Here is a 72,089-nt window from a genome sequence, read left to right as displayed (position 1 = left end):
GCCCTGGGGAACCCGCAGGGACCTGTGGACCACACTTTCAGAACATCTGCTCCTAGGGTCGCTGAAGGGGTGAGTTAGTTATACACACAACGCCGTAGCACCGCGTGTATGGGGGTCCTCATCGCCAACTCTCTTGGTGCTGATGCAGCACCAGGAATGCCTCAAGCTCCCAGGTGTGTCTGGATCCTGTGTGAGGGATGTTGGCAGTTAGTTTACATTTCCCTGGGGAGACCACAGATTAAGAAATAACATTGAAAGGAAAGGATATAATCAGTTAGATCACTTCATTCTAGTATTTATCATCACAATGGAAACCATCTTCGGAGGGTCTTATTGCCCACTGGGGTGTTGAGGCCTTATGGCTCACTGGTTCTGGCTCTGGCCATTGGTTTGTCCATTCATCTAAAGGGCGGCCAGGACCTGAGAAACCAGCCACACATACTTACAAAACCAATTTGTGGCAAAAAGGCAATTTGCACTTTGTGATAGGTACTGATTAAGTTTCCTTCTGGGAAGACCCAGAAGGGTCACGTTTCTACCAAGGGCACTGAATGTTTGCTTTCTTTGAGATGTATTTCAGAGGAGTGTGAATTATGTTGAACCATGTTATGTCCAGAACGGTAACGCCTTAAAAAGGGCCTTATTTTAAATATTCCTTTGGATTTGGATGGCTTAGACGAGGCATGGGGTTATGCACGTGCTTGCGCGTGCATGGGGTTTGCTAGGGGTTCTGTTATTTCTTGATACATTTCGGGAAGAGATGAAAAGAATTGACTTGCTCTCCTTACCTTACGTTTTGTGAAGAGAGTCCACACAAAGGGAAGAAGCCAGCCAGTCCTCCGTAATGTGCACTCAGCCTGTTCCTCTCCAGGATGTCAGCAGTTTCTCTTCTTTCCTGAGGGAGCACTTGCAAATAATTTGATGCAGAGATTTATGCTTTTAGAGTAACATTCCTTTATCTTGCTAGTCATCTGTCTGATTTCAGATACACAAGCAATATTAGATCATTTCTTAAGGTAAAGGCTTTGGCCATTGCAGATTTGGGAAAACACTGAACTATTGCATAATCTTAAACGTGTGACACAAGATGTATCTTAGAAATAGAAATTAGCATAAGAATATAGTTTAATAAAAGGTTATTTTAGAATAACACACGTATGAATGGAAAATAAATTTCCCCAGGGCCCCGTGGCCAGGGGCTATGGGCAGGCTCTAGTAGCTGAAAACCAGCAGAAAACTTCAGTCCTATAACTGCAAGGAACCGAGTTCTTCCAACATTCACGTGAACTTGGAAGAAGACTCCAGGTCCAGAAAGGAATACAGCCTGATTGGCTCCTTGATGCAGCCTCTGAAACCTGTGGAGGATTAGCTTCTTCTTGCTGGGACACCAGGCCCATTGAAACCTTGGGATAATAAATGGGATAATACAGAGAGTTCCTGTACACCCCTCACCCTGTCTCATTTCCACCTACATTATTGTTTTCCATTACTGTGGTCTACTCATCAAAACTGAGAAATCAACATCCAGACCCTACTATCACGTAAACTCCAGCTGTTACTCAGATCTCACCAGTTTCTGTGAAGCCCTTTCACTGTTCCAGGACCCAGTCAGGACCCCACGACCTCACATTTAGTTGTGATTCTTCCTTATTTTCCTGGGATATTGGACAGTTCCTTCCTTGCTTTTCATGTCTTGACAGTTGTGAGGACTTCTGCTATTTTGTGCAGTGTTCCTCAGTTTGGGTTTGTGTGATGTTTTTCTCATCATTAGACTTGGGTTACGGATTTATGGAAAGAATAATCAGAGAAGTTTTTGGAGTGATGGAAATATTCTATATTTTTATTGTAGTGATGGTCACATGGGTATATACACTGGTCAAAATTAACTATGGAACAAAATGAGAACATTATTTATTGTATGCAAATCATACCTCAATGAAGCTCTTGGAAAGAGATATTTCATATATGTGTATATACATATTTATGTACACACACACATCAATCATACAATCTGGGTTAAATAATATTCAGTTGGTCCTTAACTGCAAGATTGCCAGTACCTTTAAGATTCTAAATTCACAAACATTTCCTGTGAGTCTCCAGGCATTAGACATCGTAAGTAGTGTTTCCAAACTTTTTGGAGTACGACACCTTTTTTCCAGTACCTCACAGTATCTGAAACACAGAAGGGAAAATGTTGGTCTAAGTAAACTACATTTGAGTTTATCAGAAAAGTAACAAAAGCATGGAGAGTTGTTCAATTTTTCCACTATGGCCAAAGACTGGGAAAATGTTTTTGTCCATCAAAATGGAAATATCTCTGGTTTACTGTATCTATGAACGTGAAAAAGTAATAACATTTTAGAGCTGGAGAACATTCTTCACTTAGTCTAATAACCTGTGTACATGTGCTGTCGCCACTGTTACCTTAGAACTTATTTGGAAACAGGCAGGATGAAGGGAAGTACTCAGCCCTTCATGCAGCCCGGCATTGTGTGGTCCTAGCTCTGAAGAAGTTGGGGCTCCTGTACCCTTGCCTTTGCTGAGCACTTGGGCCCCAGATCTGGATGGGTTCGGACAGGGCTGAGGGTGCTCAGCCAGTTGCTGAGGGCCCAAGGGGATGGCCCTTCCCTCACAAGGAAGAAGGAAGAGGGGTGATGCTGAATTCCGGAGGAAGGCTTCCTACCCTCTGTCGCGTGGTCATCTTTTGCTGTGTTTCCATTGCTGACCACCAAAAGCTACCTTCCTGCTACACAAGGCCACCTGGGTCTGTGCACCCAGGCCACAGTTCCCTGTTTGGAGGCTGAATTCATGGGTGAAACGGCATCTGTTGATTTAGGTTTAGGAGAAAAAACGTCTTATCTTGAGTTGTGTTTTGATGCTTTGATACGACTCACAGGTGGGCTGTGATTTATGACTTGTGTCACATGATTCATAGATCGTGTTTGCAATTATATTGATAAAAGAAATATCCCTTGCCTATGCACTTCCATTATGCACTTAACTATTGAGACAGTATTGAATACTTTCAAGTTTTTCTCATAGGCCTCAGACCCAAAGTCTGCATTAATAATGATTTGTAATGTTTGGAGAGTCTTGTTAATGCAGTTAAAAGTATTCAACCTATTATAATGGTGCTTGCTGCTTCCTGGCCAGTGCTGTGTCTTGACATGCGGCCAAACCTGGTCCAGGCAACCATGGTGTTGGTCAAGGTAACTGTGGTGATGGTCCAAGTAACCATGGTGGGTTGAGGCAGATGCAGGGCCAGGGCCTGGAACCAAAGTTGCTGACTTGGATGGGGCAGGTTGGGAACTGAGACCCAGTCTTAGACGCAGAGCAAAAGTCTCATCTGGTGATCCAGATGTGGGGTTTTAAAGGGATGGTGCATCAGGGGTTGGACCCTGATGTAAGGTTAAAGCATCTGGGGATTTGACCCAAAGGGAGGTGGAGCTTGTATGCTGCAGCTTTAAGGGAACAAGCAATGAGACCAGCAGGCATCCTGGCGGGAGGGAGGGAGGCTGACCTTCCACCAGACAGGTCTCCCCAGGGGGCAGGAGGCAGGAGAGCCTCCCCTGGTCCTGGGCTTCCTGGGCCCAGAATGTGAGTGTTCGCATTCTCAGAAGTAATTGGGCTGGAGGACTCACAGGGACTGATGGTTAAAACCCAAAATACCCATTTATTCCTTTACACTAAGAACTCGAAGCAGTGTAGGTATTAGGTGTACCGTCCAGCTTATTTCCTCTTTGGAGATAATCTGTCGGGGGCCGAAAGATGATCAGAGGCTGCTTGTGGAGCTTGGGCTCTTAGCAAGGGGAGGTATCTGGTGTTAGTCCCACGCTCTCACTTCTGTCAACAGGCTATTCTGCCCCATGAACAGGTCCTGCTACCTGGCCTGGGGCATCTACTCCCTTGCCCATGGCAGGAGATGCAGCATCAGGATTTCCCCTCGCCTGCCTTTTCCTCTGCCTGCATCACCCATCATCCCCTTTTTCTTGGCCAGTATTTCTTGAGATTGGCTAGCATCTTTCTGGCCTAGTCAGGGACTACTGTCCTGAGAGCCATTCTGTCTCTTGATGGTGAATTGGCATAACTCTGCTCTGATCCATTAAATGTTTGTTGCAAAGTTTTGCTCTCAGAGATTACCTGCTTTCTAGGTTCCTGGGGTGGGGTAGTTTAGGGAGAAAAGCCCCTCATTGTTGAACCTAAGCATTACTTACAGTGAGTAGAGAAAAAGAATGATAAGGATGCCAGAAACAGCCGTACTTCAAGACCTCAGCAGTAGGAAAGTGTGTGACAGAGGTGAAAAAACCATCCTATTTATGGGTAGGTCACTTTTAGCATGTAACTGGCTGAGGCACAACCCCTTCTATGACTGGGTTCCATACTGCAAACGTCAAAGAGCAAAAACATTCCTTCTTTCCAACAATTCAAGGCTTAATGGAGTCCATATACAGTTGCTAAAAATACAATTGCCGGGTATTAATTCTTATTAGTAACAATTTGCATTCTGTATCTGAAACCTTCCCTGTTTATTTGATGTAGTTTGTTTTTTAAATCCATCCTCTGTCTTGGAGGCTTGTTTTTCATCCAGATTGACTTTGACTTCCTCTTTATCCGTCAACTTCACCTCGATTTGCTCCTTCAGAGATGTTTTTGTTGTTGTTTACCTTCTTTCGGTCTGTTCTTTCCTCCCAATGGACTGATGCTAGATGGATGTTTCATTTTCTGTTTTACTGATTGCCCACTGAAACGTTTGCATCAATTAGAGGAACTGGCAAATCTAAAAGGTTCTTAAATATTTCAGAAAAATAAATGGCATGTAAATTTTCTAAATAGTTAATTGTTGGGGATTCTACTTCTGGGAAGATGGGGTAGATGCAGTTTTCCCTATTCCTCTCAATAAGTACAACTAAAACCCCTGAACATTACATATAAAACAAATGTAAGAAGCCTCTGAAAAGTGAAGACAGCGGACTAGGGATGGGGCTAGGGATGTGGGGACCTAATCAGGAAGATGGTCGTGGGTTCCTTGGGTTTTCCTTTTGCCTCATATATTCCAGACTTGGAGCTGAAAAAACCGGCAACCTGGAAACCCCACTGGCACAGGCAACAAAAGCCCAACAGAAATCTGTTACCTCTGGTCAAAGCTTAGGAAGGGAGCAGCCTCATAAGATAGAAAACTTTTGGATAATAACTGCTCTACTGAAGCCAAACACCACAGAAAAAACTGTTCCCTTCTCCACCTGCCACCCCTGCCAGCACAGGGTGAAAGGGGAGCCTAGACTCCAGCCCTTGTCGGGCTGCAGTGAGGAGTTCAGTCCCTGCACAGGGGTGGTGTCCAGGAGCCCCGCTGGACTCTGCAGTGCCTGTGGAGGCCATGTGGGAAAACTGTACTTCCTCCCTCCGTAGCATAGATGAGGCAGTGTCAGAGGAAGCCCAGTGGACACTGTCCATGAGTGATGAGGCAGGTGGGTTGAGGATCCTCTGTCCCCAGTGTTTCCACAGAGTCCGAGTGGAAACATGGACATCTACCTTCATCTGTAATGAAACAGGACACCGCTCTTCCTTTTGTTGACGTGGTGTCAGAGGAAGCAAGCTAGGTTTAAATAAGATTCAGAGTTTCATAAAATAACACCCAAAATATCCAGGTTTTAAAAAAACTCACTCATCATACCAAGAACCAGGAAAATCTCAACTTGACTGAAAAAATATAATCAGTAGATGATAATACAGAGATGACAGAAATGTTAGGGTTATCTGACAAAAATTTTAAAGCAGCCATCATAAAAATGTTTCAGGGGCTTCCCTGGTGGCGCAGTGGTTGAGAGTCCGCCTGCCGATGCAGGGGACACGGGTTCGTGCCCCGGTCCGGGAGGTTCCCACATGCCGCGGAGTGGCTGGGCCCGTGAGCCGTGGCCGCTGGGCCTGCGCGTCCGGAGCCTGTGCTCCGCAACGGAGGAGGCCACAACAGTGAGAGGCCTGCGTACCGCAAAAAAAAAAAAAATGTTTCAATTACAAATGAGCAATTACAAACATGCTTGAAACAAATAAAAAAGGAAGTCTCAGCAGAGAAGTAGATGATATAAAGAAGAACTAAATGGAAATTTTAGAACTAAAAAAACCTATAATAACCAAAATTTTAAAACTCAGTTGATGGATTCAATAACAGAATAAATATGAAGATGTAGCAATCCTAAATGTGTTTCACAGAGCAACAGAGTTTCAAAACATGTACAACAAAAACTGATTAACCTGAAAGGAGAAATAGGAAAATGCACATTCTCAGCTGGAGACTTCAGCACCCCTTTCCCAACAACTGAAAAAATAACTAGACAGAAAACCAGCAAGGCTATAGAATAAATCAAAGGTGCCATCAACCAGCAGGATCTGAGTGACATTTATAGAGCACTCTACCCCCAAAACAGAAAAATACATATTCTTTACAAACATTCATGGAATATACACCAACAGAGGTCATATCCTGTGCCATTAAACAAACCTCAACAATTTTAAAAGAGCTGAAATCATACAGTGTGTTTTCTGATCACAATGGAATCATCCTAGAAATCACTGAGAAAGCTAACAGAAAAATCTCCACTTAGAAACTAAAGAATGCACTTGCAAATAATCCATATATCAAAGAGAAAGTATCATGTGAAATAAAAAATACATTGCTTGCATGAAAATGAAAATGAAAATACGACACATCAAATTTTGTGGGGAACAGCTAAAGCAGTGCTGAGAGGGAAATTTATAGCACTAAATGCTTACATTTGAAAAGAGCAAAAATCTCAAATTAATTTAAGCTCCTGACTCAAGAACCTGGAAAAAAAGAAGCAACAGAAACCCAAGGAAAACAGAAGGAAGAAAATGTTAAAGATAAGAGCAGAAACAAATAGAATTAGGAAAACAATAGAGGAAATCAATAAAACAAAGAACTGGTTCTTTTAAAAGATCAATAAAACAGACAAACCTCTAGCAAGACTGCCAAAGGGAAAAAGAGAGAAGGCACAATTTTCCAATATCAGCAATGAAAAGGGAACTATTACTGCAGATCCTTCAGATATCAAAAGGATAATAAGGATAGGTACTACAAAAAACTCTGCATGCACCTTTGATAAATTAAATGGGCTACTTTTAAAACCAATTCTGAACTACCACAGTACACAATATAAAAGTATAATTTTCATAGACCAATAAATATTAAGGAAATTTATTTTATATTAAATTCCCCCCCCAAAAGTAATCTCAAGGTTCAGAGGGATTCATTGGATAATTCTACTAAATATTGAAAGAAGAATCAACACAACTTCTATAAATATCCCAGAAAATAGAAAAGGAAGAAACACTTCCCTATCCATTTTAGGAAGCTAGTACCATACTGGAACTAAAATCAGACAAAGACAGTAGGAAAAAAAAAAAAAAGAAATCTACAGACCAATATTAACAATCTATTGAAAAATAGACTTCAACAATATAGGAAGAGAATTATACAGCATGGTCAAGTTTTTTTCCAGGGTTGCAAGGCTGGCTCTCTCTATAAAAATTAGTCAGTGTAAAACACTGTATTAACAGGATAAAGAAGAAAAATCATATGATCATACCAACTGATACAGAAAAAGTATTTGACAAACTTAAAATACCTGTTCATGATAAAAACTTTTAGAAAAATAAAAATATAGGAACTCCCTCAACTTGATTAAAAATCATCTACAAAATACCTACAGATAACATTATACTTAATACTAAAAACTGAACACTTTCCTCTGAGATCAGGAATGAGACAAGGATGTCCACTCCTACCATTGTTATTCAATACAGTACTGGAAGTTCTAACCAGTGCAATAAGACCAGAAAAGGAAATAAAAGGCACACAGATTAGAAAGGAAGAAATAAAACTGTCTCCCTCTGCAGATGATATGATTGTTTTATGTAGAAAATCTCAACAAATCTACCCCAAGCTCCTAGAACTAATAAATGAGCTGAGCAAGGTTTCAGGATGCAAGGTAAATATACAAAAGTCGATTACATTTATATATACTAGTATTGAACATGAAGACACTGAAATTAAAAATACAGTACCATTTACAACTTTTCAAAAAATGGAAATACTTAGGTGTAAATTTAACAAACATGTGCAGGAGTTGTATGCTGAAAATCACAAATCACTGATACAAGAAATGTAAAAAGAGATATAAAGAAATGGAGAGGCATACTACGTCCATGGATTGGAAGACCTAACATTGTGAAGCTGTCAGTTCTTCCCAAAATGATATACAGGTTTAATGCATTTCCTATTAAAATTACAGCAAGACTTTTAAAATAGATATAGATGAGATTATTCTAAAAGTTGTATAGAAATGCAAAGGAACCAGAATAAGTAAAATAATTTCTTAAAAGAATAATAAAACTGGAAAATTCAGTCTGCCTTATTTCAAGACTTATTATATAGCTTCAGTAATCAAGACAGTGTGGTATAGGTAGAGTAACTGACATGTATGTATTGAAATGGAACAGAATTGAGAACCGAAAAACTGACCTGCATAAATATGCCCACTTAGTTTTGACAAACATTCAAAAGCAATTCAATGGAGGAATGAAAGCATTTTGAATAAGTGGTTCTGGAGTAATTGGACATACATAAGCCAAAAAATGAACCTCAACTTAATCCTAACACTGTATATAAAAATTAGCTCAAAATTGATCATGGGCTTAAGTGTAAAATTTTAAACTATAAAACGTCTAGAAAAAAATAGAAGGGCAGACAAAGAATTCTTAGACTTATCTCTAAAAGTACAATCCATAAAAGAAAAAAGTCATAAACTAGATTTCATCAAAATTTAAAACTGTTACTCTGCAAAGATTCCTGTTAAGAGGCTGAAAATACAAGCCACAGACTGGGAGAAAATATTTGAAAACAACATCTGTCAAAGTACCAGTATCTAGAATGCATCAGAAGTCTCATAAAGAAATAATGCAACTAGAAAATATGCAAAGACGTGATCAGAATCTTACCAAAGAGAATATACAGATGGAAAATAAACACATGAAAAGACAGTCAACATTTTTAGCTATTGGGGAAATGCAAGTTAATATCAAAATGAGATATCACTACACACTTACCAAAATGACTAACATAAAAACAGTGACAGTACCGTATGCTGGAGGATGTGGAGAAACTAGTAGTAATATAAAATCATACAGCTACACTGGAAAATAGTTTGGCATTAAAAAAAAAAAAAAACAAACAACTAACCATGCAACTAACATGTAACCCAGCAGTTGCATTCCCGATCATTTATGCCAGAGAAATGAAAGCTTATGTTCACAAAAAAACTTGTACTGGAATGTTCATAGCAGCTTTATTCATAATAATGTCAAACTGTAAAAAGTCCAGTGAATGGTTAAACCACCAGTGCTCCATCCATACCGTGGAATACTGTCAGCAATAAAAATTAGTAACTAGTTTACGCACACAGTGCCTTGGATGAAACTCCAGAGAATTATGCTGAGTGGTTAAAGTCAATTCGAAAAGATTACATATTACCTAATTCCACTTATAGCATTATTGAAATGGTAAAATTGTAAAAATGGAGGACAGATTTAGACTGCCAAGAATTAAAGGTGGGGTGGGAGGGAGGCCCAGAGGGAAGTAGGCATGGCTATAAAGGGCAGCAAGAGAGATCACTTCGGTAATGGAAGTATTCTGTATCTTGACTGCATCATTGCCAGTATCTTGGTTGTGATAGTATAGTTTTGAAAGAAATTTTCATTGAGGGGAACTGGGTGAAGGATATGTGGGACAGCTCTCTATTGTTTCTTAGAGCTACATGTGAACCTAGAATTACCTCAAAATAAACAGTTTAATTTAAAAAGTTAATTATTATGAACGAAGACTTTATTTTAACACAAATTTCATTATATGCTGGGAATGAATCCTTTGGAGTTATTTGTCTCCTATTCACCTTATTCCTAGTTGTGAATAAGGGTGAATTTCCATTTGAAAGATTTGGGGTTTCATTTTTATGCTTAATTAATTTATCCACTTTTCAAAGAGTTCTCTCTTCATAGTATTGAGTATTGAGTAGAAAAATTTTAATTAGTAAAAGAAAAACGATAAAACATAGTCAACAATGTATAAATTCTTAACTATAAGACTGAAAATTGATTACACCTAGAATTTTAGATTTTTCTTTCCCAAATAGTATGGATTTCAGATCACAATATATGTTACCTTTCTGTTTTGTTTTTAAAGATACTGTGTACAGTTTTACTTTATGCACATCCCATGTGGAGAAAAAATTCATCTGGCATCGTCAAAGAGCAGAGGAAGCATTGGGTGACAACGAGTTATAACAATGGGGGGAGCTGGCATAAACAAGAGAAATTTCACCAGAATTTGAGCCCTTGTTTATTTACTAACTGAGAAAATAAATTATTCTCTCAGAGTCCATAAAGTTGGTAATATAATATCCATTTTATTGGGTTGGGAGGAATGCTTCATGTGAAAGGCTTCATAAATTGTGAAGTGCTCTGTAGATGAAGTGAAGGCTGTTTATCTGATTCAAGTGGACAAGATTAGTTTAAAAAAATCCTTCATGCCAAAAGGGTGATGTAATATTTATCTAAATTTTAGAAGACAAACAGAGAGAGGCATCCTTGGGCAAGTTAGTAAGATGTCGTGAAATCATGTTGAAGTATTTTGCTATTGGAATATTGGAGGGGGGCCAAGATGATGAAGGATCTTGTGTCGGAGGGGATTTAACTTGCCTGCAACCTGGCACTTAACCACATTATAGGTTACATTGTGTCATTCAGTTCACTTTTTTTTTTAAGTCGAAGCATAGTTGATTTACAATGTTGTGTTAATTTCTGTTGTACAAGCCAAGTGATTCAGTTATAAATATATATAGTCTTTTTTTAATATTCTTTTCCATTAAGGTTTATCACAGGATATTGAATATAGTTCCCCATTCAGTTTACTTTTAAAAATGTAACTGGTATGATTGAACGTTTTCCTGAATGGTAAAAACTCACCTGTGGTTCTCCATTGCCTTTATCCATGTATTTTTTAAGGTGTTTAGTATGCTTATTGATTTTTATAAAATTTTTACATACTGATCCTTTGTTTGCTACAAATTTTTTTTCTTTTGATTCATTGTTTTAACATTTTCAACTATTATTATTAGGTGCTCAGGAATTTTTAGTCTTTATAGAGTGAAATTTTATTTCTCTGTGCTGATTTTTCCATATTTTTAAAATATTCCAATCATTAGATCAAATATATACTTTTTATTTTTAGTAATCTAAAATTAAATGATTGGTGATTTTATTATAAAATTAAATAAAAATTTTTAATGGTTTGATTGTTTTAATTTAGTTTTTTAAAATAAATTTATTTATTTTCTTTATTTCTGGCTGTGTCTTTGTTGCTGCGAGTGGGCTTTCTCTATAGTTGTGGCGAGCGGGGACTACTCTTAACTGCAGTGCACGGGCTTCTCATTGCAGTGGCTTCTCTTGTTGCGGAGCACCGGCTCTAGGCGTGCGGGCTTCAGTAGTTGTGGCACGTGGGCTCAGTAGTTGTGGCTCTTGGACTCTAGAGCACAGGCTCAGTAATTGTGGCGCACGGGCTTAGTTGCTCCGTGTCATGTGGGATCTTCCTGGACCAGGGCTCAAACCCATGTCCCCTGCATTAGCAGGTGGATTCTTAACCACTGCGCCACCAGGGAAGCCCTAATTTAATTTTTTTACACAGTGCTTTACTCCATCTGTCATATATTTGAGTTTATGGTGTGAGGGGAATATCAGCATCATTTTTAAGTTTCAAATGTTTGTTTTAGGAGTAATATCACCATAAATACTCTCAGTTCTTGATCAGTTGTTACACCTGGGGTCAACATCAATTTATAAATATCAATTTCATTCAGTAGCTTTAACCATTGCCCCCACAAACCTCTTATCAATATACTTGACTGAAAAACAAATAAATTGACACACTTACTATACTCTTCTGCTGGTGCAGATGCAAATGTAATCTTTCTTTACAAGAAAGTCCCCCCGGCAAAGTTATCAACAGGAAAGTTATCAACAGGTGATAGGGGTTCTCTGGAGTGAGTACTTCACTCCACTAGGGAATTCGGTTACACCTCCTCCGATCATCATAAAACAGAAAGAAATGGAGACTAAATTAAGTGTTAGTGATCAGCCCTGGACCCATCATCCCCGAGCCTGGGTTTTGAAGCCTAGATGGAGTGATTTTGCTGATTCAGCGTACTTTATTATTGGGTTCCTCATCTGTGGGGAAAAGATGGAATTTTCAAAAGTGGACTTATGAATCTTTTGGTTCTTATAAAAGAGAAAGAGCCATCATTCTGTTCTTCTCTAATTTATTCTTTTTTGGTGCATTTTGAATCTCCTTGCAGTTTAATGATTTTCCACATTATATTGAAATGAGAGAACTGGGCTCAGAATAGGACTTGATGGTGAGTAATTCGTGATCACATTGGAATGTTCCCTTCGTTTTATACCTATCTTATTGAATGGCCTTAATGTTATTAGCATTCTTTATAAAAATATTTCTAGATCCTGTGAAAGGAACCTTCAAATGATTCCATCATCACTTCTTGTTTCTATAATTAGGGGATGTAGTGTGAATTGGGTGGTTAAAAATTTAGTATGGATGTGGTTAGATGCTTAGAAAAGGGGCTTGGATGCATTGAGATTGTTTAAGACTCAATAACTACATAGTCACACCCCTGCCAACACACACACACACACACACACACACACACACACACACACACTTCTCTCTGGGGGTGGAGGTGGGGAAGGGGTGGCAAAGAAAAGAGAAAATACTGTGAATTGTTTACAATCATATCATCATCAACTATTTTTAAAGACGCCATATTCTAGAGGTTTCTGATATAGGTAGTCAAGAAAATTAGAATCATTAATACTAGAAATCATAAAGTTAAAAATCACAATTATCTGACACCTCATTAGTAAGGCACTTTTTTTAGTGATTCAGTATTTTAAAAGATAAGCCAATATTATCTAATAATTTCAAATGGAGTATGTATTTCCTGTGCTGTACATTACATCCTTGTATCTTATTTTATACATAGTACTTTGTACCTCTTAATCCCCTTCTCCTATCTTACCCCTCACACCTTTCACCACTGGTAGCCACTAGTTTGTTTTTTCTATCTGTGTGTCTGAAAGCACTTTTAATTGTTTCTTTTTTACCAAGTATTTCGCTGTTCTTGCTGGAGGTGCTGATGAATGGCCAGTGTAGAGCCTTCCCAAAGGTGCGGGGTGCTTAGATAATAAAACAAAATTCTTTGGCGGAGAAGAGATTGTTTATGCTTTTCTTTTCTTGCTTACTAAAGGCCAATATCTACTTTAGAGAGATCGATATTCCTGAATTGCAAACTTTGTAGAAGCTTGAAGGAAATGGATCGTTGTCAGGCTTCAACGTTAACCCTCTCTCTGCTGTGGGAGAGCAGAGCTGTCTTTCCTCTGCAGTTGAATTTTGCTGTTTTGGTAGAAAGAAGAGGTCATCTCCCAGGAGCCCATGACTGGTTAGCTGTGGCTTTACTATTCTAACCAGCCTGTTCTTCCTCCTTAAAAAACATAAGCTGGGTCTGGGCTCCCGACGGCACGGTATCGGGTGGGAATATTTGCTGAGGCCGTCTTGAGTTAGCTTTCAAATGCTTGTCCTCAATTCTCCAGCCCTCAGCTTCGACAGCACCTCCTGGGGAGGCCTCCTCTGACTATGGGACCAGTTGGACCTCTCAGTATATGTTCTCTGCACAATCCAGTTTCTTCTATCAGACCCTCCTCATATTTTATTGTTTTATCTGCTTAATTTTCTGCCTTTTCGTCTTCACTGTAAACCCCACGAGCACAGAGACTCCGCCCTTCTCGTTTTCACGACCAGCGTGGGTTCGGGGTGAGGCACCTGATAAATGTACATACTGCAGGACCAAGCGAATGTCACGAACGAGGCTCCTGCCATGTCTGATGCCCTTGGAGCCTGGGGGCATCTTAACTCTCACGTCTGACATCAAGAAGCGATTTGCTTCGAGTTCACAGTGAGAGGTAACTCTGGTTGTTTCAACTCCAAGTCCACGCTCCTTCCACTCTGAAATGCGTCCCTCTGCACTTCCTGACCTTCAGCTGCTCCCGGTCCTGGGGGACAGGCAGGCAGAGCCCGGTCCCCCTCCTGCGGGCTCGCGGCATCACAGCTGGAGTCTTCTTTGCCCCACTCTTGGTTGACACCATGTCAGCTGGTGGCAGACTGAGGGCATTCCTCTCATCCTCTCCTGACCCACAACTTCCCGGGTGGAGAAGACGAGGTTGGGGGTGAGTGGACAGCGGGGACGAATTTCCTGGAGGTGGCTTGGGTGGCAGCTTGGCAGCTTGAATTAAAGATTGTGGCCTCATTTTGACATACTCGGGGATGCGCTAGGACCATGACTGCCAACATCAACTCTGTCCTGGAACAGGCTAGAATTTCAGAGATCCAGAAGAAAAGAAAGCCTTCCCCAGCCTACCTCAGAAAGACTTACCCAGGCTGTCTGCGCCGGAGCCCAGAGGAAGCTCTAGCCCAGGAGCTGATGAGCTGTGGCCCAGGGCCTAAATCTGTCCCACGGCCTGTTTCGTATGGTCCACAAGCTAAGAATCATTTTTACATTTTTCAAAATGGTATAAAAAATCAAAAGAAAAATAGTATTTCATGACACATGAAAATGATACATTATCCAGACTTCTGTTTCTACAAATAAAGTTTTATTGGATCACAGCCACACCCATCTGTTTATATATTGTCTCCGGCTGATTTTGCCCTAAACTCTAGAATTAAGTCCCTGCAACAGAGACACCCACCCTGCAAAGCCTAAACTATTTCCTCATCTGGCCTGTAGAGAAAAGGTTTGCTGACCTCTGCTCTAGTGGAACATGATAAAGAAGAAATTCATGGCAAGGCTGCCTCTTCCAGTAATTTTTCGAGCTAAAAATGCCCAGCTGTTGAAAGTTAATAACGTATGAAACCTTTTTACTGCTTCCAACCACAGCAGCGACCACAAGTTCAACCCCACATGTCTCTCCAGCCCTCAGAGCCAGGGCCGGTGGAAGCCACCCTCCTTCTCCTCTGTGGGCTGGGGTCCCACGTTCCCAGGCACCACAGTGGGTGACGTTTCTTCCACTGCCTGTGTGGTCAGAGCTTTGATATGGGTCAACCCCATCTTCCAACACACAAATCACGTCTTTTCCAAGTTGTGAGTGACTTGCTTATAGGACTAAGTGGAGAAGAACAATGCAGTGGAGCGGGAACTAGAGTTCCCTGTTTCCCGGACAAGTTCTTTGACCGTTTCCAAGGAGTTTCAAAGCAAACTTCAACCAATATACTTGATATCCAGAACCTGTCAAGTGATTAACTACTTAAAACTGACGTTTTCTCACCTAGAGACTGTCATGCAGAGTGAAGTAAGTCAGAAAGAGAAAAACAAACATTGTATATTAACACATATATTTATGTGGAACCTAGAAAAATGGTAAAGATGATCTTATTTGCAAAGCAGGAATAGAGACGTAGACATAGAGGACAAATGTATGGCTACCAAGGGGGAAGAGGGGGGGGATGAATTGGGAGATCGGGATTGACATATATACACTATTGATACTATGTATAAAATACATAACTAATGAGAACCTACTGTACAGCACAGGGAACTCTACTTGGTGCTCTGTGGTGACCTAAACGGGAAAGAAATCCGAATAAAAGGGGATATATGTATTTGTATGGCTGATTCACTTTGCTGTACAGCAGAAACTGACACAGCAGTGTAAAGCAACTATACTCCAATAAAAAAATTTAAAAATTGAAAAAGAGACATTTTCTCTTATAACATGAGCAATTGTGGAAGCAGTTACTAGAGGTATCACCACATTATGAGTGACAAAATATTGGGAAACAGAATTATCATGTATTTATACGTACGTTATGTATGGGGAGCTTCTAGGGAATCAGGACCTGGGTCCAGTTTTTCTTATCTGGAGGCTAGTACCTTTACTCCACAATATCTTCATGCCTAACTACAAATTATCCGATGGAAATGATTTAAGAATTCCAATTATTTGTTATCGAGGCCACGGCTAGCACCCCTGGCATCATGCAAGGAAAACCCAGGCACTAGGTAGACTAATGGGAAGTTTTCATGTGTTGCATTCACTTGCCATTCATGCATCTAACAAACATTTATTTAGCGACTATTGTGTACCCAGGAACGGAGGCTCAGAAGTAGAATAAAACACCATCTTTGCCACCAATAACCTTATGGAGGGGATAGACAATCCAATCAATTTGTAAAGAATGTAATGGGGCACAGAACGAAGTCATCTAAATCATACTGGGGTAATTCTGGAGGAAATGGTGTGTGAGCTGAGTTTTGAAGAATGAATGAGACATTCATTCCTGGAAATGACAGTCCAGGAATAGTGAATGATGATTAAGAAAACGGTACTTATATGGGTAAATCTAAGTGTGTGTTGACTAGGTATCATGATTGGCGTTTCAAAGAAAATTTCTGTAAGGACATGCACAAAATTATTAGCAGAAATTACTTCTGAGAAATGATTTTCTAATAAACAATGGGAGAAAGACTTAATTTTTAAATTACTGTTGTAAAATAAATAAAAGTGATGATAAATAAATTTTTTACTTCAGAGAATCTATTTGGAGCTGAAATTATATTTTTCTTAATTTTCATCCTTACATTCCTCAAATAGTTTGAATTGAAGGTACAGTTATGTTTTTAAAAGGTGCTTGAGACAATGTACCTATTGCTTTCGAATTTTGTAAACTTTAAATTCTTGCTCCCAAATATTCATGAAACATTTTGGTCGACACAGAGCAAAAATAAATAGATCATATGTAATCAAACAAGCAAGAAAGTATTGACAACATAGAACAAGGATAATAATGACAAAATCTGGAGGAATAAAAACCAGGCAGATACAATGCAAATTAAGATCTTGTACTGTTTGGGAGGAGGATAAAGACATTTAATAACTTGACAGAATATTAATCAAATATATGGATAAATTCAAGGGTGAATATAAAATTCAAGCGTAAGCATGGAAGAACTGAAAATTTTAAACACAATTCTCTCATTAAGAAATAGGTCAGGTACAAAATAAATTATTAAGAATGAAAAGCATTTAAAAAAACACGGGTTATTGAATACACAAATGCACTCAAGATTTAAACAACATTCTTTTCAAGCACTCAAAGAATAGATTTGTAAAAATAGAAGAACTAGGAAACCATAAAGGAAATATCAAAGATAGCAAAAAAACTTAGTGTCATGTAAAATATTCTAGCTGACCACAGTGCTATTAAGCTAGAAATCAATAACAAAATTAATTCCCCCATACTTCTGAAGGTTTAAAAAAAGTTTAACTCGCTGATCAAAGTAATCAGTGTGAAATTTAAGAAATAATTAAAACTAAATGGACAGAGTAAATGGTTGTATAAAGAGGTTGGATGTTGCTTCCCATAGACAACAATGGCAAAAACTGGACAAAGATTGGAAAAGGACCAGAAGCAGGAAGAAACTTGAGACGGGTTTACTCATACAAAACTATACTGCAGGGGGTAAAAACGATGAGTTAGTGGCGTTCCTGCCTTGAGCCTCTTCACAGTCCCCTCCCTGGTCAGACACTGGCGTTAGGAACTTGAAGGGGCAGGTTGTCGTTTAGCAGAGCCGCTGAATTCCTTACCCTCAGAAACTGTGAGAGAGCACGTACCTATTTTTAAACGCTGTTTTGGGGGCTAATTGGTTGTGCAGCAGTGGATAATAGATGCAGATTCTAGAAGGGAAGAGTCCAAGCAGGGCATCCTGATACTCAGCAGTAAACTCCTTCCATCCTTGGAAGCACACTGGCATCTATAGAGAATGTCCTGGTCCTCCCTGGAGGTGGCCTCTCGGGAGCAGCAGATGATCGGTCCTGGGGACATTCAAGCAATTCAGCAACGGGCCGATCCCACTGACCACGCTCAGGCTCAACGCGAGACTAAAGTTGTTCAGTTTGTCAACAGGTTGACTATAGACCAGAGGCTGCTATTTACTCAGAGGAGCCAGGCAGGCAAGTGGATTGGACCACATTGGCTGTGGCCACAGTATGATACAGAGGGTTTTGAATGATTGACCTTTATTTTGGATCTGGTAATGGAAGCAGTTGTTTCTCATATCATCAGATGATTAGAACAAAATATTATTTCAGTTTAGATCATCTACTTCTATATCTTCATATCAAGGAACACACTTTACTGAGGATGCAGGGCAACAATGGGCTAAAAATACCATATACAATAGACTTATGTATTTTAAACATCACAGAGCAGTGGATTATTAGAAAACTGGGATGGACCATGAAAACACCTGCTTACTAAATTGCGGGGGCAAAGGATTAAAAGGATGGCTTGCATTTCTAAATAAATGTGTAACATGAAGGTGGGTCCCCATCAGATCAACTGTCAGCTATACTGGGAAATACAGAGAAGAGGGAAAGAATACAGTAATTTACACAAACATCTTCCCTACTTCTCAAAATTTTTCTTTTCCTTTTCTTGATCTAGTAGAACGGGACCCAGATTGCACCTACAATTTCTATTGCTAAACAAGACAAAATGTCAGTGCTTTAGAATATAATTGCCTAAACACCTAGGGGCCTGAGGGTTATCGACTTCCATCTAGGTTAGGATTAACATCTTCAGCCTCCTTCCTACGTAGTGGATGGGGCGACCCCACCTGGAACACTCGGGAGGAAGAGCTGGGAAGCAGAGGTTTGCCCCCAGCTTTGCGGGCCAGACCTTCTGCTGAGCCCAGCAGTTCCACTATAGATGGTAATCCGAGCGTGAGCTCGTACTGACGTCTTCAGCTCTGATCCATGACCACACAGGGCATCATCCCCCGCTCCCTTTGCTTGTCTGTAACCTTCCCGGCAACACTAAGTAACCCGGTTCCCAGCATCTGCTGCAGGGATGTTCTTCTGTTCCCGTGTACTGGTTACGTGACCTTGGAACTGTCAACTTATTCTTCTGTGGGAAAGGACTAATGAACTAGGGCACCGTGCTTACACACAGTTCATCTTGCCTTCCGTCTTGCAGACTCCAGTAATTTCCAAAGTGAGGCCAGATCCTTCATCCCCTGCCCCTACAGTGAGTTTGTTTCATCCTCTGTGGTGCAGCCAGATGGTTTCATCACAGTCCGCGCTCCATCCTGTGGTGCCTTTATCTACTCATTGATTTGTTAGAAAATCTGTGTGCGTTAGGTTCCTTCTTTTCGCGGTAAAGTTTTAGGGGTTTTGACACATGGATAGGGTCACATATCAACCCCTACAGATATTTTATCACCCTAGAATATCCCCCTCTTCATCTGTTCCGCCTCCCTCACCCCACCCCCAAACACCTGCAACCACTGATGCGTTTACCATCTGGGTAGCTTTTCTTTTTACAGAGTGTCACAGAAGTGGAATCTTCAGTGTGCAGCCTTTTCAGCTTGGCTTCCTTCACTTTGCAATGTGAGTTTAAGATTCAACCATGTCTTCACATGGCTTAATCTTTCTTTTATTAAAATCGCTGAATGGCATTTCACCGTATGGAGACACCAGTTTGAAAGGCACTGCATTAAATGATAAATTTTTTCAGAGCAGCAAACTGTATCACTCAAGACAGATACAGGCAATAATAACAAGCCCCCATATGTACCATGGCACAGCGCTGTAGAAATCAACTTTTTGGCCTTGTGTTTGATGCAGTTGTTCACACTGCAGTGTGGGACCAAGTCTCCTTCCTAGGAGACTTGGCTGCTTCCAAGGCCTCAGGGTCCTCTGCTGGATGCTGTGCCTCCGGCCCTGAGTCAGGGGCAGAGGGAGAGTTGATAATTGCTCAGGGGAATCTCCTGGGAGGCTTGGAAGGGGTGAACATCATTGGACACTACTGTCACACCCTGACACCAGGGTTGGGAAATGTCATCTCTCTGGGAGTCTGGGAAGAATGGAAAGCAGTGGGATCCACGAGGCTTTCTCGCTACTGTGGTCATCTATCCCCTAAAAAAAAAACCTTCCAACCAATCCTAAGAAGCTCCTGATTTCCCACGTCTATTCCAGAAGTAATTGACTCATCACCTAAGTGAAAACCATCCTTACTCTTATCACACGCCAGTTGTCTGCCAATCATTTACAATCTGGCAGCTGTATTTGAAGACAGTTTTCTATGGTTTGCTAGCCCCATTGACTAACTGGCTTAGACAAGTGAATTTCCTGGTAAATATTTTAAATGCTTCAGGAATTCTTATAAAATCCATTGGCTAGGTTTTGCATGCACAGCCTTTTTTTTTTTTTTGGACCCAAATTTTCACATACATATCCTTAAGTCTGACTGTGGTATAAGTAAATTCCTTTTATTTCAACTTCTAACTTTTTCTTCCATTTCTAATTTGTGGTATTTCCCATTTAATGTGCAACAAAATATTTGTTGAAGCATGTGTATAAACTCTTCACAAGGAAGGTGAATGTAGCACATATGATTCAATTTTTTGGAGTTAAAGTTTCCAAGAAGTATTATTGAATCCAATGCCACATCTCAAATACTGTGATATGGCTGTTCACATTACGATCGTCTATTCTGGCTTATTCTAGAATTTTATCTTTTGGTCTTGGTGCTCAACATCATGTTCCATTTCTTGGGAATGATTTAGGTTTCTGTCTTTACCTGCTGTCGAGCTCTGATGTAAACCTAGTCAAGGATGGGGCTTAGCAAAGAACCTGCAAGAGATCAGAGCATCGGAAGTGATTGGAAGAAGGGTCGTGATTCTAGCAGTATGTGAGAGCAAAAGTAAATAAAAGGTTGGTACTGAATGGACATAAGACCGTATCTCAAGGGCAGTGAGTCAAAGAGAGTTAGGAAGAACAGAATGTGAACATCTCAAACTAACAGTATGAAAAGAAATTTTTCCTATAAACAAACTGTGAAGCAAACCCATGGACAAGCGAGTCAGTTGGCGTCTCCCAGCCATTTGCGGTTTTGAGTAGATTGGCTTGAATCCCTGTGATTCCCAAAGCTCTCCCCAAGGTTTCTGTGTGCTCCCTGAGCCTATCCCTATGATGCTCTCGGGGGGGCTTGTCTTCCCCATCTCGGGTATTGGTTCAACACCAATAGGGAAGTCTTAATCTCTTTATCAGTTTCCATTAAAAATAACTCTAGGAACACAAATATGAGTGTAATAGACTATAATCAAGGCTTAATTTTGGTCCTGCTCGTTCTGGGGTCCCCTCAGGGCTGCCCGTTGCATCCCTGCTCTTCAGGAGTCCCCTTGCCTTCCAGCAAGACTGTTCTCACCCTCTTCCTGGGGGCTCCTGGTCTCAGGTCCCCCACGCTCCCCTTTATCCCCCCAGAGCCATAAGACTCTCCTTCCTCTATTTGTCTCAAACGGAGCAAATATGCCTTTTCTGAAAACTTGGTGAAATTCAACACCCAGGTCTCACCTTGTACACCGCGTATCAAGGTAGCTTCTTTCCTGAGAGCAACTTAGGTCCCAATTATTGTCAACTTTTTCACACCTTGCACTGTCTGTGAACGTAATTGGTTCTGTAAATATTTAAGCTGTATTAAAAACTAACATTTTCGATGCTGAATAAGCATAAAGACTTGAGGGGAAAGGCTGAACAAAGCCTCGTGATCACCAGTGATCCTCCACGAGTTAGATGTTAGAAATGTGGCTTGATGTGGTTGGCATTGGTCTACACGACAGGTCGATCTTTGCTAAGACGTGGAGTGTAGGAAGACGTTGCCAAATTTACTCTCGATTGGTCTTTTCTCCTCAATGTGAGATGAAGTGGAGCAGTAAAGCAACTTTTCTCTTGTGCTGGTGTCATCAAATACATGTGCATGGCTCTATTATTCAGATTCTGGGATTCCTGACTCGTTCTTGGTTTGTTTGATGGAATGTATCTCTCTCTTATTCACTCATTCATTCATCCAGGTATCCTTTAATCATACATGTATTCAGTCCCATACAATCTTTTAAGCACATGGTAAATACTGAAGATACGAGATAAACCCATTGAAACCCTATTGTCAAGGATGAAGAGACAGGCAGCATATCAACCTCAGTCTCTCCTCTGTGATTTTTCCTAGATCACCTTCCTTTTGGCTTGGAAAACTCTACAGTTAATAAACACTGAAATCTTTTCCCAACTCCCACTTTCCTTTTCTGAAGCAGCTCTTGTAATATTGGCTGCTTCAGGAAACCTCTTTCTACTTGGATTAGAAAAAGAAGATACTCATTAAACATCCAAGTCTTTACTTCGAATTACCACTCATCCCCCATAGTTTGGAGTTACCAATTGACTTATATTAATTGGCAATTCATCCAAGTACATGTAGATATACAAAATATATGTTTTATATCTACATTAAAAATATTCAATCAACATACATTTACTGTGTCTACTATATGCAGGTAGTGTTTAAGCCGTCAGGATCAGGGGACTGCAGAAAACAAACACAAATCCCTGCCCTCACAGAATTTATATTCTAGTGAGTACCACATATTTTGGTTTGATAATGGTGATGTGACTTAAACCTTTCAAATCTTTTGACTAGTTGAATTGTTTCATGTAGTAAATGTTACGTTTCATTTAGTTTTTTTTTTTTTTCCTTTTGGCCCATGAAAATAATTCTATGGCAGGTCTATAAATCAGTTGCTTAGGATTTAAGGTTAGTGAGTTTAAAGCCAGTTTAGACTTGTCCACATTGTATCCTTGGGACATGGATCATTTACCTTTATAATCTCTGAAGGGGTTTGGAAGGGAATGGAATGGGTTTGCAGAAATTCATCTCCTTAAATGGGAAAATATTTCTTACTACCAGGATGATCTTCACCTATGCGGGGCATTTTCTATTTGGACTATTCAGAGCACAGAAACATGGAAGTTTAGAGCTGAGAGCTTCTTCACTTTATCCACGAGAAGCCCGAGGTCCCCACGTGTGAAGTGTCCTACCTGGTCCCCTCAGCAAGTTTGCAGCTGACTGGGGGCCAGAATTAGCCCTTCAGACTGCACGTTAAGAGCCCCGTGAGCTCTGGGACTTCTGCTCACATTCAATTTGAAGTGGTTAAAACAGTGCTTGGCATGTGGAAAACACTTAATAAACACTTTGTCGAACGGAGGGAATGAATGCTTTTTTTTTCCTTCTGAGTACTCCATGAATAAATTATCCTTAATTGGCTGAAATAAACTGAGGACATTTTTCTAGTCTGTTGGTATCTGGGTTAGACTTACAAGTGAATACACCTAGGTACCCTCAAGGAAAGAGAGAACCTTTCTAACGGACTTAGAGAGACGCCTATGAGTGGAAAAAATCTAATTAATAATATTGCTGCCAGTGAATATAGAACTCTATTCTACCTGAAATTTGTCAGATGAAAGCAACAAGGATGCAGAACAGCTGACATGAGGATGTGACTTTTTCCTGAAATATTTTTAGATTCTTCCAGTTTTTAAATATTCAAACTGAAACCCCAAATGCACATTTGCACTTGCATTTAAACTTCAGGAAGTTTTTCCTCTCATTGGATTCATCTCCACAGTATCCTCCCTTGCTTTTCCAGGAACTAATGCTCCTTGAGGAGCAGATCAAGATGTATTAGCTCTGAAATATGCTCTATGTGAAATAGAAGCCAAATACACGTTTCTTATATAGCTCTTTCAGATAATTTTACTCCAAAAACTTAAACTTGCTTCTGATGAAACTTTGCCACTTTCACATCCATTCACTGTTTATTAAGATCATTTTGGATTTGCTTTTCATCACGTAGGCATTTCATCATCTAGAAAAACACAACAAAACAAGACACTAAATATCTTCCTTCTTAGAGATCCTGGGGAGGGGCCCAGCGAGTTTCTGCCTTGAATGGGTACCTGGGTAGATGACTTCCAGGTTTTGTCCTAATGTTCAGCGTCTATGAATTAGTTAGTAAGGGGAACACACACTTACTGATCGCTGAGCAAGACCCCTGGAAGATAAGGGTCTTCTTGTGCCATTATGTGCACATCCCAGTTTGCTTATGCGATCTTAGTGGTCAGGAAAAGCATTTCCATATGACGGATGTGTCTAGATGATTCTACTAAAAACCTAATGTCATTGCCAGTGTGGAGCTTAACTATTCAAGTCCCAAGAAATATGGTGGAAATTCACAGCTAACTTTACTGTCTGTTGTATCTTAATATAAGAGTTCTTTTAACTGAACGTGCAGGACCACAGGGGTTTCTTACTCATATGGATTTTAAAGGGATTTGTGAAGTTCAATTAAAGATTGCTGGTGTGGCATTGATGAGGGCAGGGTGGCTTTGGCCGTGAATGAAGGAATATGAAGTGTGAATTCTTTTTATTATCATTTTTCCTGTGAAGCGCTTACCATACATTGATATCAATTGAGGAGGCAGCAACTGTTATATGAAATGGAAAGTTAGAGGTGATTTTGTTAACTATTGATCAGAACTGGTATTAAATTTCTCAACTCAAGTTAAATTGTGTAGTCCAATGGAGGGAAAATACCAGATCCACAGGAAGAAAGATAAGCAGAGGTGAAAGGTAAGGAACCTCTTTTTATGTCCCCGGCTGTGCTAGATGCTTTCACATGTGTAATTTTATTTAAGCTTCACAAAAAAAAATTGCAACAGAAGTATTCTTTCCAGATCTACTGGTGAAGTTACTAAAAGTCAGGATAAACTTTTTGGAAGTCACACAGCTTGTAAATGATGGATCTGGCATCAGAACCAGGCCTGTCTGACTTTGCAGTCCTTGGTTACAAAAGAAAAAAAGAAAGAATAAAAAAAGAGGGGGAGAGGGAGAGAGAGAAAGGGAGAGGAAGGAAGGAAGGGAGGCAGGGAGAGAGGAAGGAAGGAAAAGAGAGAGAGAGAGAGAGAGAAGGAAGGAAAAAGGACAATGTATAGGATGCAAAATAACCATGAATCAAGGGCCACAAGCATTGGGAGGATAGAGAGGAGGATAGGAATAAAGCAGGGAGATGCACTGGTGGGTTCTGTGTGAGGTGGAAGGTCTTGGTCTGTGACAAGAGCAAGGGTGTGGATATAATCAAGGGCACTCATTCCCTTTCCTTACAATAACCTCAGTTGAGTCTAAACAGAAGAATGTTATTTAAAAGCAGTTATTGTGGGGAAAAGGGGATGGATAATCAGGATTGTCTTGAAATAGTAAGAAGGATGTTCCATGGAAAAATATTTAATTCATTTGCTATGGATATTGTAACTTTTAGTAAATATCTAGAGTGTTTTACTTGCAACCTTGACTTTCCAAGGCTGTAATATAATTGATCACATTTTGAATATAATTATTAAAATAATTATCCCTTCTTTGAAAGAGGTTAACCAATTAGACCCAACATTTGGGTGACAGTGGGGCAGATGGGGGACCGAGAAATACTGGGGGCTGTTGTTACCGGCGATGACACAGGTGATGGGCTGAGGCCAGGACGCTCCACCTCTCTTAGCTCTGATGGATGCCAGAGGGCCCCGGGCATTGGGAGGCCTCCATGGTTAATGTGAAGTGTGTAAATGCACTTGCATTTATGAACAGGATGTCGGGATGCATTATTAATGCCCGCCTGAGAAGGATAACAAGAGGCTTTTGTGGTTTATGCAGTAACTGTGTTTTCACTTAGGAGTGGACTATAGTAAATAGAAAATGATGATACAGGCAATAGTGATCAGAAAACCACAGCACAGGCGGCCTGACACCGGAGTCGGGAGCCGCCAGCTCAGTGGTAAATGTTTGCCTTTAAAATATTTCTATCTTCCGTCGGTGGTTATTAGCACATACTTTTATCACTTTAAAAAGCTTTGTTCACATAAAGACCTCTGTACTTCCATGGTGAGAAATGCCATGTATTCTATAGTCGCATTGGCAGGCGGACTCTCAACCACTGCGCCACCAGGGAAGCCCGATAAATGTATTCTTCATCTGTAATTTGGCTTATGAAATTATTTAATAGTCACTCTTGTGACAACATACTCTTTTTCATTTTTAAGTAATGTATTTAAAAATGTAATGAATTGAAACCAATTTTTCTGTTTTTGTATTTCCACCAACAGAAAGATACTGGTCCTTATTGAGATGATGTTATCTTACGCATCTTGTGGTTCTGAGACGTCTTGGTGTTTGTGACAACTTCAGGGCTTTTGCAACCACAGAGGACCTGTGTCAGCAAAGAGGCAGCCCCGGACAGCAGCCCTAGGTCACAGGTCCTTGATTTATGAGCCGGCGGGCAGCACACCTAGACTTTTCTGGCTGTTGCCTCTTTGCTGAAGCCATGGCTGCAGGAGTCACGACCCTGGTCAGGATTAAAAGGGTTTCTGCGGGCTGACCAGGGAGTCTCCCCAGCATGTGGTTACCTGCGGAAGAGTCTTAATGGCAAACAATCAAGTTAGGAGAGAGCCATGGGAACGCAACCCATCCTTGGGCTAAGAGCTGCTCTTAATGCAACGTATTCCTACCAATCAAGGCAATCACGTGCAGGCTCCTTACAAGTGTCGTATCAGAATAGCTCCCAGTGAAGCTCATAAAAGAACACTTAAGGTTATGATACAGAAATCCCACGTGGTTCTTCTTAGAAAACAAGTCGATTCTTTCTATGTATCCTAATAGATAATTGTCTAGAAGTTGCCGCATTATGAATGTTAGATTTATGAATTATTTTTCCCCTTGTACTCATCAGAGTCTCCTATGCTCTTTACAGAAAGAAAGAAAACACATCCAAAAAGAAGAGTCCAGCTTCATCACACTCAGCAATAAACAAATAGTTTAGGAACGAAGGAGAGACCCCCCATGGACAGGGAAGGAAAGGAGGCCGGTTGATGGTGTGTTTATCGCAAGCAAAACGTGGTGTATTTGAAAGTATAGCTCCCCTCTCAGAGAAAACAAAGAGCTCTAGAGATTTTAGTCTCTGTTGTTTATGACTTATTTTTAAAGGACGCATGACTTTTATTTCCTTAAAGACAGAAGATGGTCTAAATGATCACGAAAAGAATTGGGCGATATCTTTAGGGAAATTTCTCCATAAATAGTAGAAATCACATTTTGTAAACAGTTTAAAGGTTCCACAGCAGGGCCAGCTGGCTCCAGGAATGTCTTCCTGGTTTGTTCCAAATCTTTGCAACACACTCTACTCTCTCTGTCTCTGTGTCTCTCTCTATCTCTGTCTCTCTGTCTCTGTCTCATTTAGGATGCTTTAACATGTACTCTGTAGTGATCTTTACAGGCACTGCCTAATGTAAATATTTGATTTCCTCTTCTTTTCACAGACCACGGAAACGTGTAAGAAGGATAGATATTATTGAATCTCGCTGTTCAGAAAGCAGGGAGGGAAGTTGGCTTCTGTGGCTGCATTACTGATCTCTGAGGATAAGTGGCTAAACTATTTAGAAGTGAATAATATATGCTTTAATGTTAGATTATGGTTTTGCATTCTTCAGTTTGTCATAAAATTTATTGCCCTGCAAAATGAGTACATGATGTTTTCGGATTAGGCCCAGATGTATATACAGAATGTAAAATTGCAGAGAGAAATGTGTAACATATGGTCTGGAATTCTTAGGAAAGTTATGAAACCTCTGGGTCTCAAGAGCTATTACGACCTAGATGTTATAAAACAGGGTAATTTAAAGGATATTTGTACTTTTTCATTATAGCTGTGTCATTAGCTGGAAGGGAGTGAGATCCCAGCAGGTCTGCGGGAAAACATTTTAGTGACATAAGCTTTTGTCCTGTGAAGTGTTTATCCCACCCTCAGCAAAGTGTCTGCAAGCCTGCTGTGCCATCTTCCCTCTGGAAAGAGAAAAGAAATCCGTTCTTCACTCAGCTGGTTCTGTGTCTGATCGACCTGGATTGAGAGACTTGAGGATGAGTCTGGGGTCCTGGATTATTTCCCTTCTTGGAGTTGGTAGTTATGCATTTTTAGTTCAAGTGTGAGCACATAGTTAGGTGTTTGGGGCTGCACGTGTCCCTTCAAAATTCACACGTTGAAACGTTAACCCTCAACGCGATGGTATTTGGAGACAGGTCTCTGGGAGGTAATTAGGATTAGATGAGGTCATGAGGATGGGGCCTCACAGTGGGATTAGTGCCCTTATAAAGAGAGGTGCCAGAGACCCTGCTCCCTCTCCTCAAGCATGAACAAAAAAAAAAGAGGCCACATGAGGACACAGGGAGAAGGTGGCCGTCGGTTAGCCTGGAGGAGAGGTTTCACCAGAGCCCGACTATGCTGGTCCCTTCAGCTTGACCTCCCAGCCTCCAGAACTGTGAGAAAATAAATAAAATTTTTGTTGTTTAAACCATCCAGGTATGGCCACCTGAGCAGACCAAGACATCAGGTGTAATAAGAGAAGATTGAATTAAACAAAGGAAACACTTCTTACCTTTTGTAGTTGCTTTGGGTGAATAATGGCCACCCGAAGACACCAGGTCCTAATTCTTAATTCCATTAAACGAAAGATAGGGATTTTATCCTGGATTGTCTGGATGGGCTCAAACCCGATCACCAGTGTTCTTGAAAGACAAAGACAGAGACAGAGACTGCACACAGAAGAGGAGGAGGGAGGCTGACCATGAGGCAGAGGTAGGGTGATGTGGCCATCAGCAGCTGGGCCAGCACAGGAGCCCAGTCTCCCCTGGAGCCTCTGGAGGGAGCACTGCTCAGGCCACAGCTTGACTTTGGACTTCTGGCCTCCAGAGATGCGAGAATGAATTTCCGTTGTTGTAAGCACACCAGTCGTGGTCATTTGTTACCTGCCACAGGAAACGAATACCCTCCAACTACTCACTCTGCCTGGATACAGTGTTTGTGACTCAGCTATGCAAGGTCCTGCCCTTGAGTTTGGGGCTTCTTTCGCCCCCACAGCAGTAGAGAAAAGTGCAGGGAGTGAGATCAAGCCTGAAGCTGCTCTCCTACGGGATGAGCGGTAGAGAAGGTCTTCTAACCTCTGGGTCACCGCCGACAAGACCTAGCCTCCTCCCAGGCCCAAGGGCAAACCCAAGCCCAGTGCGTGCGATTGGATTTGGCAATTCCGCCCTGCGGTATTTCCAAACGCTGGGTTATAAAGTCAGTCGGGAGTGTGGGACTGAAAAGAGGGATGATGGAGGCTTTCAGAAAATTGCACCACTGCCAGATCATACCTCAATTCTTTGAAAAGGATCTATGAATTTTCTTCTCAACCTTTCTCCTCTGCTTTATTTTTATGACAAAGAATGTCTGGATGATGCTTCTGAGGATGAATGCTTTTGTACGACTCCCAACCAAGCAGAGAAAAAGAGGCAGTAACAGCCTCACTGTGATCCTTCTCTGCTAATTGCTCTGAAGCTTGGCTTAGAGGAAAGCCATTTCATGCTGGAAAGGCCTGCTGTGCTCAAGGGACCGAGAGAACGGGGTGCTCTGAGAACGCTTCTACTCAAAAAGACCGACTTTTCTCAAAAACCAGGCCATAATTGATTGAAAGTTTAATTTGCATCCCTGTTGGGGATTTGGCTGAAGACCAGCCCCGTAATGGCTAGCACATGCAGAAACTTTTGATACCTCCACCTTCTTCTCTGGATTTCTTTCCTTTTTTGAGATGCACATCTAATATTTTTTGAGTTTCTCTGCTTGTTGTTTGTATTTGCCAGGATATTCTCTTGTCCATCAGCTTCTTGTGAACAGTATGGATGTCTGCCTGGTTCCCCATTTTTCTGCTTATTTAAATGATCAAAACTTAAAGCCTAATGCTAACAAATACCATCTGTGTCATCTTTCTAAAATCTTTCTGGTAATCTCGAAAGCTTGTTGATTACTCACAAAGAAAATAAAGCATAAAGAAAATCTCTGCAAATCTCTGCCTTCCTGTTTGTGATGAGAAACTTTGAACAAATAAATATTTTGCAGAGTAAATGCCTGAGAAGTTATGCCAGGAAGGCCCAGAGACTACATTAAAAAATAACATACTGCACACAAGGGATTCCAGTATGTACTAGAGACTCTAATTATTTTTTTGAATTACTTCCTTTCCCTCATCTTTGACCTTTCTGGGGATTACCCACAACCTGTTTCAAGAATCACTTATATTTCTAATCCATTCAGCCTCTGAAACTCACACCTTTATTATGTGTGCATTAATTAAAGCATCTGAAGTGTCATGAAAGGAGGAGGGACACCAAGAGAGAGAAAGCCTCCCACATAAGTGGATGTTTAGTATCCGGGGACCGAAAGAGCCACGGTCCTTGGCCCCGGCTCCCATAGAGACAGGTCTGGTTTGGGCCAACTCCGAGATACGTGGTCCCAATATGGAGCTGCCCTGGGGAAACAACTCAGGATGGAGCAGTCCCCGTTGGGGAGATTCTAGATATCTTAGTCGTCATCTGTGTTTGGACTCAGTAGTTCCAGGGTGAGTCATAGAGTGTGCTGAAAACTCCATATCAAACTCAGAAAAGGGGAAGACAGAGGACAGAGAGAGAAGGCAAACGGGAAACTCGTTAAACAACAGAAACAAATTAGAAACCCTTCTTCATCTGATTTAGAAACTTAATGCAAGTGCCAAAGGAGAAAATACACTTAAATTGATAATGTAATAAAAGTATTAAAAATCTCTTCTTAATTATACTAATAGGGTCCAGTGGCAAATGGGTGAGGGAAGAGTGAGTGGAGAAGTAAAGTGTGTGAAAATTTTCTGCTCCATAGAGGATAATTCAAAATCCACTGTTTTTGTTCTAACTATGACAATGTAAGAAGCATATTAATAAGAAATATAGGTTAAATATGGTTTTGAAAAGCTTAAAAGTAACTGGTAGTTAAAATAGAAGACAAGACACATGGTCTATGTATGTAAGTATATATACGTATCTGTCATTTTTCTGTCTGTATCAAAACATTGGTTATGATAAAAGTAAAGGCCATGTAGTTTATTTGGCGAGTAAATGAAAACAAAGGAAACTGCGAGGAAGTTTAAAAACAAAAAAGGAAAGAGCAACATGAAAATATGTCTGAATATTTTAGCTATATGTCTTAATTGGCTGAACTGCCTCATGAAAAGACAGAGTCTTTTGGATTGGATATAAGACAAAATGTTCAGTGTAAATCAACATATTTAAAGCAAAGCTGCCTTAAAAAGAATAAAAGCACGAATGTGGACACTTGTAAATCATGCAAATGGAAACAACCCAAATATCAGCATATTAAATATTAAAAGATAAACAGTAATTCAAGGCAAAAGCCTTAAATGGGAGAAAAGGGATTATTTTCTATTGATAAGGCACAATTCTTGTTTTAAAACAGGTTATCAATGGTTTTCACACTGCATATATTTTTCTGCACTTGCTTATTTTTCCTAAGTACTTTTTGATATTTGCATGACTCGAAAGGTCTTACGAACATTTGTTTTCATTGCTTCATGAAATTCCATTGCATAAAATACCATAATAGTATATTATTTTTGGATCCATAGCTAACAGAAGTATGAGGAAATTTATGAGAAATATAAACTTAAGAAGTAGTACAAAGATTTCATTTGGGGAGGAAGGAAGACAGACAGCCCAGGAGAGGGATCACAAAGACGCATTAACTGTGCTGCTAATGTTTTGGTTTTCAAGTATTTGTTGCATCGTTTTTATAACTTTATATTTCTTAAATATTGTGTAATACATAAGTAAAAATTTTAAAATAATGTGATAAATACTCATTTTGTCCATATAAGTTCTATGAAACTCTCCATGCTAAAACAAATTGCATTAAAATATATAAAACATAAGATCTTATTAACTCAATGGGAAATTGAAAGAAACAAGATAGGGTTGGGGGACTGTAAAATCTCTCTCAGCGTCTAAGACTTAAGGCAGTAAAGAAAATAGGTTTGAAAATTTACTAAATCACTAGTTTTACTAAATTACTAAAAACTTACTAAATTGTGTAAGCTGTTCTAATAAATGCACACGAGCTTTTTATCCTATACACAAAGAATGACTCTCCCACTGTTCACGGAATATATTTTAAAAAAGGAGTAAAATATTAGACCATCAAAAGCAATATTTCCCCAAATCAGGAATTAGGCTGGCCACATTTTATGAATATTACTGTCATTAATTTCTAATTAGTCTATCATATTTTTCAAATGCCTTATTTGACTCAGTAGTTATGAAGTGCTTGTTATTTGGCTTTTTATTTCAACATGGTGGACTCACGTTCTGGTTAAGCAAGTTCTGAATGGGCTAAGTTTTTTTCCTTCAAGCTTTTTCTTCGTTCATTTAGTATTGATATTAATTAGCATCTGTAGACACCTTCGTTGTGGCCTCCATCACTTTCTACCGTAAGAGGATAGCAATGAGGGAAGACTCCCTGACATCACTTGGTGTCTGTGCTGACGGCATAATTCCTGATAATTCCTATGCAGTGTGATACTTTCAAGGATCAAGATTTCCTGTTCCTGTTCCTCTGGATATGGGTCACTTCTCTCACTCAGTGCCTTTTTAAAGAGTAGTTTTCCATGCAGGGCAGAGGGCAGATCTTTCTGACAGGAGGGCAAGCAGCAGATCCAGAAGAGGAGGGAAGGGTCCTCCAGCTGCTAAGTGAGGAGAGTCCCTAAGCGGACAGTTGGTGTCTGTGACTCGGGCGGGGTCCTAGGCTCACGGAGCCAACCTGTGAAATATTTGAGTGGGGATTCAGACTGAGAGATGAAAATGAGAAGCATCGTTTTCTTAAATACTGAGGTCGAGGGGTGCTAAGAGGATATTTGAGTTTCTTGAAGGGAGAGTTGACATGAAGGATAGAGAACAGATTATTCTGTGTTGAGACAGCTGAATGTACAGTGATTTTTTTTTTTTTTTTTTGGCAAGGGTTATGTGAAAAGATGGGAATATAAACAAGTTAGCAGTTTACCTAAGAAAGGCAAGAATGAAAGAAAAAAAGGTAGAGATGCTCATTGCCCTCTGAAGTAATGACTGAGCAAAAATAACACATAATGATGAAATCCAGCAATTGCATTTTATAATTAGGCAACAATGCGACTAGAAACATTTTGTTGAGTTTTTGCAAGTAACAGTTGTTATCTGCTTTAAGGGCAGGGATAAAGAAGCATGAATTCCATCACGCACACTATGGTATCCATACCAAGAGCATGGATGAGACCAGCATCAGGTCTGCACATGGGGCAGAGCCGGGTGGCTGGATCCTAGTAGCTAAGGTCTCCTAGCTCGATAACTGCCATGGTGGACCCATTCCAGGAGATGGTTTAACTTTATAAATAATGCAGTCTTTCCACAATTTCCTTTCCCTCTAGGTTTTGGTCTCTTTAATGATTTCAAACATTACTGTGCGACACCATTACACCAGTGTTATTACACTGTCTGAATCCTGGCAAGGGGCTGGTGCTTGACCGCTCAAGAGCATCAGTGGACCCAGGATGGGATCTTCGCACTCACTGCCAGGCTCTGTGGTTTGCACTGCAACATTGTTTGGTAAAATGAATTGAGGAGATAACATTGTTTGGGAGAGTTCTTCAGCTCCACTGGCATATTTTTTTCCTTTGGCTTGCTTTCTTGATTGCATTTCTTCCTGTTCAGAGACAACTCCCCCCAGCCCCCACCTTCTTCCTTTTCCTTGTAAAGGGAAGGCCACTCTTGGCTCAGGGGATGCATGGGACAAACTTAATAACAGGAAATTCATGGTCTCAGCCCATTTTGACTTCTGACAGTTTGGCATGGAGCATTCTAAAATACAAACTTTCAAAAATCATGATTATACCAACATGATACATTTTCATCAAGGCTGTGGCTTTTGAAACAGATTCCATTATGTCAAACTAAGCTCTGGATCAATGTTTTATAATAGCACAGTTAAACAGTTTCCATATTTCTGTATACTTTTTAAAATTTTAATTAAATTAATTAATTAAAATTTTTTTATTTGGGTATAGTTGATTTGATAACAATTGATAACAATGTTGTGTTACTTTCTGCTGTATAGCAAAGTGAATCTGTTATACATATACATATATCCATTCTTTTTTAGATTCTTTTCCCATATAGGCCATTACAGAGTACTGAGCAGAGTTCCCTGTGCTACACAGTAGGTCCTGATTAGTTACCTGGTTTATATATAGTAGTGTGTGTCAGTCCCAATCTTCCAATTTATCCCTCTCCCCACTTACCCCCCCAGTAACCATACGTTTATTTTCTACATCTGTAACTCTATCTCTGTATACTTTTTGATTGAGTGAATTATTTAAGTTTTTATATTTTATATACAGATTTGATTCATTTAATTAATATTTTCTCCCATCAAACTTTTCAGATTATCAGTTCTCCTATGGTGAGTTGTCATTTGTGGTCATTATTTCTCTTGAATACAAATGTTTATAGCTCAAATGCTGCAGTTCTAAAATTGATATTGAGATATTGTGATTCACCAGCCAGTTTTTGAGCAGCAGAACACTTTATGAGGGTTTAGCCAGTGTCAATTTAATGTTTTTGTTGATTATTTTCATCAATATTACTTATTGTAAATTTGAAAAAAATACTTATAAGATTTTTTTGAATCAGTGAGAAATTTTGGAGGTATTTTTTTTTTTTTTTTAGTCTTTATTGAATTTGTCACAATATTGCTTCCGTTTTTTATGTTTTGGTTTTTTGGCCTCGAGACATGTGGGATCTTAGTTCCCCAACCAGGGATGGAACCTGCACCCCTGCATTGGAAGGCAAAGTCTTAACCACTGGACTACCAGGAAGACCCTGGGAGGCATTTTATGAGACATAATGAGGGAGCTATTTGGAGAATGTGGAGGAGGGGGGGGGGAAAGGAAGGGGGGGTGGCGTTCAATGGAGAGGGAGAGCAGGAAACAAAAGCGGCAGATGGAGGGGGTTGGAGGGGAGAGCAGAGGGGTGAAGGGGTGAGGTGAAGAGGGCAGTGTGGGTGAGGCGGGGGGCGTGGGAGGGACCAAGTGGAGAGGGGGGACAAGGTGGGGAGGGAGGGCAAGTGAAATAAGAGAAAGGAGGGGGTGGGAAGGGGTCAAAATTGACTCAGGGTCAACATGGTCCCTTCAACTCACTCTGCTTCAGAAAATCTTGAATTTCTCTAGGCATTTTAAGATATTGCAGGAAAGAATGTTCTGAATATAACTTCTTGACAAATAGTTTCTTTAAAGATGTGGGGCTTAGGGGCTTCCCTGGTGGCGCAGTGGTTGCGAGTCCGCCTGCCGATGCAGGGGACACAGGTTCGTGCCCTGGTCCGGGAAGATTCCACATGCCGCGGAGAGGCTGGGCCTGTGAGCCATGGCCGCTGAGCCTGCGCGTCCGGGGCCTGTGCTCTCAAAAAAAAAAAAAAAAAAAAAAAAAAAATTTGTGGGGCTTAAAATCTTCTACCCTGCGTAGTAAGACCAGTGTTGACCTTTATCACCGACACTATGCTTTGCTTCTCAGTTGAGCCGGGAGTCAAGTGTCAGGGACACCTCTGTGCTCAGCCTAGAGCAGGAGAGGGACAGATGCTGGGTGGGGGGAGGGCAAAGAGCCAGGGGCCCTGAGACCTCCCGCTGGTTCCCCTCCAGCAAAGTGCTTGCCTCTGGGAGACTTGGACGTCAGGAGAAGTGACGGGAGAATCCTGGTCCTCGCGAGCCTGCAGCAAAGAGGACCACTAGGGATGAGACGAGAAGGAGGGTGATAACCAGGGTGGACGCCCATTGCTGCTCAAACCCTGCCTTCTCTTAATTACACACCTGATCCCTGTGAAGGACAGCACTGCAGACTTTTCTCTGCATACACAAGTGCACACGCATTTCTTTCTTTCTTTCTCTTTTTAAACAGGAATAGTTCTTTGTATTTTTAATTTGTTGTTTATTCATTCTCTCTATAAAAGCTCACATCTGCTAACCCCAACCTCCCACTCTATCCCTCCCCCAAACTCCCTCCCCCTTGGCAATCACAGTTCTGTTCTCTATGTCTGTGAGTCTATTTTTGTTTCGTAGATATGTTCATTTGTGTCATATTTTAGATTCCACATATAAGTGATATATATGGTATTTGTCTTTCTCTTTCTGACTTACTTCACTTAGTATGATAATCTCTAGTTGCACTAACAGGAATCATTATAATTTGTTTTCGTTTTTGTTTTTGTTTTGCGGTACGTGGGTCTCTCACTGTTGTGGCCTCTCCCGTTGCGGAACACAGGCTCCAGATGCGCAGGCTCAGCGGCCATGGCTCACGGGCCTAGCTGCTCCGCAGCATGTGGAATCTTCCCGGACCAGGGCACGAACCCGTGTCCCGTGCATCGGCAGGTGGACTCTCAACCACTGTGCCACCAGGGAAGCCCCTAATGGTTTTTTAATAAGCTGTTTTTCCCACTCAGCTTTCTTAGGTACATATTAGCATGTTCATGGATAGATAAACATAATTTTTAATAGCTTGGACATATGATTTCCAAAATTGCCCACAAATGTGCTATTTACAATATCTATAGCCAATTATGCATATGGTGAATATTTTAAAAATTGCTAATTACATATGCTTTTACATAAACCCTTATGTTTATCTGTATTTCTTCTTTACTATATAATCGATCACCTTTTCTTACATTTATTGGCCATTCTCAAATTGCCTATCATGTCTTATCCAATTTTCTATTGGTGTCTTTCTTATTGATTGGTAAGATCTCGTTGTACCTTTAATGCTAGCAGTCTTTGTTTGGCTTATAAAATGGAAACATTTTCCCAGTTTGTCATTTATCTTTGATACAAAATGTTTGAAGAAAAGAAAATTAGAATTTTTCTATAGCCCAATTTATCATTCATTCTTTAACAGTTTCTGCATTTACATGCTTAGAAAATATTTCACATCAGCTGTACAGTCAGCTGTATTTTCGGAATGTACTTTTTTACATGGTCAATTTTTCATATCCAATTTAATCCATCTGGAGTACATTATGTTATAAGGCTTAAGTAAGTATACTTTTTTGTGTGTTTCTAATGACCACTCATTTGCCCTACCATTATTTATTCAATAACTCATTTTCCACTATAGACCTGAAATGTCATGAATATACGTCAGTGTATATTCTTCTTTAAGCCCTGTTTTGTCCCACTTATTTTTCTGTCTGGTGCAATAACTACACTGTTTAAATAATTATTTTAATTTAATTTAAATTATTAAATATATCTTGATATCTGATGGCATCAGTGCCAGCTTATTATTCTACTTTTTCAAAATCTTTTCCCATGCTTTGCCTTTCAGACACATTTAAAAATCAGATTGACAGCTTTCAAATACCACTCTCCTCCAAAAAATAGCATTGAAATTTAGACTGGAATTTCATTGCATATATAAATTAATTTGGGGGGAGATTTAGAATCTTTTCAGTTTCCATCCAATGGTGAATTATGTACATTAATTAAGTCTGTTACATTTTTCAGAACACATTTCTAGTTTTTTCCTAATAAATCTTAGACATTTCATGGTATGTGTGTATTTATTATATATGTATATTATGATTTGTTGGGTTTGAGAAGGAAAGTTGTAGTCATAATATTTCTAGCTATTCATTGATACTGTTGAAAAAATTTAATTTTTATATTTTATTTTATAATTATCCATTTTGCCAATTTCTCCTATTGATTTTACTATTTTTCAGATTTTTACTGAAATCTCAGGCATTTCAGGGATACAATCACAAAGTTTTCAAATGATGAAAAATTTCACTCTCTGAGTGCATTAATAGTTTACTCCTTGTTACTGAAAAGTAGTATTCCATTGTAAGGATATGCCACAATTTGTTTATCCATTTATCTGCTAATGGAAATTTGGGCTGTTGCTAGGTGTTTTTTTTTTTTTTTCTTTCTTTTTTTTTAATCGGTACGCAGGCCTCCCACTGCTGTGGCCTCTCCCGTTGCGGAGCACAGGCTCCGGATGCGCAGGCTCAGCGGCCATGGCTCACGGGCGCAGCCGCTCCGCGGCATGTGGGACCCTCCCGGACCGGGGCACGAACCTGCTTGCCCTGCATCGGCAGGCGGACTCTCAACCACTGTGCCACCAGGGAAGCCCTGTTGCTAGGTTTTGACTATTACAAATAAAGCTGTAATGAATGTTAATATATACCCATATTTGTATGGATATATGTTTTCTTTACTCTTGAGGAAATACCTAGGTGTGGGAAGGCTGAATTATATGGTAGTTACATGTTTAATGTTTTAGAAACTGCCAAAAATGACTTTCCAACAGGATTGCACCATTTTTAATCTCCTGCAGCAGTGTATGCGAGTTTCAATGGCTCAGTCTCCTCCCAACACTAGTTGTAGTCAGTCTTTTTAATTCTAGACGTTCTAATGGGTTTGCAAGGATATCTCATTGAGGTTTTAATTTGCTTTTCCCTAATGACCAGTGGTATTGAACATTTTTCATGTGTTTATGTGCCATTGGCATATCTTCATACATGAAGTATCTGTTCAAATTGCTCGTCCATTTTTAATTGTTCTGTTTTGAGAATTCCTCATATATTCAAGAAAGAAGATGACAGTAAGTGGACTTCTAAGATGGTCCTCAGTGATTCTGATCCTGGTGTGTATGCCCTTGTGTAATCTCCTCATTGTGAGTGTGGCTGGATGTACTGAACAGCCTCTAATTAGTAGAGTGGGCTAAAAGGCATGGGTATAACTTCTCTTTTCTTAAATAAATTTATTTATTTATTTATTATTTATTTTTGGCTGCATTGGGTCTTTGTTGCTGCACATGGGCTTCCTGTAGTTGTGGTGAGCGGGGGCTACTCTTTGTTGCGGTGTGCAGGCTTCTCATTGCGGTGGTTTCTCTTGTTGTGGAGCACGGGCTCTAGGCACGTGGGCTTCAGTAGTTGCAGCACATGGGCTCTGTAGGTGTGGCTCTCAGGCTCTCGAGCTCAGGCTCAGTAGTTGTGGCACACGGGCTTAGTTGCTCCACGGCATGTGGGATCCTCCCGACCAGGGATCAAACCCGTGTACCCTGCACTGGCAGGCAGATTCTTAACCACTGTGCCACCAGGGAAGTCCCATAACTTCTAAGATTAGGTTGTCAAAGGCTGTGGTTCCCACTTTACTAGCTCTCCCCTGACCAGCCCTTTCTCTCTGACTCCTCTTGCTGCTCTGACAAAGCCAGGTGGAGAGGCCCACACAAGGAACTTGGGGTGACTCTGGGCCTACCCCTGCTGGCCCCTCAGTCCAACAGCCCTGGAGAAACTAGATCCTGCTGACAGCCTTGTGAGGGCTGGAATTGTCCTTCCCCAGCTGAGCCTTCAGAGATGGCAGTCCTGGCCGGCACCTTGGTTGCAGCCTTGGGAAAACCCCCAACTCAGCAGACTCAGCTAAGCCACGCCGGGATTTCTGACCCTCAGAAATTGTGAGATGATGAGTGTGTTGTTTTAATCTGCTAATTTTGGAGGTATCTTTTATGCAGTAGTGGATAACTAATACAAAATCCTTTATCTAATGTGTGATTTGCAACTATTTTCTCCCCATCCTTGAATTGTCTTTTCATTTTCTTCTGCTCTTTGGAAGAATACAAGTTCTTAATTTTGGTGAAGTTCAATTTATCAATTTTGATTTTTTTTTTTTTTTTTTTAAATAATTTAATTAAATGATAGATATAAAAAAAAAGGAGCCACCGGAGGGGCCGCGAACTCACGCCTTCTTGGAGCCGCGCCAGGGCCAGAAATAGCCCGGGCTCGGAGTTCCAATTAGAGAAACCAATTTTGATTTTTAATGGCTTATGCTTTTAGTCTTGTGTCTATGAAATCTTTGCCTAACATACGGTGCAATGATTTTTTCCTATTTTTTTCTAGAAATTTTATAGTTAGGTTTTACACTTAGTTCTGTAATCCATTTTGTGTTACTTTTTGTGTGTAGTGTGAGGTTGAAGTTTTTGTTTTGTTTTGTTATTATTTTTATGTATGTTTTGAAGCAGTGGTTGAGGTTAATTTTTTTCCCAAACTGATATCCAGTTGTTATAGTAACCATTCTTTGAGATGACTTTTCTTTCCCATTGGATTACTTTAGAATCTTTGCCAAAAATCAATTGGCTATAGATGTTTACATCTGTTTTGGAATACTCTGTTCTCTTCCATTGATGTATATGTTTATTCTCATGCCGATACCATACTCTTTTGATTATTTTGGTTTCGTGATAATTGTTAAAAACAAATAGCATCAGTCCTCCAAACTTGTTCTTTTTCAATCTGTTTTGGCTGTTCTAGGTCATTGTCATAGGATCTGACAATTATAGCACCAATTGTTTTCAATATTTACTCTTCCTTTTGTCCTTTGGTTCAGAAGCCTGGGCAACGTATCTGGCCAAAAGACAGCATTTCATGGCAGCCTTCTTTTTAGATAAACATGGTCATGTGACAATTTCTGGCCAATCAGGTGCAAGCATAGGTGTTACATAAAACTTTCAAGAAGGGTCTTTCAAAGGTGGGGCAGAGGGCCAAGTACTCTTTTGATTTTCCTTTACTTATTTTCCTCTTATTTGTTTGCAATGTAGAGGTAATGACTAGAGCTTTAACAGATCCTTTTCACTCTGAGGTGACTTTGAAGATCTAAGCCAGCATTGAAGAGCAGAAAAATAGGAGCTAGAAGTCCTTCATTATTTTTTATTACCTTTTCTTAATCCATGGAGTAACAATACTGGATCTTTTCTGAATTCTATTACGTAATAACAAAATAAACTTATCGTACTGGTATTTTGTGTTGTTCTGTTGTGTGTAACCAAACCTGTTCCTGATCAGCATAGATTCTGTGATAGATATACTTTTTCCTATCCACTCATTTTAGGAAGGAGGAGTTTTATCCTAGCCTGTTTCCAATGCTGTGTAGATCAGTTTATCTCTACTCTTCTTGGGTTCATTTCTTTTTTTTTTTTTTTAATAAATTTATTTATTTTTGGCTGCGTTGGGTCTTCGTTGCTGCGTGTGGGCTTTTCTCTAGTTGCAGTGAGTGGGGGCTCCTCTTTGTCCCTGTGCGCGGGCTTCTCATCGTGGTAGTTTCTCTTGTTGCAGAGCACAGGCTCTAGGCACGTGGGCTTCAGTAGTTGTGGCACGCAGGTTCAGTAGTTGTGGCTCACAGGCTTAGCTGCTCTGTGGCATGTGGGATCTTCCCGGACCAGGGCTCGAACGTGTGTCCCCTGCATTGGCAGGCGGATTCTTAACCACTGCACCACCAGGGAAGTCCCTTGAGTTCATTTCTTAATCAATGGAAGTTGGTTTTAATTTCTCCAATAAAATGTGGTGAATCAGTTAAGTGGTGAAACTGTGATTTGAATTCAATTATGTCTGACTCCCAAATTTAGTCCTCTTCTGCTCTGCCATGCTGCTTGTAATTCATAGTAATTATTAACTCAGTATCCATCTTGTTGCAGTACATACAGGGTGAGAAACTGCCTGGAAGGAATGGATGGGCCATGTCATGGTCTTACACTTTGTGTGTGTTACCTGATACCATCACTAGGTACCGTCTGGAGGGGGTTGAGTAGAACCAGAAGAGCCTGTTCAGAAGTGAGCAATGTTTCAGGAATAAATTTACACGTACAGAATAATCCATGGTTGGACGCTGAAGCAATTTAAGAAATTTCTTTCCCTAAGCAAGTTAAAGGATAGGATGTTTTCCCATCTGCTTTAATACCTGGTCAGAGTCTTGCTTTGAAGATAACAGTTGAGGCAACTGACATCTTATATCCTTTTCTACTAATGAGACCAGGGTCATCTTTCAATTTTTTTTTAAAAAAGAAGAATTTAATTCATGAGATCTTTAAATCAGAGGGAATTAGATTGAAATTCAGTTTCTCCTAATCATTTATGGAGATTTAGACAAGTCCATCATTGTTTCAAGTCTGTAAAACAAAGAAAATAGAATTAACCAGGCACGGTTATGTCTGAGTATTTGATAAAACAGAGATGGTCGGTCCAGGCACTTAGTAGGCTGATCCCGGACACTTAGTAGGGCTATAGTTGTTGCTGTTTTTGCTCCCACACTGTCTAATCTTCAAAGGATGCCGTAACTAGAGTTAATTAATTGCAGCTGGTAATCTGGTTCGGAGCATGGATCCTGGTGGAAGGAGAAAGCTGTGGGTGATATCCTGTGAAATCTATTTTTGTGATGTCCCCTGGCTGGGAGCACTGAATGGTGGTCGTGTGACTAGGACATTGTCACACGGCCATCAGTTGAATTCTTGCTGTGTCAGATGCCTAAATAAGATGGAAGCACATAAACCTAAATGCAGATCCCAGGCTTTCAAAAACTCCATTTTTATTGGAGTGATTTATGGCCTTTTTGGATAGGAAATGCTAACGGAAGGGGCAACGGAAATCATTTTAATTATTGATGTTTTTATTGCAGCAGCAGAAGTCTCTGGTCTCTCCAGCTTGGAGATGGTTTGACTAATGCCAAGGGAAAAACTCCTGAAAATGAGGCTCAACCCTCGTGTTGTGTTGTTAACTGAAGACATTACTCTTGCTCATCAGAGTGCTTCACGGAGTCGGTTAATGTGGTGTCTTTTCAGCGAATGTGGGCTGACTGCATCGGTGGTTTCCGCTAATGCATCGTGAACAGACAGTGGGCAGATTGGTCCATGTCTTCACTCCTGATTCTTCGTCTTTTCTTTGCATTGATAGTTTTCCTAAATATTTCTCTTCTCAGTTAGTAAGTATCTAGCTCCAGACCTCGATACAGTCCCTGACCAACTTTCCAACTGACTCACTAAGATCCCCCAAGAAAAGCAACGCCACCGTAGAACAATAAACACGCTCATGATTTGCCCAGAGAGAAATCTATACGTGGATCTAGGAAAGAGCTATTTGTAATCAAGCATAATAATACATGATTTTTCTTTTTCAAGACGTTCCCTTGAAGCCAAAGATTTATTTTATCCTGTTTAAAAGATAAAATACTCTCATCTTTCTTACTCTCACTCCTTAGCATTTCATAAGATGTGAGAAGAAACCAAGACATTTAGTTCCATTTTCATGGTGATTTTGTCCCTTCTCACAAAATGTCCCTTTTGAAGGTGAGCCCACAGAACCTTCATGATTCACTCACAGTTGATGGGAATTTTCAGGAAGACTTGGGTTCTCCCACTCCCACTGTATTTTATTTTTTATTTTTTTTAAATTTTAATTTTTTATTAGTTATCTATTTTATACATATTAGGGTATATATGTCAAGCTCAATCTCCCAATTCATCCCCCCCGCCGCCTGTGGGCATTTAGGTCACTTCCATGACCTGGCTACTGTAAACAGTGCTGCAATGAACATTGGGGTGCATGTGTCTTTTTGAATTATGGCTTTCTTTGGGTATATGTCCAGTAGTGGGATTGCTGGGTCATATGGTAATTCTGTTTTTAGTTATTAAAGGAACCTCCATACAGTTCTGCATAGTGGCTGTATCAATTTATATTCCTACCAACAGTACAAGAGGGTTCCGTATTCTCCACAGCCTCTCCAGCACTTGTTGTTTGTAGACCACTCCCATTGTATTACCCACTTGGCTTTGGTTTTAATACCAGAACATCATAGACCATCTCGTGCAGCAGCTGCACGATTCATTCATTCAAATGAGTCATTCATGACTCATTTTCTTTTCTGTTTTCACACCAGAAAACAACAGGGAGCTGAAGGAACTCCAATCCTTCCTCAGGGTGATGCCTGAATTTCTATGTTATTTCTCAGCTCTTAGAACCATGGAAGTTCTCATTCTGCATTGGGCTGATGGCCAGAGTTTTTCCTGAATTTGAAGATTTCCTTCATTTTTTGCTGGGGAAGCACAAAATCGTGGTTCTTGAAAAGTCATTTTCCTATTAGAAAATGGGCCTTTCCAATCATTTTGTACCAAACTGCTGATATTTCTGAGAGAAAAACAAGTACCAAAAGTTCAAAAGTTTACTCTTTAAGAGAAATGTTGCACTAATTCCCCTTTTCTTGCACTGGGTGACTCAAGTGTGATCAATTTTTATGCTGTGCCAATTTTTCAAAACAACCATCAGGAGTCATTCCTCATCTTCTGTTCTATGCCCGGTTCTAGAAAATGCTCTGTCTTCTGGAGTCAGTAACTTTCTTTTCTTTTTTTTTTTTTTAATTTTATTATTATTTATTTAATTAATTTATTTTTGGCTGCATTGGGTCTTGGTTGCTGCGTGTAGGCTTTTCTCTAGTTGCGGCGAGCGGGGGCTACTCTTCGTTGTGGTGCACGGGCTTCTCATTGCAGTGGCTTCTCTTGTTGCAGAGTATGAGGTCTAGGCACACAGGCTCTGTAGTTGTGGCTCGTGGGCTCTAGAGCGCAGGCTCAGTAGTTGTGGCTCGTGGGCTCTAGAGCGCAGGCTCAGTAGTTGTGGCGCGCGGTCTTAGTTGCTCCACAGCACGTGGGATCTTTCTGGACCAGGGCTCGAACCCGTGTCCCCTGTGTTGGCAGGCGGATTCTTAACCACTGCGCCACCAGGGAAGCCCTGGAGTCAAGAACTTTCTTTATAAATCTTGTTAGCTCATGAAACAGCAGGAAGGAAGATTAAAGACCGTTATTAAAATGACCGGTTGAAAGAAAGAAGGTGCTAAGAACAATAAGGAGCAGTAAGATTGTAAGTGCTCAATCTTAAATGTGATGATTTTGAAAAAAATAATAAATAAATGGGAATAAATGTGGGCATTGGGGATATAGAATAAAAGACCTGTAAACTATGAATGCCTTTGGGAATATTTTCCTCCAATCATGGCCCATGTAGAAGCTTGAACACTCAGATCAGCAAACTAGTGAGGCCGTACTCCCTGCCCTCCCCTGCAAATGGAGGGGCCAAGACACCAAAATGTCCTTTTATGTTACTTTTCTTTTGTGGTCTGATCCACTGGGGCAAATGCTTCACCTCTTAGAACCGCTGGTCACAGTTCATCTTTCATCATGGTGTCCCCCGCTTTTGGTTGTCTGACGTGAATGGAGATAGTTCAGTAGGAAGTCAGCCAGGCAGGTTCTTACTGAATATCCCTGTTGTGAATCCTGGGATCCTGCTGAGAACAAGACATACAGAGTCTTTGTTCTTTAAAAAATGAACATTCAAGTTGTGCATCAAAATCAGTATTTTTCAGGTAATTTTAGACCCTTCACGGAGCAACTCCATGACAGCCTGCTTTGGTCTTGCCCCCCCTTCACCTAGGAAGGCACCCAGTGCAGAGGGGGTGCTCAAGAGACATCCTATTTAATGCAGAATAAGACCTTGTTTTTAAGGAGTCAGTGGCTGCTTTGAAACCAGGTGAAATAAAACAGGATTTAAATATGTTGTCAAGCAACTCTTTACTGGCTCATTCAAAACAATTTAAATTTTAGCCTTAATCAGGCTTCCCATCTCTTTTGGGATTGGAGGCCCTGAAAACCTGCCGCCAGGCCCCCTATTCGCACTCAGAAGCCCTCTTTCTGAGCCCCATCCCGCTGCCTTGACCCTGCAAGGTCACTTCCCAGAACATGACACCTGCTTGGACATCAGAATGCCACCCACCTCTGGGTCTCCTGGATTCCCCACTGCTACTCCCTGATGTGTTTTGGGGGAATCGTGTTCCTGGAATTGGATCTACTCGGTGAAGCACCTAATGTCTGTTGTCACATCTGTGGGTACTAGGTGGTCTGCAATCTCGGCTGGTCCAGCCCCGCTGGCTTGACGGTTGTACACACAGACCGCAGCCCCTCCCAACTACGTCTCCCCAATTCAGTGAACAGGGTCAGCAGGACAGCCCACAGCACAGGATGAATGTGCCTGATCTCTTCTGTACGCTCCTCAGGGACCCTCCACCTGTCTGCCCGGGAGGCTGACCTGTGCTCTGGAGGCTACAGATGTCAGAGCTCAGGGTCTCACTGCCTGGCTCCCCACCCTGGCCTGTGGCTCGTTTCCTGCAGTCCCCTTGCTCTGGCCACCTGGGCCCACAGGTTCAGCCTCCCTCTCCCAGGACCGCTCCCTTCTTGCCCTCCTCAGTGTCTTTAGACCCCCCCACCCCGGCATCACCCCCTTTTGGCTTCTGGACCTTTGTAAATCATGCCTTCATCAAGCCCCACCCTGCCCCACATCACAAGAGGGAGTGTGCCTGTACTTCTTGTCGCAGCCCGGCTGGTCCATGTCCTTGGAGAGCCCTCAAGGTTAAACTGATCCAGTCTTGGGAAGTGAGAATGCCAGGGCTCTCTTACAGCATCCCCTGCAGCCAGCTTCCCTTTCCTCCTGCTGGGATCTCTTCCACTGGTCTCGGTCTGTCAGAAGTTATCCTGGTACACAAGACGGTACAGATGCAGGTCTTTTTCCTCTGTCATCCACCAGCCTTAATCCACCAACAGTGAATGGGCTCAGTGCTTGCTTCTATGGTTGTTTGTACAAGAAAGGAGAACACTTTCCTCCTTTTCCTCCCTCTCTCCTTCCCTCCCTCTCTCCTTCCTTCTTTCCTTCGCTCCTTCCCTCTTCCCTACCTCCCTCCCTCCCTTCCTTCCTTCCTTCCTTCCTTCTCTCCTTCTCTCCTTCACCTTAGCGTTTTTGACTTGCCTTCCTTCATAAATGAAGACGAGTGAGGTGTCCTATCCCATAGTATCCTATTCTCATCAGTCCTGCATTGTCACTAATACACTGTAATTGGCCATAAAGGTAGTAATAACAATAAAACAAAATCTTAATTTCCTTGTTATGAGAAGAGTTTCCTCTTATTGCCTCACTGCAACATTTCTTTGTTTCAATTAACTGTACACAATGAAAGAAACAAGTTAATGGCTTAGAAATGAGCCTGCCCCAGAGGGGTGTTAAATATGAGAAAACTAATCAAGATTAGTAAGTAACCTTTCCACAAGGAGCTATGTTATCCTAAAAGAAATTCGTTTTAAATATTTATTGTAATTCAAATGGTCTTGGAACCATGATATCTTAAAAGGACGTTTTGTTTATGTCCCTGAATAGCTGGAACATTTGGTTATGGATGGATTTGGAATATCAGTCCTAGAACTGACTTCCACGAGACTACACATTCATTCCACTTTTGGTAAACTTTTCCCGATAACTCTGACTTTCACGATTTCAGTTGTAGACACACTTTCTAGCTTTCTGGAGGAAAGCTCTGTAGCGGGCAGCGGCCCTCTTAGCTGGGCCCAGGCCCAAGCCAGGCAGGCACAACATGTCCTGTGTCCCCAGAGGGCAGTGCATCCTCAGGACCCAGGGCTCCGCCCACAGTGCCCCCAGGGTCACTGTCTGCACTCATGGTGAGCCTCCTTCCTCAGCCACGTGCTGTGGGAGAAGTGAGGCTCCTCCCTTCTTCCTCTGAGGGCAGAGGGTCTAACTAGAAATAGCTCCTAAATCAAGAAATGATCTGCTTACCAAAATTGAAAGAGTTTCCTGAGAGAAGAAAATGTTTTTCTTCCATTCGAGAGCTTGACTGTTTGAAGAGCCCAGGGGTGGCTGCCCTGCACTCCCAGTGGATGCTCGGATTTTCTATAAATTCACCAAGGCTTTAACTACACCAAGAGGAATCTCACAGGATTCCCAGCAGCTTTGAAACAAGGTGCAGCGAATTTCCTGACTGATGTAGGATTTATAACTTTCTGAGTTGTGTTGTGAGTTGGGGTAGCTCCTGGTCTGCCGGGCCCGCCGTCCTTCCCTGAAAACAAAGAGGCTCTTATGCTCGTTCCCTTGGCGGATCTGAGGCCTCCAGCCATTGCGAGGGCTTCAGAGGCTTTTCCTCAGATCTAACTGGCAGCCTCACCGTCCTTAGAGGAAGTTGTCGTTTTGCTGCTGTGTTGCTGTAAGGCTTTTTCACGAGCAGACAACAGGGACCCTTGAGAGCCTCTCCCTCCCATGCGTTGGGAAGGGGCCACCCCCATCCTGAACGTGGCAGGGGAGACCTGTGATCCGGGGCAGCCCCAGTGGCCTGCGTGGCCATGTGTCCGTGGCCTGGTCCTGTCTCTGCCACCACGGTTTTGTGTGTGGCCAACAGAGGACAACTGGGCCCCGGGAATCTCAGTCCCTCCCGCAGGTCAGGTCATCAGAGAGCCCTGAAGTCCACTAAGATGCGATTAGTGTTTCCCGTGTGCTGAGGCTCTGCGTGGGATGCGTTAGAATGTAACTTGTCCTTCCAGCCCCTGGAAATGTGGCTGTCTCACCCTGATGAGCGCGGGTCCCTAAAGCTACATCCTCTGCCCGGAGCCACCTGCCGGCAGCGGTGGGGCCCGGACTCGGACCCAGACCTCGGCTGCGGAGCTGCTTCGCTGCAGGATGCGCGGGCGGCTTCCCTCCTCCTGCATCTGCTCGCCCCCCTCATCCTCTGAGCCGCGAGGGTCCTGTGTGCAGCGGGGTCTCTGACTTCTAACTCCCTTTGGGCTGGGCCATCAGGAAGCCCCCCCTCCCCCGACGGAGGGGGTGGTGACGGGCAGAGAAGAACCGGCGTTTCCCGGCAGTTGGGGCCACTGTGCTTCTCCACCGAAGGGCCCGCTTCCTCTATGGCCCTGCGGTTCCCAAGTCCTAGAAACTGCCTGCTCTCCTCCCGATTCAGGCTTCTGTCGTCAGTCAGGGACCCTGGAATTCCCTGTTCTTTTCCCACTTTGTAAATCACCCCTCACTAAATCCTTTTCAAAATGCTCAGCTGGTGCCCTTTGCTCCTGCGGGATTCACACAGAGATGCCTCCACTGTGTCATAACCCACTTAAAATGCGTCCTCAGAAATGACGGACAGCGATACGAGAGCGTACGTCTGAAAAGGTCTCGGCAATCTTTAATTTTAATTTTTTAATTTATTCTGGGCTGTGCTGGGTCTTCGTTGCTGCCTGCGGGCTTCCTCTAGTTGCAGTAAGTGGGGGCTACTCTTCGTTGCAGTGCATGGGCTTCTCATTTCGGTGGCTTCTCCTGTTGCGGAGCATGGGCTCTAGGCATGTGGACTTCAGTAGTTGTGGCACACGGGCTCAGTAGTTGTGGCGCACGGGCTTAGTTGCTCTGAGGCATGTGGCAAACCTGTGTCCCCTGCATTGTCAGGCGGATTCTTAACCACTGTGCCACCAGGGAAGTCCCTCGGCAATCTTTTGGGAAGTTAGAATTAAATGTTTCGGGCGTTTACATTCTTTGATATTCCCTTTCCAAGATATCAAGATACCAAAATTACCACATCTTCTGTATACAGCACCAAGTGAAGAAGGTCTGGTTCAACTAACTTATAAGCAGAAAGTGTATTTTTTCGATGCATTTATTGGCACTTTTTTTGGTCAGAAAACTAGACCTGTGCTGACCCCAGGGCTCCAGGCTGGCTTTAGGGCACAGCAAACACCCCTCTCGGGCACCTGCTCATCTCCCTCCACTGTGCTTCCCTCCTCTTTCTAGCTGTTCTGCTCCTATTGTCACCTGCTTTCAAATTCTTCTCGAAGAAGGTGACAGAAAGTTCCTGGAGAAGTGGATCAATTCCTGACTGCCTCATTTTGCTAGACAGATTCTTTTTTCCAGGAAGACAGTAGTTTTCCCTGTGTGTGATGATTTGAATGGGATTGCGAATGAGCTTCAAGGTCAGAAAGGTCAACTCCCCCCTCTTCAATTCCCTGCTCAGCATTTGGGGGCTTTGCGATGATGCAGAAGAACAGACCAACAAGATGGATTGTGAGTATCAGTTAAAACAGCACAACTTGGATTTTTTTCCCCAAATGCACAGAGATTAGTGGCTGAAACAAAAACACTACCAGGGGTACTGCGCTGGTGGCGCAGTGGTGAAGAGTCCGCCTGTCAATGCAGGAGACACGGGTTCGATCCCTGGTCCGGGAGGATCCCACATGCCGCAGAACAACTAAGCACATGCGCCACAACTACTGAGCCTGCACTCTAATGCCCGCGAGCCACAACTACTGAGCCCGTGTACCACAACTACGGAAGCCCACATGCCTAGAGCCCATGCTCCACAACAAGAGAAGTCACCACAATGAGAAGCCCATGCACCACAACAAAAAGTAGCCTCCACTCGCTGCAGCTAGAGAAAGCCCGTGTGCAGCAACGAAGACCCAAAGCAGCAAAAAACCCACAAAAACAAAAACACTACCAGGAAGCAACCACTTTAGTGTCCAGAACCCTTATTTCAGTGTGTGTGTGTGTGTATGTGTGCGTGTATATGTGTCTGACTGTGAATGTGTGTATATGTGTGTATGTATGTCTATGTGTATGTATGTGTGTGTGGTCATGTGTATGTCTGTGTGTCGAGTGGAGCTTGACTGCTGTTAACTTCCTGCTCCTCTCCGCACCATCCCCCTCCCCCAGAGTCCCCATAAAATCACCAAGGCGGTCTCTCCTGTCAGATAGGATCCTAAGTTAACACAAGCGTTGTGATTTTTGGAATGCTTTACTTAGACTCATTCAAGAGGGTTCCAAAAACTCAGGTATGCATGCAATTTGGGAAATTAAATCTTCCACTGAATTACTGCAAAAACAACACTATATAACTTCTTAAATAAATGCTCAGCTTCATATCATAAAGAAAATATTCCGGATAAACATAATTTGGGTCAGAGGATCAATTAAAATAGCAATTGTGGTTTTTTACTTCTCAAAAATATATGGTTTGATGGTTCCTACATTCCTGGGGGATGAAGAGGACAGAAGTCAAACCTGTCTTTGTTAGGACACACGGAGCTTAATCTCTCACTGAGTTAGCCCATAACCCTCATGTGTCTCTATATACACGTGGCCTCTTTCCACGGCTAGAGCTGAAAGAAAACTGACTGAGGCTCAGGGAACCCATCTAAAGCTGCCTCTTGATACCAGAGATCCTTGTGGACTGCGCAGTGGTTGTACTTTCTTCCTGTGAATGAAAAGGCCAGTATCACTGGTTTTCCAAATTTTTTAGTGAAAAACTCTTCTTCAAAGAAACACTTACAGATGCCAAATACGTACAGCTGGCACACTGACTTGTGTTTAACAGGACTGTAAACCAAGTGCTCACTCTTCTATCCGACCCTCCACCTCTGCGCCCACCACGTCATCTGAAATCCTCCTGGCCCCTGGACCAGAGGCATGGCCTCCTCTGACTCCCGACTCCCAAATTACTAGGTGTCCCTCACTTTCTGATGACAGTACTTCTCCCACACATATGACCAGAGTAGTGGACAAGCCATACCCAGGGACGAGGCAGTTCGGAGCCCTCCCCGATTTTCTCTGGGCCCTTGGACTGTGCTCTGTAGTGTCAGGAAGTGAGCCTTTGGGGGAAAGTGGGGGGAGCTTGCAGGTTGTTGACAAGCCCGGCCCGCAGTCCCCACCCTGCTGGACTTTGAGGTCTTTCCCTGAAGGGGGTTACATACCGCTCACTCTGTGCCCCTCGCTTTCGAATACAGGGCTTGTGTTTCTCTACCAAATAAAGTTACCCAACCGGTAAGGGTCGAACAGTCACCCAAGTTATTCTCCCTGTTACAACTTAAAAGAGAATAAAGAGCTCTCTGTGTTCAAAAGAAGTATCTTCAGAAAAAGGTGGACTGGGAGAGGGCAGCCTGGATGTGATCGTATTTACCTTCTGGCAGAAGAAAACATTTTATTATTTTATTGTTCTGTCTGTCTGTCTCTCTCCTAACACTTTATATTTGAGATTAGAAGTACGAAGGGGGAAAACCATATTGAATAACTTTGATTTTGAGGTGTGAATGATTTTAAAAAACCCTGCAAGTATGAGTCATAAATTACAGCCTATGTTGATTGAATGAAACCCTTCTTAGATGCTGTCACAACTGAAAGCAGGAATGACCCAGAACAAATCCTTCATTTTTCTTCAACGTGTTTACCCAGTGACATTAGCGAACACAGAATAAGCAGGTATTTTTACTAGACTTTCATATCAGAGATCAAAATCTCCTTTTTTGTTGAGGTTCTTGTAAGCAAGTGAGAGCAGCCAGCAGGGGTAATTAGGCTGCAGGACTAACCAGCTCGTGGGCGCTGCTGCCCCAGCCTGGCTTGTTAACCCCACTGCTTATCAGCTGCTTGATAAACACCAAGATTCCTGGGCCCCAGCACAGACCGGTAGATTCAGAACTGGGGGCTGTTGGGTGTCAGGGAACGTGCATTCTATTGATTTTTTTCTATTGTGTTTTAAATCTATTTTATTTCCTCTCTGATCTTTATCGTGTCCTTCCTTCTGCTGACTTTAGGTTTTGTCTGTTCTTCTTCTTGTGATTCTTTTAGTAGTTAGGTTAGGTTGTTTATTTGAGCTTTTTCTTGTGTTTTGAGGAAGGCCTGTATCACTATGAACTTCCCTCTAAGAACCGCTTTTGCTGCATCCATAGATTTTGTATGGTTGTGTCGGAAGGTGCATGCTAAACTAGCACCCTGGCTGATTCCTGTTCACCCCAAGGCTTGAGAAACAGTTGTTGGGGGGAAGTTAGGTAGAACTGGCATCAAATCCCCCCCACTCCACTGCCTAGTATCTGTGTGACTTCTGGAAACCTTTTTTAAGAAAATGAGATATAATTAACCTATGACATTATGTTAATTTCATGTGTACGAGATAACCATTCGATCTTTGCATATATTATGAAATGATCACCACAACAAGTCTAGTTAACATTCATCACCACCCATGCTCACATTTTGTTTTCCTTGTGGTGAGACCTTTTCAGATCTACTCACTCTTGATATGAACTCTGCAGGGATTTTGTGAGCATTTGTGAAAACAACGAACTGGGGTTTAGAGCAGGTTAGCCGCTATGACTTGAAGATAAGGTTTGTGACCTAGCCTGGACTGTGCTGGCACATCACAGCCTCTGTGAATGTTACCACACACACTGTGTGTACAGAAAAGGCATTTTCTCTTGGAGCTTAAATATAACTAAAAGACATGGTGAGACTTTTCTGACACGTTTTGGGGGCCTGGTATGAGGACCACTGTGGGGAGAGGTGTAGATGTTGGGGACAGCCTGATCCAAGGACCTCGATGGAATACTTGGTGTCAAAATATATTCCTCACGGAATATAATACATATATAATCTCCTCATGGAGATTGCAGTTTGTGCACTGAGATTCATTGCCAGAGGCATGAAAAGGGTACTTCTCAGGTGGTAAGAATTCCTGCAGCCGGTTCACACTGTCCAGAGCAGAGAAGTGCCGTGGGGTGGACAGAACCCAACCCTGGACTGGAGGAGGTGGCAGGGCAGGGCTGGCAGAGGCATGGGGTGTGTCCACTCACAGTTTTGTCTGGACCAGGCTTCACTTCGTTTGTTAGGTCTGATCTGCTCTGAGTAAACTGGACAGAGAACCAGCAGGCACATTTACATAAAATATAAAGCAGGGCATGTATATAGAGTGAACTTGAGCCATAAGGAAGTTCTCCGGATGTAGGGAAGGCATGGTGTCCATTATGGAGAGAACCCTCCGTGACGTTCTTTTCCTTTCCTTTCCTACTCATTGTGCTTCATCAAGGACCAGATGAGGGTAAAACGTACTACCTTTTAAAAATTACAAAAATTACATATACAAACCATTTCCTTAAAGTGATGGGCAGACGTTAAATGTAATTTTTGTATATTTTTATAATCTTATCACAGTCCACATAATGAAACTTGGTTAGATTTCAGTGAAAATTATCTTCCAGAGAAGGGTTTTTGTTTTTTCTGTGGTATGGGGTAACTTGACTACAATTAGGAGGGATGGTGTAGCTTTTATGCCGATGAGGTGTGCCAGCAGTGTGATAGTTTAAACATATTTAAGCAAAAACAAAAACAAGAACAAAAGGATGGATGCACAGACTTGCTGCTTAGATAACTTTAGCTTTTAGGACCCAGTTTCTTTCACTGATTAAAAAAAAAAGTTACGCCTGAAAAACGAAGTCCCACACAAGTAAGACAGTTTGTCTTTTCTCAGTCCTTGATGATCAAGTATATAAAAGTACATACATAGAATATTTGAGTGAAAAAATAAGGCTTACCAAATAGATCTAATATACACTGAATGTATACCTTATAAACGGACACTGAATTTTCAATTCAGATGTTCATGAAACATTTATAAAAACTAGCAATATATTAGATTACAAAGAAATAAAATTGTAAGTAAGACAGAGTAAACATTATGTATTTCTGGCTATGCAATGATATTATAAGTAAGTACCAACTATGAAAACAGTGTAATAAAACCCCACCCATTTTGATATTATACAAACATCTGGAAAGTAACTTTAGGATCAAAGAGGAAGTCAAGCCTGAAGTTGCAGAACATTCAGAAAATAGTAATAATGGGAAAACTCCAAATAAAAATCCACAACTTACTGCCAAACCTATACTCAGGGGAAAATAGAATTTATCATAAGATGTAGGCTGTTAAAAAGTAACAGAAAATAAACCTAGGAAAAGCAGGAGGAAAAAATTAATAAAGTTGTGAAAATAATTAATAAAGCTGTGTAAAGTTCAGAAAAAGGAAAAATAACAGAATGGATGTATATATAAAGGGCTATTCCTTCAAGAGAAAATTAAACATTAATCAGATAAAACCCAATAAATAAATCAATCAAGAGATGGGTAAGGGGAAGAGTGTAAGAATGCCAAAATAGAAAGAAGAACAGGAAAATAACCAGTTATAGAGAAACTTAAATATAAAAAAGTCCTTGACAGAAATCTATCCTAAAGAGATCAAATATAGGATAAAATAAAAGTATAACTAACATAAAACTGATGAAGGAGGGAGAGAGAGAGAGGGACAGAGGTCCAAAAGATCTACATCTTAAAAACATTATGAGGATGTTCTCCCAAACTTAAAAGAAACATAAATTTTTATGTTATTTCAACTGTTCTAGAGCTTTCTGATTATTCTTACAACACCTATATAAAAGCTGTACCAAAACCAGGTAAAGGTAGCACACAACATAACAACTGTGGATCAGTATCACTTATAAATATTGACGACAAATAAGTAGAATATTAAGAAGTAGAATCTGGCAGAACAATGAAAGAATATGTAATAAAGATAGTGATAGACTATAAGTCATTGGTGAAAAAACAATTCAATTTCACCTAGAATGGAAGGAAGGATGGAAGGATGGAAGGAAGGAAGGATGGAAGGAGGGAGGGAGGAGGGAGGGAGTGAGGAAGGGTAGGAGGGAGGGACTTAGGAAGAAGGAACAACTCTTCCCTATAATAAAATGCCAACCAGTAAATATAAAAAGAAATGGTAGAGTCTGAAATACCATGTTGCGGCCAGCATAGTAATATCTGATTCAGGCAAAAATTATTAAGGGATTCTAAAACTCCTCAGTGAGACTTAGATGCGGAAAAAGATATTATACAGTCCTGGATATCTGTCTACCTCCACAGATTACTTACTAATTTCAAAGGAGAAAAATGGTCATTTTACTCGTCAGATATGTTATCAAGCACAGATGGACCGACACCAGGTGTCTGCTGCTGAGATGACTGAGGACGTATCATTTCTATGAATTCCTGCCCAGAATGCATAAGCTGAACCTAATCTTTGGGACACAAGAAAAATTCAATTTAAGGGGCATTCTATAAAGCTACTGGCCTGTGTTTTTCAAGATTTCAATGTCATGAAAGAAAAATAAATCCTGAGGAACTTTTCCATATTAAAAAGTGCTAAAGAGACAAGATAACTAAATTTAATGCATGATTGGATCCTGGATCAGAAAAATAACAGCTATAAAGAACATTATGGGGAAGATTGGCAACATTTTAATATAGACAGTTAGTTAAGGTGTCAATGTTAACAATCATTTAAATTTGATCATTATGTCCATGGTTATATAGGAGAATGTTCTCGTTTTTAGTACACACCCATTGAACTACTTAGCAGACTAGATTAATCATATCTGCAATCTTCTACCAAATATTTCAGTAAATATAAACATATAAGAGATGGGAGAACAAAAATAGCAAGTGGTTAAGAGTAAATAAATCCAGGCGAAGAACACAGAAAAATTTATTGTACTATTCTTACAACTTTAATAAAATCTTGTGGGTTTTTAAACAACTAATTAAAAATATAAAAATTAAGTAATTATTCTGAGATGTATAAGATGGTTCATAATTAGGAATGACTGAAATAATTCACAATATATTAGTTCTAAAGAGGAGACACCGTCTGGTTGTCTCTGTAGTTTCCAAAGGAACATTTGACAAAAGTTCCACAATGATTTCTAACCTAAAAAGTAAACACCTTTAGTAAAGTAGGTGGATAACTTACTGGGATCAATACATATATTCATAACCAACTTCATGTTTCATAGTGGAAGGGCAGAAGCATTCCTATTAAAGTGAGGAAAGGAACATTGTTTTACTGTTACCACTGTTTTTCCATAGTGTTCTGGAAGTGTTAGACTATACAATTAGAGAGAGCACAATATATATGATATGGGCATAGTGTAGAAATGGTATGTGTCACTGAAAAACTCAAGAGAGTGAACTAAATAGTTTTAGAGATGCGTTTGGTAAGAATGTTAGTTATAATTAATATATTAAAACCATATTTGAGCAGAAATAATGAATTATAAACTATAATAGAAGGAAATGCACCACTGACAACAGAAATCTCCAAATCATGGAATACCCTGAACAAAATTAACAAATATTTTTTGTATCTATAGAGTAAAAGGATAAAATCTTACTGAAGGAAATAAAGGAAAACTGGAATAAATTGAGTAATATACCTGGTCCCTGGATAAAGAAGTAATTTTATTTAAAAAATATTTTTCCTGAAATGAATATATTTCAGAGCAATACCAAAATGATTCTTTTGAAAGTTTCTGATAATTATTATAAATTTATCTAAAAAAAAAAGAAACAAAATCTAAAAATTATGAAACTAAAGGAAAAGTGGGAAGGCACAGGGCATAACAGCATTCCATTGTATTATCAGTAAGCTATTAGATGTTCAATTTGATGGCCTAGAGAATTCGGAAATAAAACTGAGGTAAATATGAGCTTCAGTGTATTATAAACATGATAGGGTTTTTTGTTTGTTTGTTTTAATTGGAGTATAATTGCTTTACAATGTTGTATTAGTTTCTGCTGTACAATGAAGTGAATCTGCTATATGTATACATATATCCCCTCCCTCTTGGACCTCCGCCTCTACCCCCAATCCCACCCACCTAGGTCATCACAGAGCACCGAGCTCCCTGCACTACACAGCAGGTTCCCACTAGCTATCTATTTCACACATGGTAGTGTGTTTATGTCAAGCCTAATCTCCCAATTTGTCCCACCCTCCCCTTCCCCCACTATGTCCAGACGTCCGTTCTCTATGTCTGCGTCTCTATTCCTGCCCTGCAAATAGGTTCATCTGTACCACTTTTCTACATATTTTAAATCAGTAAGGGGAAATAAATTATTTGATATATGGCATTGGGAAATCTGGCTGTTTATTTATTTGTGAAAACACTAAAGTATATCTCCACCTCACTCTAATGTAAAAATGAACTCCAAATGTAGAAGCTTTATATATTTAAAAATTGAAATATGAGATTTTCCTAAAGAATACGGCTAATTAGTATTTATGATCATGTATACGTGTGTATGAGATATATCCAGTGAGAGGAAGATTGTGATAAAAGGAATGTGTGACATTCCAGGAATGTCAGAAAAAACAGATACCATAAAAAAAGATGAATAGGGCTTCCCTGGTGGCGCAGTGGTTGAGAGTCCGCCTGCCGATGCCGGGGACACGGGTTCGTGCCCCGGTCCGGGAAGATCCCACATGCCGCGGAGCAGCTGGGCCTGTGAGCCATGGCCGCTGAGCCTGCGCATCCGGAGCCTGTGCTCCGCAACGGGAGAGGCCACAACAGTGAGAGGCTAGAGGCCCGCCTACTGCAAAAAAAAAAAAAAAAGATGAATAAATTTACTTCCAAGAGAATAAAACTTCTCTATGTCAAAAAAACTTTACAGAAACTGAAAGAAAAACCATAAAAGAGAAAATAGTCTGAACAAAATTGACATGTAAGTATTATTATAAAGACGAAGAGGGTTTTTTAAAAAAAACAGAATATGCAAAGGATGTACATAGATAATTCATAAAAGAATTACAAACGGCCAATAAGCATATTAGCAGATTGTTAAACCTGCTGACACACATGAAAATAGATGCTTTTCTCCTATGCAATTTGCTTTTAAGATAAAAGAAAACTACTGAACATTTAAATCTTTTTGCTAGTGTTTTTTCCTTTGAGCGCAAATCCCACTTCAGGGAATTTGCCCCAGTACTGTCATCTCTGCCTTGTCTACACTATATGAATAAAGATCACACCGCATTTCCATTTATAAGAAATGGGTTAAATAAATTACTGCATGATAACTTAATGGAATATGATCCAATCATGAAGATGATAATGTAAATAGTAATTTTGACATGGAAACATGGTGAAGGTGTATTATTCAGTTACAGCACATCTAGTACAAACTCATTTATGTAAACCTGTTTATCCAATCTCTATCCATATATGTGTATACAAGAAGAGAGAAAAATGGCTGGTGGCCATTCATGAAAATGATAAGAATGGTTTCCTCTGTGCTCCAGAAAATTGAGGTGGCTTTACCTTCCTTTTTTTACTTTATTGTGTTGCTTGAAGTTTTTGTTTTTGTGTGTTAGTTCATTTAACAGGAATCAATTGATCTAGTAGCTAAAATGGAAGCAACCCCAGTGTCCATTAACAGATGATAGATAAAACAAAATGTGGTCTATACATACAGTACTATTCAGCCATAAAAAGGAAGGACATTCTGACGCACGCTACCACATGGATGAACCTTGGAGACATTAGGTTAAGTGAAATAAACCACCCTCAAAAAGACAAATACTGTATGATTCCGCTTCTATGAGTCACCTTATATGAGTCAAACTCACAGAGAAGGAAAGTAGAACGGTGGCTGCCAGGGGCTGCGGGAGGGGGAAGTGAATGGGGACAGAATTTCATCTTGCAAGATGAGAAGCGTTCTGGAGATGGACGGTGGTGATGGTTACACAATGATGTGATGTACCTAGTACCACTGAACTGTACGTTTAATAATGGTTAAGATGGTAAATTTACGTCATGTGTATTTTACCACAATAAAAACAAACAAAAGGGGAATTGATCCACAAGAGTGTTCCCCCCCCCCGCAATCTATTAAATTTAGAAGGAAGATTTATCAGTTTGTGAAGTGAACTGGGAGACCGTGGAGTAGACATGAGGAACCAAATACCTCATTTGGGGGGAACCTCTTACAAAAGAAGAAACATCCAGGGAGCAGATGGCCAGGCAGGTGTTGACATTCCTCTGATTTTGCATCCAGAGACACCAAAGGGTGGCACCGCCAGCGATGGTAGGAGGGCAGATTTCATAGAATTAAACAGCTTTTTTTCTTTAACACATAAAATAGACCAAGGGTGCTTCACAAAATAGGAGGAGGCACTGTTGGTCCGAGTGTAACCTTTTAGAAGTGAAAACCAACATGTAGGAATAGGATTTCATGACAATTTTTATTCATTTTCATCGCCGCCACGATTGAGGTCTATTTTGCTCACCATCCAATTTTATTTTTATTCTAATTCCACCCAAATAAATATGAATAGCAGGGCTTTCTGTGCCTCCTGGGAGCTCTGTGTGGGCGAATCTCAGTGAATGCTGTCGGCCTTAAAAATAGAAGCACCATCAAAGGAGCAGGCTTCCCCTGCCAAGGCCACGACCAGAGAAGCAAAACAAGGGGTAAGGCCACCTCAAGGGAGAGACGATGGAGAGAACTCGTCCTGCACAAAACGTTCCTGAGCTGAAAGTAACACGGGTATGAAGAAGAGAAGGAACGATGTCAGGTAATGTGAATTGCCAGCCGCCCCCCAAGGTCGCTTCAAAGAGGATGACTCAGAGCCACAAGTGCACCAGCCAGACCAGAGACGGAAAGCACAGCGATTCCACAGAGGACTGAACCATATAAAAACTGCCTTTGTTTCTCATCCCACAGAATTCCCTCTTCACCCATGAGGTTTATACTATTTTCACATGGCGTCCACTGAAGGAAAAGAAATGTGATCCTGTCCCATCCGCTAGAAGTACCATTTTCCTAGGTCACGCCGCTTGATCCTGGCAATAACAACATACAAAATGAAATATATTTAAGGCAAAATTGATCAGGGTTAATGAGGATAATGATATATTGAGAAGATGAGTGGTTTGCTGGGGAGATAAAATAACTGTGGCTCTTAGTGTAAAAGTATATGGTGCAAAAACTATAAAACTGTAATTGTTCTGTACCAGTGATTGGTTCAGAAGCTTCTGCTTTAGGTAATCTGACCATGGCTGTGGTTCTTGTATTTGATTGTCTCTCCAGATGTTGGCGGGTGTTTGCCCTGTGACTTCACTTGCATGATGGGTCTACGGAAATTTATTGATTTTTAGTGTGTTCATCTTTTTCCTTTTGGTGAGAAAGGGAGTAACGACCTCCAAGCTCTTTACATGTTGGCGAAACTAGAAGTGGGAATTAAATTTTGAATGTTTTAAACATTTGTGACTTACTTGAATGAGAGAAAGGGAGTGAGGGAAGGAGAGAGGCAGTACCTGCTGTATCAGTCAGGACAGGCTGGGTAGCAAACAAGCCCCAAATCTCAGTGGCTGAAAACTACGAAGGTGGACATTGAACCTCCAGGATGGTGGAGTGAAGAGCATAGCAGACTTTCTCCCCCAAAAGAAATGATAAAAATGGACAATCATTGCAGGACTCTAGAAAATGACCAAGGCAAACAACAATTGAGAAGCTTTATTCAAGAAAAACAACTGAAACTTTGGTGAGAACAGTGAGAGCCTGTGGCATCTTAGCTAGGGGCTGCCGCCCCTCCCCTCCCACCTCCCTCCAGACCGTTGGTGTCCGAGGTTCTTCCAGGACAGGGTGAGGCAGGCAGTGAGGACGCAGCTTCTTTGCCAGAGGGGTTAACTTGGTTTGGAGGGGAGAAAGGAAACACTCCCTACCGAGGTATTTTGTTTAAGGATCTAGGCGGCAAAGGATCAGGGAAGGTGAACATCTCAGATGGCCTGAGTTGAGATTCCAGGTTGGACAGAAACAAACAGACCCGGCAGGTTTTTAACCGAGTGATCCAGGTAATAAGATGGCCATCGTGGGTCTCGATAAGATCCCACATTCCCTGAATGTCTTTCATTTGCTTTCATATCATTAAAAATCCTGTAAATGAAACTCACGTTAAGTTTGCAAGAGAGCAAAGATTCAAAACCAGGCTTGGGTGATAAAAAATAAAATTACAATATTTTCCTCAGTGTTCTATGTTATCTAAAGTAAGTTAGATGTTAAGGAGTAAAGTTCTTTGGGGTTAAGAAACTATCACTTGAAGTACAGAAGCAGTAATGGCTTTTGGTAGAATTGTAGAAGGAATTTACTGAGTGTATTCCATCTCTTTTGGAAAAGTAGGGTTAATACTCCTAATTTACTGTGCTTTAGAAAGGAAAAAGCTATTTATACTGTTCATTTTCTTTGCACAAATCTGTTACTTTAAGGAAACTCTTCTGTGATGGTTTTTCTAAAAATGTCCCATTCCAAGCATCCAGTTTGTCTTAGACGGGTGTGACTAATTTACATTTTTGGAGCTCCGAGGTATAGGGAATGGAGTGCATTCTGAATTTCCCATTGATTTAATTGCTTCTGGGCGTGTGCATTCCATATGTTTTAAGTTAAATACTTCTGGAGCCCTGCACTTCATTAAATGGAACCATAAGGCGGCTGGTGACCAGAATGATGATCGGAATGGGATAATTAGGAAAATAAGGGTGAGGAGATCATTGGCTTGATGATATCAAATAGCCAAAAGCCACAAGAATTTTAATTACTTTCAAAACACTGCACAGGCTTCTTAGAAAACATGAAGTGGATGTTTATTTAGTTACATCTCTTATGCAGCATTGGTTAGCCAATAAGGTTTCCTTGGGCAAAAAACAGAGCTTCACGTATTGAAAACGGCTACTTTTTTTTTTTTTAATTTTATTCAAGTATAGTTGATTTACAGTGTTGTGTTAATTTCTGCTATACAGCAAAGTGATTCAGTTATACATATATATATTCTTTTTCATATTCTTTTCCATTATGGTTTATCACAGGATATTGAATATAGTTCCCTGTATTGTACAATAGGACGTTGTTTATCCATTCTATGTATAATAGTTCTGGTAATCCCAAACTCCAAGTCCATCCCTCCCCTAACCTCACCCTTGGCAACCACAAGTCTGTTCCCTACGTCTGTGAGTCTTTCTGTTTCGTAGATAAGTTCAGAAACTGGCTACTTCTAATGCAAGTGACCATTCTATTCTATTGAAATAATCTATTTCTAATGGAAAGACTGCTAAAGAGCACACTTGAATGGTGATTGAAATTGTTTTAAATTTACATTGTCTTTTGCTCTTCTTGTCACAATAAATGTATTATGACATTTTATTACTGTTTTCATCAAAGTGACAAAAATGAACATGTTCCACTTCATCTCCATCCTTCATCTTTTTTCCTGCACTGTGTAAATACAGCAGTACTTACGTGGTACTCAGGCTAGTGCTGTAGTATTGTTACTGTTGTCACGGTAGCAGAAGCAGTACTGGTGTAGTGGTGAGTGGTAAAGAAAGCACTGTCTCTTTCCTCATCAGGCTTAAGCCTACGGAGACAATAAGCAAGTGAACATATACAGAAATAATTTCAAATTATGGAGAACTCTGAAAAAAATTCCTGTGGGTGATGGGGAGGTACCAACAGTATAAGCTTGTCAGGGAGACTCTCTGTGGACTTGGGACCTTCAGGAATGCGACCTGAAAGATGGAAATGAGCCAGTCTTGTGAGGTTTACATCTTCTCATTGGGAAGATGGGCGCCGCCTTCCTTGTCGGGTGCCTTGTGTCTGATGTTACTTCATACTCTGTGTGGCTTAAATTGTGGCACGTATGGTCACTTCTGTAATAACAGGACTGTTAACTAGTAACTCGTAACTCATACATGACATGTTTGTAATTAAGGATTTAACATGATAATGTACAAAAAGGATTTGCCATACAGGATGCGTTCGGTTATGGCTATAATTAAAACAGTTTTCACATTAGCTGCATTCTGTCCTTTTCCTATTTAACCACATAATGTCAGAAATAGTTACGTAGATTTATGAGTAAATTGGTATCATCAGAAACCATTCCCTAGTATTTGGGCAGACCTCAGTTTGTAAGTCACCTTGTGAATTCCTGTCTCTTTACTACTTGGATTTTTTTCCTCTAAATGCACCAATCACCCTCAATTTTTCATTTTGATTTTACTTGTGTAAAATAAACATCCACGTTGCTCCTCTGTTTTTTTTTTTCTTTAAAATCAACAAACTATAAGCAAAACCAAAATCCCAACCCACAAAAAATCACCAGCAAACAGCGATGGGATTCAGATGCAGATTTATGTAGGCCTGGCCCAAATGAATAGCTTGATGATAAATTGATGATAATCTAGTTCAACTTTCTTTTTCAGCCTCTCCCTCCCCTAAATTTATAAATTAATAGTTGCTATATAAAAGGATATTAACAGACTTTATTTCACGTATATAAAATTTATAAGGTATTTAGGTAAAGATGTTAGTGCCAAGGCAGCGCGGTTGTAATGTAAATATAAATTTTAAAAACCTGAAGAAGTCTTTTTTAAAGTCACGGGTTTTAAGCCATTTGATTATATTGTGTGTTGGTCTAATTTTCATCATGTTCCTTATGCTTGAGTTTCACTGAGCTTTCGGATCTGTGGGTTTACAGTTTTCGTGAAATCAGGAAAATTTTAAGACATTATTTTTTCAAATATTTTTTTCTGTGCCCTCTTCTAAAGGGACTGGAATGACACATGTACTAGGACACTTGAAGTTGGTCCACAGCTCACAGCTGCTCTCTTGGTTCGCAGTATTTTTTCTGTGTTTCATCGTTTTGGACAGTTGTTATTTCTATGTCTTTTTTCCATGGTGTCTAACCTACAGTTTATCCCATTCAGTGTACTTTTCATCTCAGGTATTGTATTTTTTTTACCTAGGATTTCAATTGGGACTATTTTATATCATCTGTATCTCTACTTAACATTTCCTCTATCTTTTCAATGGAGGGAATATAGATATAAGAACATTTTAACGTCTTTGCCTGTTAGTTCTATCATTTACGTCATTTCTTGGTCTGTTTGCATGAATGGACTGACCTATATGGATGCATTCTACTGCTTCCTTGCATGCCTGGTAAGATTTCACCGGGATGCCAGGTATTGTGAAACTTACCTCGTGGGTGCTACTTCTCGGAATATTTTGTATTCCTAGAAGTATTCTTGAGCTTTGTTCTACATTCAATTTGATCTTTTCAAGTTTCGGTTTCAAGCTTTGTGAGCCAAATACCCTTCTGAGTATTCTCCCCGATGCCCCAGGCTTTATGAGGTTTTACTCCCTGACAGGCAGGAAAAGTGAGCTTCTCCTACCCTTGAGAGTCAGGATGTGTTCCCTCTGCTCCCTCTGGGGGCTGCTTCCCTGCGTGTGGGGTTGACGACTGATCAGTACTCAACTGAGAACCCCCCAGGGCGCTCTCTCCTGTCCTCTGCCTGTCAGGGCCTCTCTAGGTCCCAGCTCCATCCCCCCAAATCAGAGAGATCGCTGAGCGATTCTGGGTCGCTGCAGTCCCAAACTCTCTCGAGGTGGTCTGTCAGGGCAGAAGTGGGGTCACCTCATTCGTTTCTCATTTCTCAGGGATCAGGGCTCTGCTGCCTGGTGTCTGATAGATAAAAAACATTGTTTCATTTACTTTATCTTGGTTTTTAGTTGTTTCAGGTAGGAGAATGAATCTGGTTCTTGGTTGAAAGTAGAAGTCCTCCGAAGAAGGAAGTTTTTAAGGCAAGTTATGTGCACTAATTTTAGAGAAAGTTCTGAGTTCTTTGCCTACTCACCCACCCTCCTGATATCCTGCAATCACAATGTATTAAATCTGACATTTCGTGTGATAAGCTTATAAAAATAAAGAAGTCAGCATTTTCTTGAGTATGAATGACAGCATTTCAGTAAAGGAAAATGAAATTCCTCTTAAGGCTAAATAAAGGCATTCTTAAGTTCTCTCAGCTCTCTGTTAACATTAGAAAAAAGGTTATAAGAACAAAAAATATCCTAGATTAATTGTGGGCAACTGGTTCATTTTAATGGCAGAGTACTCAGTATTTCCTTATTTGGGGAATTGCTTTTAATATTTATGCATGATAATATGCAAGCAATGAATTAATTTTTCCTGGTGTTGTTTAGAGATCTCCTAATAAAAATGTACACATATGCCTGGAATGACTCTTTTAAAAAAAAAGGGTTTTACTGAGATGGTACAATGGGTAGACTGCTCAAAATAGAAGAACAAGTTTATTAGAACTACGATTATTATTTCTCAAATAGGTAAAATCTGTCAGGGGCAATGGTTAAGTTTCTTCAATTTTGTCTGGCAGCTAGTAGGAGAAGACTTTTGAACCCCGACCTTCCCCAAATTTCCAAACATGGAGTATAGGGAAAATTTAATTTTTAGCCAAATACTATGTCCACATAGCACATTTCAATTGAACAAATGTAGTGTTGTACAATTAATAGGCTTATATTTTTTTGTTTCCTACATAAAGCTCTTCCATTTCAAACAGTTTAAACAATTTGTGATGCTAGACCCAGTCTCAAGCAGGCTAGGGCCTGTTTCAATGCTGTTCATTATCAATATTTTCACAGCTTGAAATATTTTGAAGAGCTTTAAATATGTACAAGTACGTTAATTTTTAGTGATTTGCTTCTGTATATTGGCTTCTGGTGCTGAGTGAACCAAGAGATTGTTTATTTTATAACTTCGAAGTAAAGAATGTACCCTTTAGCAATTCGGGGTCATACTTTAAAATAAAGAAATAGTTTTTCTACTTTTATTTTGTGGAAATTTGCTTCGGAGTATTCCAAAACTCCTTTCCATAAATTCTGTTCACTGGCTACTAGATGGAGCAATACCAAAGAAATTTGTCGTATGTTCCGATCTGTGATAATTTCTTACAAAATTTATTACTGTTTGTTATTTTTTGGGGGGAGGGGCAGGTTCGATGGAAAATAGAACATACCTTCCATTTTCAGCGTGAAAAGAGCAGGAAGGCTCCACATACACCACACGTGGAGAAGGGTAAGGTCTATTGTTTAGTGTGGAGTCATGGAGGGCATTTCAGGGTGCAGTCGCTTGATGTCCACCCTTCTGTTTCCTTAGCGGGCTCAGCACATGCCCACTGGGTGTTCTGGGATTTGACCTTTGCTGTCGGTCTGGTGGCTGGGACAAGGTGGGGCCTGATCCTGAGTGGGGGGCAAGCCTTGTCTCAGAAGGAAACTGCCTCATCCGCGGCCCCTGTATGATCCTCATACGGCGGGCGGGGGGGCAATCTTTCAATAAGGAGAAGTGGGTCACTCCTGCAGGCCTAAGGGTTCAAGAGAATCCGGAGCTCAAAATTCCTGACTGCATCCACCAGACACTTCCCACTCCAGGTCTCAGTGCCCTTCTTCACTCCCGGAGCTCGGCTACCACAACAGGGACCTGCCGGGCTGAGAACTCACCATCGGAAGCTCTGCTATTCCTACGATGAAGTCTTGGCCTTGGTGCTTCCCTGTCTGTCCTTTGGCTTCAGGAGATGAGGGTTTCATTACGTACCACCAAGGGGTCCCCTGCCATTTTCTGGTTTCTCTCCTCAATGCTGTCTCCCTCCCCATCACTAGGAACACCTTTGCCTTTAAACAGGGCAGTAGTTCTGGAAGCTCCCCTTCAACAGCAAAGTCCCAGCAGTAATGAGAGTTGGCAGATCCTACCTTTGGCTGCAGCTTGAAAGTGCTTGACCAGTTCTGCTCTGAGAAACTGACTCCCCGTACATTGTACATATGTACCGAAGGCCCGGCCCCAGCTGACAATCCTTCTCGACAAGACTAATGCTGGTTGTTCCCCTAAATTCCTGTTTTTCTAGGCTTTCTGGTAAATGACTGGACCCATTCACGGCAGTAAGTTGAAAAACTTTTCAGGTTGAGATGGGTTACATTTAAGTCTCATCAGCGAAACGTCCTCCGCTGCTCCGGCCACTCCTTGTTGCGTTAGGAATAGATCTTTCTTTGCTACTTGTCATTTTTGTCGTGGCCACAGACCATTTACTCTTCCAGGGTTCAGGCTTCAGGAGGAACCCTAGCAGCTGAATCAGAATTGTAACAACACTGGTTTTAAATTCAGATGTGGATTTCGCTGTGCAGAGAAGACAAACGTCTCCACTCAGAAAGGTGCTCAGCAGGTGAAGCCGGAATTGGGTCTAAGAGCACCAGACACGGCACCTGGTCCCACCTGATGCCCCCCTCCACTGTCACCTGCCCTGCGTGGACGCTATGGGGTCAATGAAAGGGCCATTAGCCTCCTTCCGAAGCATCGGAGGCTGGGCCCTGCTCGGCCCCTCCTCCCACCACTACCCGTGATTCGACTTGTAGTGCGAAACATGGACTCCATTCACTGCCCACCTTATCATACGCATTCCACAAAGTTAAACCTCATCTCTAGCGAGGCTGCAGAACATTGCTTTGCTCTGAATCAATCAGATCTTTGAAATCTTTGCGATTCTGGGACAAACTGGATTTCCCACATGAATCAGCCAATCACTCTGAAACTGACAAAGGAGAAATTTGGGTTTTCGGACCGCACAGCTCGGGCCCGCCCCCTGGCCACCCTCGCCAATGTCCCCCTGTCCCCACAGTTGCATCAAGTTATAAACGCTGTCTGGCAGCCTAAAGACATCACCGGCTGTTTGATTCTTGCCCCGTGAACGTAACTGCCTGACGTGAACCGTGAAAAATATGTCTTGAGTTTAGAAAACCTTCCTATGAGAAACATTCCTGGCTTCCCGAAGAAGCAGTCAGCAGTTCTTTAGAATTTAATATCGTAGTCGACAAGATTAATTTATACCATTATACCATAATGAACGTGTACCTGGCTAACTGTGATACACTCCTCTGGAAAAAATAGTACAATCAGTATAAAATATTGGTACAATCTGATATTTGACAGACTGTCAACACGGTACCAAATATTTTTTTTTTGATTATGTACTTGCATCTGTGGATCTCAGGGCAAAGGGTTTGAAAGACTCATCTTTAAAGTATGGTATTTTCCTCTCCCTTCAGATTTCCCCACTGGGAAAGAACTGGAAAACTGGGAGCGATTCAGGACTCTGAGGTCACATAGTTTTAAGTGGAGCCTGGCGACCGCCATGGCTCCGATGACCTCCTGCTCTGAGAGACAGACCATCTCCTCGGGACGGGCCAGGGGCTGGCACACAGGAGGATGTTTGCCTCTGTTTCAGATAGTTGCTGAAATCTTCTTACTCTCTTTGCTCATGACACGGCAGGCAAAACCAAACAATCCCTAAATCATCCACTTAAAATAACTGAAAAAAAAATGTTAGACTGAATAAGAGGTTTTATTTTCCCCCTTGTCTGAGATTTATAAAATGAGAGATGTTGTGTTATGCTTTCATCTTAATTATTATCTCAAAGAAGTCTAAGAACACGTGCCTAGTAGAGGTCTTTGGGATTCTGCGTTAGTGACTAACTTAGAGAATGACTTCAGGGCTTCCCTCGTGGCACAGTGGTTAAGAATCCGCCTGCCAATGCAGGGGACACGGGTTCGAGCCCTGGTCCGGGAAGATCCCACATGCCGCGGAGCAACTAAGCCCGTGAGCCACGACTACCGAAGCCTGCGCACCTAGAGCCCGTGCCCCGCAACAAGAGAAGCCATAGCAATGAGAAACCCATGCACCACAACGAAGAGTAGCCCCGGCTCACCGCAACTAGAGAAAGCCCGTGCACAGCAACGAAGACCCAATGCAGCCATAAATAAATAAATAAATTTATTTTTTAAAAAAAGAAAGAATGGTTTGAAATGAATCTTTATATACAACTAACAATAATATTAATTGTTACTGTGTTCTGTACATATGATATTATACCATGAAATACAGAATGTTATATCACATATATAATATGTAATGAAGCTACTATTATTATCTCCACTTTGCAAATGAAAGAGAGGTTAGGTAACTAACCTAAGCGCTCCAAGGGCACAGGCAAGCTATTTGTTGAGCTGGAACTTGAACCAAGATCTGCCTGACCCTAAAGCTACACTTACAGTGTCTCTCTTAAAGGCGGCTTGATACTCCAGCTCCAGGAAAACGGAACGAGAGAACCTAGCTTTTAAAAATCAACACGTGTGGTTCAAATCCTTCCTCTGCTGCTAACGAGCTGGGTGTTCTTAGCAAACCTCACCTTCTTTATCATGAAGACTCAATGAAATAACCTCTAGACAGCACTCAGCACAGTGCTAGAGTAAGATCAACTTGTTAACTGCTAACTTCTTTCCATGAAAATGTATGAGATTGTCTTAGGACAAGTGTGAACATCACAGCTAGGGAGATGGGCTAAATCTTCACTGCCCAATATGGTAGCCCCTAAACGATATGGCTATTTAAATTTACATTAGATTTAAGGTTAAATACAATCTTTTGAAAAAACAAATACCTCATATCATGGAAAGACCTCTAAACACCAATGGGGGTATAAGAATGAGAGCAACCTTATAAGATAAGGCCAGGATGGAGATACTCCTGGGGGCGCTCGGGGGCCCTGGGGGTGGGGGTGGGAGACGGAAGGCAGAGGGGTCCGTGTAAGTCACTCTGTCTAGTTGTCTGGAGTGGGGAGACCCACAGGGTTTCCTGGGCTTTTCCCAGGCACGTGGCAAGGAACGTGAAATTACCCCAAAGGAGGCTCCTGATTGTAAGCCAGGATGCGAACACCCTGTCCTGAGGAACAAGGCTGTTGGGAGAACCGTGATGTGGGCAAAAAAGATTGATGACCCCTCGGAACCTCTAGACTCTCCTCTGTCCAAAGCTCCACAGAGGTGCAGGTGGGTAAACGTTTGACAGACAGGCAGAGACCTTCAGGGCTGCCTTGGGGGAAACGGACGTGAGAGGCAGCGTGAGATGCTAGGACAGGGTCCAGCGGTGCCAGGTACCACCTGGCTGAACTCGAGCAAGTGCTTCACCTCTCTGCCCCCCAACCCTCACCTTTAAAAGGCAGTGTTGCTCCGTGACGTAGGTGTGGAAGTGACGATGTGATTACCTGGCCCATAGAGGCACTACATTGATTATTGTAAAATCTCCTATGTAGTTATGGCTACTTACACCCCAAAGCTGCACCAGCTGTTGCACAGAACATAAAGAAGTGAAAGAACTTTTCCAGGCCCTTTGGAAGCCTGCCCTTTTCCAGGGGAAGAAAGACGTGCCACTGACCTCTCTGGGCTGGCCGTGTAATTTATAGTCCAAAGTGTAACGTATAGTCTGCAAGTGGAAATGCACAAGGGTGTTAATTGTGCTGCTATAACAGGTGTCACCAGGACGGTCCTGGCAGCTGTGTGTGTGGTCACCCTGCATCACATCCAAAAATCCCTGCTCTCCCTGGACAAGGTAGGGCCTCCTGCCCGGCTTCCGTGGCCTTCAGTTCTCCCATCAGAGCCTTTGCCATGTTGCGTGGAACTGTTTACTATGCTCTCTCACATCGAATCCCAAATAAACACCTGCTCATGTTGTCAGGTAAGAGGCAACGTCAGGATCAGGAACTGTGTTCACCTACTTAGCCCTTCTTCCCGGTGCTGGGCGTGTATTTGGGCTCAGTGATCAGTTGTTGAATAATTATAACTTTAGAGGTGAGTGGTATCTACAGGTATCAGTAATTAGGCCCCAGTTTCCTGTCTCATCAGACTATTTGAATGTGTGTGTTCATATGTGTAAAGTAGAATATTTAATACCCACGTGTGTGTAGGGTAAAGTCCCCCAATGCATCGATTCTTCCACTGTCCAATATGGCAGCTACCAGCCACAGGTGGCTATTTAAATATAAATGAATAAAAATGAAGTAATACTAAGGATTCAGTACCTCATTTGCACTAGTCACACTTCCGCTGCTCAATGTCCGTGTGCAGCTCCTGGTGACCACACGGGGCAGCAGAGATGTGGGACATTCCCATCACTACAGCCGGTTCTTTGAACAGTGCTGGTCTATGTGTACATGCCCGTGGCAAAAGAACTCTGAAAAGTCAATAATTATGAAAGTTCCTCAAAATAAGAGGCTACACCCCTACTGAATATCATAGGAAATGTTTTCTTGGAAAAAATTTTATAAAGGTTAAATGATAGAGGGAAGGAAATTTGTTTGCCGAAAACCCCTAATTATTTTAAAATCTCTAATTACATCTTTCCTTTTAGACACATATTATTGGCATTACTTTTGTGCATCTCATACAAATTCCTTAATTTTATTCTTTTCCTTCGCACTGCCCTTTTGTTTGAAACCTAAAATTGGCTTCTAATGAGCACATCTAATGATTTCCATTTTCATTTCAATAATATAAAATTGTAAGCCTTATGCTCTGTATCTGTAGTATCATTCTTTGTATTACAATCATTTTCATTTTGTTAAATGAATAATGGAAAATTCAGTAAAACATTAAAGGTATGGTACAAATGCGGCTTTAACAGAGAAAGGTAATGACAGGCAGAACTGAACAAGGCTATCCTCCAGTTTGAAAAGTTGGCTCTTGGGAGGACAAAGTCTGAACGGCATCTGAGTTCTGGGTCACTGGTGTCTGGAAATAAACTGAATCCCTGACGTGGGTCAGTGGTCACTAGTTATGCTGACTAGATGAACTGGAGATTCTGGGTCTTCCCTCCCACATCCACTCTCCCCATGCTCCCCTGCCCTGAGCCCGGGGCTGATTTCTAGAACGGGCTCAGCCATGTCTGGTGCATTGGTTTCCCCTGGTTAGTGGATAGGAGATGTGGGAAGGTAGTGGGGCCAGTGGTGCGTCAGTCCCCTCAGCCTGGGCAGAGGCAATGCAGGTCTGGGGCTGACGGTTTTGGCTTGACCCCTGCTGCTCCGTCATCCCCTGCTGTTGTTTTGACCCTGATTGCACATTGGTAAGCACTCTTTCACTAAACTTTTTTT

This window comes from Neophocaena asiaeorientalis, unplaced genomic scaffold (assembly GCF_003031525.2).
Source record: "Neophocaena asiaeorientalis asiaeorientalis breed wild unplaced genomic scaffold, Neophocaena_asiaeorientalis_V1.1 scaffold110, whole genome shotgun sequence".
NCBI classification, from domain to species: domain Eukaryota; kingdom Metazoa; phylum Chordata; class Mammalia; order Artiodactyla; family Phocoenidae; genus Neophocaena; species Neophocaena asiaeorientalis.
The sequence above is the reverse complement of the archived record's forward strand: the minus strand, read 5'-3'. Positions refer to the sequence as shown.